Source organism: Leucoraja erinacea, chromosome 5 (assembly GCF_028641065.1).
Source record: "Leucoraja erinacea ecotype New England chromosome 5, Leri_hhj_1, whole genome shotgun sequence".
Lineage (NCBI taxonomy): Eukaryota > Metazoa > Chordata > Chondrichthyes > Rajiformes > Rajidae > Leucoraja > Leucoraja erinaceus.
The window spans coordinates 73,424,931-73,497,019 of NC_073381.1; the positions used below are offsets into that span (position 1 = coordinate 73,424,931).

Sequence of the window (72,089 nt, forward strand, 5' to 3'; positions counted from 1 at the left end):
CCCTGGGATGCAGACCATCAGGCCATGGGGATTTATCAGCCTTCAGTCTATCCAACATCATTGTCGAATGTGGATTTCCTTCAGTTCCTCTATCACCCAAGATCCTCTGGTCACTACTATATCAGGAAGATTGTTTGTGTCCACCTTAGTGAAGACAGATCCAAAGTACCTGTTCAACTCATCTGCCATTTCCTTGTTCCCCATAATAAATTCACCTTTTTCGGTCTTCAAGGGTCCAACTTTGGTCTTAACTTTGGTCTTGTTGTATTATTTTAAACATTATGAGCATAAAATACTCATGTGACAGATATGACCTTGTGATGCAGATGATCAAGTTCGGGAGTGTCATGTCACGGAGATGGCTAAAACTATCTTTAGGGCTAGGGCTAGGACTAGGGCTAGGGCTGGGACTGGGGCTAGGGCTGGGGCTAGGGTTGGGGCTAGGGCTGGGGCTGGGGCTGGGACTAGGGCTGGGGCTAGGCTGGGGCTAGGGCTAGGGTTGGGGCTGGGGCTGGGGCTGGGGCTGGGGCTGGGGCTAGGGCTGGGGCTAGGGCTGGGGCTAGGGCTGGGGCTAGGGCTAGGGCTGGGGCTAGGGCTAGGGCTAGGGACTAGGGCTAGGGCTGGGGCTAGGGTTTGGGGCTGGGGCTGGGGCTAGGGCTGGGCTAGGGTCGGGGGCTAGGGCTGGGGGCTGGGGCTAGGGCTAGGGCTGGGGCTAGGGCTGGGGCTAGGGTTGGGGCTGTGGAAGGTATTAAACCGTCATGTCATCTCCGTCACTTACCCCTGATCTCCCGGACTCCAGTTCCGACTCCATTTCCAGCTCCTACTCCAGCTTCAGCTCCAGCCGGACACAAAGGCCAGTTGCATCCGTTGCCTCTTCCCGTGATCCGATGTCCCTCTCCACACCTCGCCCTCTTCAGCTCCTGTCCCCACCACCCCCTCCCCCTCCCCACCGTGGAACAAGAGGGCCGGGCATGGAGAGGGCATCGGGTCATGGGAAGAGGCGACGGCTGCAACAGCCTTGGTGTCCGGGTGGAGATGGAGCTGGAGCTAGATGGAGATCGGGGGTTAAGTTACGGAGGTGGCCGAGGTGGGTATGGTGGCCCAAGCCTTTAGCCCAGGATGGCCTCGCCGGAATGCCATACCTGGCCATATCGATTCCAGAATGGCACATGGCACGATTTGTTCTCCAGAAAAAATCAAAAGGGAACAAATTTATTTTTATTTTCTGAGGGTTGAGCACCGTTCGGAGTTGGCGACGATAAAAGGTACTCACCCGTTATGCAGTGGGACGGGAAGTTTTCACATGCTACCCGTCCCACGGATCAGGAGAAATTCACAAGGTAGGTAGCTTTCGAATTCCGCGGTCTTTTGAGGGCAGAAGTTCACGTCTATTATATTTATACCCATGTGGGATTGCTCAACAAAGGTGAGTGACGGTAAATGACTCCAATCGTCGGACAATACATTTTTGAAAAAAATGGTAAGATTTATAATTTTATCAAGAAAAGAGAATTCTTTTTAAGTGTGATAAGTATTTTAATTATTAATACCTACCGTTTAAAAGTATTTTCATTTCAGATAGATCCCCTATTAAATAAGTATGCCGACTTGAAATTTCACAAGTAACTATCAGGACATGCGGTTTTCCTGGGGGTGGGGGGGCATCGAACATCAGGAAAAATAATAATAAATAACACTTTATTCATTTCGGGTTTAATCTTTATTTATGAAGATTATGTTTATTAAGAATATAGAAACAGAAGAAATGGGATAGAATTACAGATTTTCCTTATATACAGCGTCAAAGTTGCGGGACACCAAAGTAGACACCTACTGAAGAATCACCCATTTATGAGGCTTTTGGATGGACACATGGAAGTGCAGGGAATAGTAGGATATGGATCAAGTATGGACAGATTAGTCAGTTCAACTTGGCATCTTGTTCGGCATAAATATTGTGAGCTGAAGGGCCCGTTCCTGTGCTGTACTGTTCTATGTTCCATGTTCTATATCCTTTTATAAAAGCTTAAAAAAAGGCTTCAGGGGTAAAACAATGGAAGTTGGCCTGCAGCTGAACTCAGGCAAGCTGTTAATCACAGTTGTGAAACTCTTTTTCATACATAATGCAATCAAATAGGAATAATATTTACATTTTTTTAAATAAGCAGAATATGGCAAAACAAATTAAAATAAGAAGCAAGGCAAAGGTACTTGATGTTGTGAAAATAGCTGTATTAAAATATCTAATGCTCATCTTAATGAGCTGGGCAATTAGCCTCTAGCCAGAGGGCAGGAAATTTCCTTAAGCAAAAACATTCTAAGAAAAAATAAATCTAAAGTCAAGCCAAAACCTCTAGGATTTTGTACAAACAAACCACAAAATGACAAATGCCATTACAAACACTGGACCACCCGCTGCGGACACACAGGGACCCTCCTGATCCGAGGGTGACTGGCACTAGCAGTTTACATTGCAGACACTGCAGTTTATTAGCAAAGAGGCTATGTGAATGTTTGTGGTTGTTCAGAGGCATGCAGATTAAAGAGCACATTGGGTGGGCAGTGGTCAAACAGTAAGGACAGACCAAGATAAAAATCATGCACTAGTTGCCTACCCAAACCCTGACTGACAACAAGGGCAGAGTAATATATATTTGGAGTGAGCATTTGTTTTAAGTGCACCCAAAAAATGTGATCATGTAGCATCAAAGCACAGCCCATTTTGTCTACATCGAGTAGCCTAACCAAGGTAGTCAAACTGGCTGGCACCTGGCCCATATCTCAATTGTACAATGGTACTTTATTGTCATGTGTGCACTGCACAGTGACATTCTTTTTACATAGATCACACATGCACACGTTCATGTTCATAATTGCATAAGTGATAGGAGCAGAATTAGGCCATTCGGCCCATCAAGTGTACTCCGCCATTCAATCATGGCTGATCTTTCTTCCCCTCTCAACCCCATTCTCCTGCCTTTACCTTTACTGTATTATCTTCAGTAATTTCCACCATCAAATACATCTTAGATCCTGTCGTAAAGTGTCATGACACTTTTTCCTTGTCTCCAAAGGTGCTGCCTGACCTGTTGAGTTACTCCAGCATTTTGTGCCTATCTTCAGTGTAGACCAGCATCTGCAGTTCCTTCTACTGGTTGGTTTGCTCTGGGCATGGCCAAGGTGGCCTTCCATGGGTCCAGGCAGCAGAAAGTTGAGGTTTACACACGAGTGAACTGCCTGCCCCTTACAAACATTTGTGGCTCGGTGTCCCTGGCGAGGGAGTAGAAGGTGCCCACAGTCATCGTATAGCCCTTGCAGGAATGATGGGCACCACACAGCCTTGAGTGCATCTTAAATAAGAATAATCGAATCATCTCTTCAATCCTTTACCTGTGGTATTGTATTCCTTTCAATATTTAACTTTGCCACCATAACCTTCTGTGGCAAAAAAAAAGATAGATTCACCATCCTCTCACTAAATAAATTCTCCTCATCTTCTTAAAGGAATGTCATTTAATTCTGACGCTCTGACCTCTAGTCCTAGACTCCCCCACTAGTGGAAACATCCACTCCACATCCACTCTTGCCAAGCTTTTCACTATTCTGTACTTCTCAATGAGGTACCCCCTCATCTTTCTAAACTTCAGCGAGTACAGGCTCAGTGCCGACAAACCCTCAATAAATGTTAACCCACCCGGTCCTGGGATCATTCTTGTAAACCTCCTCTGGTCCCTCTCCAGAGCCAGCAAATCCTTCATCAGACATGGTGCCCAAAATTGCTCACAATATTCCAAATGCGGCCTGACTAGCGCCTTATGGAGCCTGGAATGGAATGGAACCATCTTCCATTGCACAAGGTATGACACCAACCCTGATATCCATTGACTCCAGTTTTACCAGATACCACGAGAGCACCTCAAAGCTGCGTGCTCAGCCCCCTGCTGTACTCACTCTATACTCATGACTGCGTAGCTGGTCATAGTGCAAACTCCATCATCAAGTTCGCTGACGACACCACTGTGGTGGGACGTTTCACTGATGGGGACGAGTCAGAGTGTAGAAGAGAGATCGACCGACTGACCAAATGGTGCCAGCACAGTAACCTGGCCCTCAACACCAGCAAAACCAAGGAACTGATTGTGGACTTTGGAAGAGGTAGGAGGGGGACCCACAGTCCCGTTTATATCAACGGGTCGATGGTGGAAGTGGTCAAGAGCTTCTAATTCCTGGGCGTGCAGATCTCTGAAGATCTCTCCTGGTCCGAGAACACTGATGCAATCATAAAGAAAGCACATCAGCGCCTCTACTTCCTGAGAAGATTACGGAGAGTCGGTTTGTCAAGGAGGACTCTCTCTAACTTCTACAGGTAAACAGTAGAGAGCATGCTGACCGGTTGCATCGTGGCTTGGTTTGGCAGCTCGAGCGCCCAGGAGCGGAAGAGACTACAAAAAGTAGTAAACACTGCCCAGTCCATCATCGGCTCTGACCTCCCTACCATCGAGGGGATCTATCGCAGTCGCTGCCTCAAAAAGGCTGGCAGCATCATCAAGGACCCAATTCATCCTGGCCACACACTCATCTCCCCGCTACCTTCAGGTAGAAGGTACAGGTGACTGAAGACTGCAACGTCCAGGTTCGGAAACAGATACTTCCCCACAGCCATCAGGCTATTGAACTCAACTCAAACTAAACTCTGAACATTAATAGCCCATTATCTGTTTATTTGCACTATCTGTTTTTATTTGTTCATGTGTGTATATATTTATACAATGGTATATGGACACACTGATCTGTTCCATAGTCATGCCTTCTATAATTCTGTTGTGCTGAAGCAAAGCAAGAATTTCATTGTCCTATCTGGGACACATGACAATAAACTCTCTTGAATCTTGAATCTTGAAAATTGGTGATGTGGTAGATAGTGAAGAAGCTTTTCTAAGATCACAACAGGATCCAGGTCAACTGCGAAAGTAGGCAAAAATGGAAGTAAACTCAGACAAGCAAAGCATTTCGGGAAGCAAAATCAGGGCATGACATACACAGTGAAAGACAAGGCATCAGGGAGTGGTTGTAAAACCAAGAGACTTGGGGTACAAGTACATAGTACTCTGAAAGTGATGACACACAAATATACAAGGTACTCAGTACAAGTTTGGACATCATTTTACAGCTGAACAGGACAAAAGTGTTGGAGAAACTCAGCGGGTGCAGCAGCATCTATGGAGTGAAGGAAATAGGCAACGATTCAGGCCGACACCCTTCTTCGGACTGATGGAGGGGGGGGGGGGGGGGGGGAGAAGAAAGGAAAAAGGAAGAGGAGGAGCCCTGAGGGAGGGCTGAAGGGGACCACCGGAAATTGGAGGAACAGCACCTCATATTCTGCTTGGGCAGTCTGCACCCTAGTGGCATAAACATTGAATTCTCCAATTTCCGTTAGCCCTTGCTGTCTCCTCCCCCTTTCAGCTCTCCCTCAGCCCTCGGGCTCCTCCTCTTCCTTTTTCCTTTCTTCTTCTCCCCCCCTTCACCCCCCACCCTCCATCAGTCTGAAGAAGGGTTTTGGCCCAAGACGTTGCCTATTTCCTTCGCTCCATAGATGCTGCTGCACCCACTGAGTTTCTACAGCACTTTTGTCTACCTTCGATTTTCCAGCATCTGCAGTTCCTTCTTAAAAGACATTGGTTATACTGCACCTGGAATATATTGTGTGCAGTTCCAGCCACCATACTGCAGGAAGGGTGTGATTGAGCTGGAGAGGGTGCAGAGACGTTCTACAGGGATGTTGCAGCAACTGGAGGGCAAGATAAGGAGAGGTTGGATGAGCTGGCACTATTTTTCGTGGAACAAAGGAGGCTGAGGGTGTGACCTTATAAAATAATGAGGCCCAGAGATAAGGTGAATGTTGACAGTCTTTTTCCCAAGGTCTAGAACAAGAAGGCAAAGATTTAAGATGTGAGGATTTCAATGATTCAATAATTCAATGAGACTTTATTGTCACGTGTACCTCGGCACAGTGAAATGCTTTGTTTTGCCTACAGCCCGGTAAAATCATATTTAAAGGGGATCTAAAGGATTCTTTTTCACGCAGAGGGTGGTAGGTATATCGAATGAGATAATAAGATCATTAGTGATAGGAGCAGAATTAGGCCCATCTACGCCATTCAATCATAGCTGATCCATCTCTCCCTCCTAACCCCATTCTCCTGCCTTCTCCCCATAATCAAGAATCTATCTATATCTGCCTTAAACCCCCACTAGTGGAAACATCCTCTCCACTCCACTCTATCCAAGCCTTTCAGTATTCTGTATGTTTCAATGGGGTCCCCCCTCGTTCTTCTAAACTCCAGCGAGTTACAGGCCCTGTACCGTCAAATGCTCATCATATGTTATCCTATTAATTCCTGGGATCATTCTTGTAAACCTCCTCTGGAACCTCTCCAGAACCAGCACATTCTTCCTCAGATATGATGCCCATAATTGCTCACAATATTCCAAATACAGCCGATCAGCGCCTTATAGAGCCTCTGCATTACATCCCTGTTTTTGTAAACAAGCCCTCTCGTAATAAATGCTAGCATTGTGTTTGGTTTCTTTATTACCAATTCGACTTGCAGATTAACCTTTCAAGTATCCTGCACCAGCACTCCTAAATCTCTTTGCACCTCCGATTTCTGGATTCTCTCCCCATTTAAAAAATAATTTACATCTTTATTCCTACTACCAGAATGCATGACTCCACACTTTGCTACACTCTATTCCATTTGCCACTTCTCTGCCCACTCTCCCAACCTAGCCAAGTCCTTCTGCAGAGTCCTTGCTTTCTCTACACGACCTGCCCCTTCACCTATTTTCGTATCATCCACAAAGCCTTCAGTCCCCTCGTCCAAATCATTAATACACACCGTGAAGAGTAGCACCAAGCCCGGCGGAACTCCAGCCGTGTGGAACTCCATGAGCTGTCAGAGGAATGGGTGGTGGTGGATAAAGTTACAACTTTTAAAAAACATTTGGACAGGTTCATGGATAGGAAACATTTTGAAGCAAATGGGCCAATTGCAGACATATGTGACAAGGCAATTTGGTCGACATAGATGAGTTGGGGTGAAGGGCCTATTTCCATGCTGTGTAACACTATGACTGTTGAGACTCTAAAACATTCCTCAGCTCTACCGTACTGTGGAAATTATCGGGAAATTGGTGCAGTATCTGCATCGTTCTGTCAATCACCATAATGAGCTGCAATGCGCATTCAGTTCCTGATGTAAACTGATAAATGCATTTATTTTTTAAATTCAGTAAATGGATTTTTTTGTATAAAGGCCCAGATATAGAAATGAAAATTTAATTAATTTGCTGTGCAAGCAAAGTAGTCGATCTAACTTTATGACGCTTAAATGTTATTGGGGTGATCGTACTTTAATTTACTAACCATTTTTATGACCAATAAAAATTGATGAATTCTGTTTTCTCTTATTTCATGTCAAAACAAAGCTTTTGTGTTTCTTCAGCTGATTCATTGTATTGGGTTTGTAAATTGGTTTGCCACATCATTTATCTCCACATCATACAGTATCAGAATTTCCTGTGTGTGGACCCTGTGTCATTTCATTTTATAATGATTTTGGATTAGTTTGGTATTCTCATCTCATTTTGTCCAATTGATATTTTTTTTATCGCATACTTTGTGAATTGAATTGCTTTCAATTATTTTTGCTCCTGACATTCATTGCCATTCTTTGTTTGACATATCTACTCATCTCCATTTAGACGGCATTGACTCATTTTTTGATCGCTCGTCACAGAAATTTAAAATGCAGGCCATATTGTCATACAATGTGGGAACAGGCCCTTCGGCTCAACTTGCCCACATCGACCAACATGTCCCGTATACGCTGGTCCCTCTTTCCTGTGTTTGGCCCATATCCCTCTAAACCTGTCCTATCCCTGTACCTGTCCAAACGTTTCTCAATTGTTGCGATAGCACCAACCTCAACCACCTCCTCCGGCAACTCGTTCCATACACCCATTGCCCTTTGTGTGATAAAGTTATCCCTCAGGTTCCTACTTTATTTCATGAAACAACTTGTTGGAAAGGATTCAATTGGGGAACTGCAGAGGAGAGGTTGAATGGCTAGTGCAGAGGTAACCACTGGGAACAGTGTCGGAAGTTCAGTTTAGTTCAGTTTAGTTTATTGTCACGTGTACAGTGAAAAGCATTTGTTACGTGCTAACCAGTCAGCAGAAAGACAATACATGATTACAATCAATCAATTTACAGTGTGTAGATACATGATAAGGGAATAATATTTAGTGCAAGGTAAAGCCAGCAAAGTCCAGTCAAGGATAGTCTGAGGGGCATCAAAGAGGTAGATAATAGTCCAGCGCTGCTCTCTGGTTGTGGTAGAATGATTCAGTTGCCTGATAAAAGCTGGGAAGAAACTGTCCCTGAATCTGGAGGTGTACGTTTTCACATTTCTGTACCTTTGCCTGATGGGAGAGGGGAAAAGAAGGAGTGGCCAAGGTGAGACTCATCCTTGATTGTGCTGCTGGCCTTGCCGAGGCAGCGTGAGATATAAATGGAATCAATGGAAGGGAGGTTGGTGTGTGTGATGGCCTGGGCTGCGTCCACAATTCTCTGCAATTTCTTGCGGTCTTGGATGGAGCTATTCCCAAACCAAGCTGTGATGCACCTTGATAAAATGCTTTCTCTGGGAGGGAAAGGGTGTGTGGTGGAGAAACTGTGTGCTGAAACAGTATTTCAAAGTCTGAGGAGATGCACTGGTGAGAATGGAGGAGACCGTGGGAGACTGGGCAAGGGACTCTGTGTGTCTACCCCATCTATTCCTCTCACAATCAAATATTTATCCACCTCCATTTTAAATAATCTAATAACCAGCTTCCACCCCCATCAGGGCAGAGGAATCCAGACATTCACCACTATCTGTGAGAAACAAATCTCTACCTACCTCAATTTTATGGTTAAATGTAACATAATAAACTTTTAAACAACTGGCCACTTATATTGTAGTCCCTTGTTTGAGTCTCTCTGATTTGTGAAACATCCCAACAGCTTTCCTGTCAAATGACCTTGGGATCTGAGGTCATAGCCACCCCTCATGTTTTTAAACTCTAAAGAACACAGGACCCAACTATTTAATCTCTCTTGGTCGGCCAACAAGCTAATCCCAGGAATTAACCTGGTGATTACCTGTGTACTTTCTATAATATTATTATATATTTGTTATAGATAAGGGGGCCAAAGTGTACACGGTAGTCAAGGTGCGGCCTCACCAACACCCTGTACAATTGCAATGAATACCCCCTATTTCTAAAACAAAACCACTTTGCAATATAGGTCCAAGTTACATGGAGCTTATTTATGACTTGTTGGATCTGCCTGTCAGCTTCTTGTGATACATCCACTCGGACACTTAGATGACATTGTGCTTCACTCATTTGCAATCTCTTTCCATTTAGATAGCAATCTGCTATTTGATTTCACATAAGGAAGTGCAGTTCCTCACACATCTCTGCATTAAACTCCACTTGCCGTCTTTTGCTCACTCACTCAATCTATTTGTATCTCATTGCAGAATCAGTGTCCAAATCGCAACATGCTCCAGTTTCAACCCACATCCTGAAGACATTTGGATTTATAGAGTAGGTTCATCAATCAGTACAAATTCCCTCTAGTGTGTGATGAGTGGTCTTGTCTGTGAATGAGATTGTGGGGAGAATAAGCATGGGGTTAATATAGTATTAATGTAATTGGGTTGATGGTGGGTGCAGACTCATTGCATCGAAGGAGCCGTTCCAAGCTGTATCTCACTATGCTCTCTCTAGCTCAGGCCCACAAGTCCTGGCAACATCTTTGTAAATCTTTTCTTCACCCTTTCCAGCTTAACAACCTTTCCTATAACAAGGTGACCAAAATTGAACGCAATATTCCAGTTGTGGCCTCATCAATATCTTGCACAGCTGTATCATGAGATCAAAACATTGCCTATCCATTTGATCCAGAGTGCCTGAGCCGCTGAGTTACTCCAGCACTATGTTTACCTAGCATTTTTACATTTAATATTAAGCCTCTCAGCCTGAAATTCCCTGTGATGACTCCCTTAGTATCTAAATATCATTAATATTTTCATGACTGAACATTAAAAACCCTCTTTGGTAGAAAATTTCAATGTTTCAAAGCCAGAACCCAAGGACAGAAATGTTGGTATGAGAATGGGAAGAGAAATTTAAATAATTATCAAACAGGAGCTCCAGCAGGCCTTGGCAGACAGAGCATAAGTATTCCGCCAAACGGTCGCCAAGTTTACTTCGTCTCGCTAATGTAAAGGAGGCCATAACGGGAGCATCGAATACAGTTGACTAAGGATAGACTAGGCAGACGTTTTGCCGAACACATGCATTTAGAGTCATAGAATTATACATTGTTGAAACAGGCCCTTTGACCCAAATTGCCCCCGCCAATAAACATGCCCCATTTGCACGTCCCACCTGCTTGCATTTCACCCATATCCCTCCAACCTATATTATCTATGTACCTCTCAACTTGTTTCTTAAATGTCATGAATTACCTGCCTCAAACTACCTCCTCTGGCAGCTTGTTCCATATACCTACCACCCTTTGTGTAAAAATGACGCCCCTCACCTTAAACCAATGTCCTCTCGTTCTCGATTCCTCTACTCTGGGTAAAAGACTCTGTGCATTTACTCTTTCTCTTCCTCTCGTGATCTTGTGCACCTCTTTAAGATCTTTAAGATGGCTCCAACGAATAATGTCCTACTCTGCTTAACCTCTCCCTGTAGTTAAGGCCCTTGGGTCCTGGCATCTTCGTAAATCTTTTCTACTCCGGGTGTGGCCTCATCAATGTCTTGTACAACTGTAACATGACCTCCCAACTTCTATATTCAATGCTCTGGCTCAGGGGTGGGGAACCTTTTCATGTTGGAATGCCACTTTAGGTTAGCTGTAATCAATGCAGCGGCGGTGGAAAGCATCTTGTCAAACATTACCATCTGGTTTAGGTATGCTTCAAAATGACAAGAAGGCTTTGCAGAGAAATCTGAACGCACCACTTGTCACCCCCCTGCAGGAAATATACAACAGGAGGTGCAACTCCTAAAGTTAACTAAAATCATGAGAGACTTTGTTGGGACTGCAATGGACTGTTGGGAAAGTCATTTGAACGCCTCCGTTGCCATGCGGTGAACGGTTGAGAAGGAGTTTCTTCCCAGAGGCCATTCGGACTGTAAACGCCTATCTCACCAGGGACTAATTCTACTGAACGTTTTTCCTTCCATTATTTATTATGTAAAAGAATATGTGTGTTATGATTGTGTTTATAATTTGTTTGGTTGTTTTGTTGTTTGTCTTTTGCACAAAAGTCCGCGAGCATTGCCACTTTCATTTCACTGCACATCTCGTATGTGCATGTGACAAATAAACTTGACTTGACTTGACTTGACTTGACTTGACTAATAAGGCTGCATCCAAAAAACCTCAATTAGATATACTTCAAAATGTACATTATTTTGTAAAAATCTAACTACAGGTGCACAACCTTTTACCCGACAGCCTTGGGACCAAACACTTTTCGTAATTTGGAATTTGTCGGTCTTCGGAATGGAAATTTTTTAGCGTAGATTTTAATGGCTGGCTCGGTGGTAGAGTGCCCGGCTCATATCCGCAAGGTCGCGAGTTTGCGCCTTGATCCCGGCAGTTCCTCGGTCGCGAGTTTGAGTCTTCAATGTAGTTTTTTCTTGCAGAATAAATGTCTGTATGAAATGCAGTGTGTTGAATGAATTCCTGAATTTGTAAATGTGACCGCAGCATTCAATCACCTCCCGCACTCATGTCACCCTAGCGGGGCTACATGCCCTAAGGCGGCCTAAGGCGACATTTTCACACTCTTATATCCGTGTGCAGCAGAGGCGCCAAACATGAGCTTTGGTGTGCAGACGACATCCTGGAAAAAATGTCCGGTTTCTTCCAGGTAGGCGATATACCCTCCCGCGCAATATACCCTCCACTTCTCTTTTATGAAGGTGATTTAGTTCCCCTTTCTTCCAGGACCGACCCGAGGTTCCGCTGTCACCTCTGCGGGCCACCCTCGGTGAACGCTCACATTCAACTTTGTCTTGGGATTCCTACTCTTGCAATGTACCCTCACCTTCTCTTTTATGAATGGGGATTTAGTCCCCTTTCGTCGAGGACCGACCGGAGGTTCCGCTGTCACCTCTGTGGGCCGCCCTCGGTGAACGTCCTGTCTCCCTGTCCCTGGGATAGCAGGGGGTGATCAAACAGCACAATACCCCCCTCCCCCTCCCCCCCACCCCCAACTCCAGAGGAATCCGCTCCCCGATGTGCCGCTACGGCGTTACGTTGAAAGTGGCAGTTCGCCCACAGCCCAAGCTGCGCCACCCCAAGAACAAGACGCACCTTGCGCACCATCAGTTTCTGCCCCTCTGGAGTTGGAGCGGGGCTGGGCTGGAGTTGCTGATCTGGGATCTCCGTGCTTGCAGTGGGCTTGGGGGTCGGTGTCCCGATGAGGGGGCACAGCTCGGGCTGTGGGCGAACTGCCACGTGTCGCCATAGCGGCCCATAGGGGAGCGGCTTCTGGTGGTCCCGATGTCTCCCGCTAGTTTGCAGTATTTATCTGGAGTTGGAACGGGGCTGGGCTGCTGCTGGCTGTGGGTCTCTGGGATCTCCGTGCTTGCAGTGGGCCTGGGGGTCGGTGTCTCGTTGGTCCTGACGTCTCCGGTGACTGCACTGGCCTGCTGCCATCGCCGACGTGAAGACAGTGCAAAGCCCCCACGCCGGTGCAATGGGCGGGGAGCTGGAGAGGGGAGGGAAGGGGTCACACACATGGCCAGGAAGCAGAGGGGTGTAGGTGGGGTGAAACTGAAGGGAGCGACAATCTGCTGCTCCCTGCCCGCTGAGTTAAAAAGTTCCCACGCAAGACTCACGATACACTGTGTATCGTGAGTCTACCGTGGGAACTTTTTAACTCAGCGGGCAGACAGCAGCAGATTGTCAATTATTAACCCTCCCGTGCAATATACCCTCACCTTCTCTTTTATGAATGGGGATTTAGTTCCCCTTTCTTCGAGGACCGACCGGAGGTTCCGCTGTCACCTCTGCGGGCCGCCCTCCGCGAACGTTTTCAAGGACCTTTTTTCAAGGACTGAAAAAATGTCCGCTATTCGGAGGTTTTCGTTATTTGGATCTTCGGATAAAAGGTTGTGCACTTGTACCATGTACTAACTTCAAGAAAATGAAAAACAATTGTTGATTCTAAAGTTAACTAACCATTTAATGACTTTGTTGTGACTGCGTTTGTGGGAAAGCATTTGAATATTTGGTTGCAACATGGAGGTACGCAGTTCAGCTGATCTTCTAGATGGGTATCCATCATATGTGACCTTAAGGGCGTCTTGTTTTCGGTTAGGTAGGAGAATATAGATTTGCAGTAATAAGTGGTTGAAAGGCAAGAAAGCATTTTTTATGCATGTTGCCGAAGACGTAGGTATTCTATTGCACTTTTCCATATTTCAATCGGATCTTTCTTCGCGTCAAATAAGAACTAAAATGTTATCTTCTGAGAGCTCAATCAATTCCATCTATAGTTCTTTAGGAGTCTTGGAGACATCAACTAGGTGAGGTTGAAATGTTAATTTGAGTGTGATGTCATGATTCTCAAAGTCAGTGAACCTTTCATTGTATTATTTAATTAATAAGTCTATAACAGCTGCGTATTATTCAAATGGTTTGCAAGAATCCTCCTGCTCATCAATAACCTTCGCTAACTGGGGAAAATGTTCATCCGAAATTTCAATTTGAAGAAGTAGAGTTTTGAAAAAAGATAGCTTTTTTTCAAAGTGCTTGGATTTTTTGCCATATCATATATAGACTTAGTTTTACCTTGCAAAGAAACATTCAAGCCATTTTGCTTTGACATGATATCACACAGAATTGCAGTATTTCTATAGAAATCTTCTTTCAATAATTCACATTGCTGTACATACATTGCTGCACCATCTGAATTGCTGCACACTCACTAAATTAACCAAATCCAGTCCTACTTCACGACAATTATCATGAAAGTTGTTGAAGAAATCTATTCCTTGTGTTTTACCCGTAAGAGTGCCCAAAGCAAGTACCTCTTCGTAGCAAGGAAAATCTTCTGTTATGGCCTGAATGAAGTATAAAACCTGTGCTGAGTCAGTAGTATCAGTTCATTCATCCAAAGCAATTGAATAATATATATTTTCCTTTTGGAGTATTGCGTGAAGTTGTTCTGTTACGTTGAGGGCTAATTCATGCTGCCAATCAGTTATAGTTCTCCTTGAAAGAGGCAGTTGTTAGTACTTTGAAACCTCATCGGGGTCTAAGCATCCTACAACTTCGACAATGCATTCTTTTACGATTTCTACATCGCCAAATGGCTTCCCTTTTTCCCCCCCGAGTATATAAGCTACTTTTTTATGTCGCTTCAGTAGCATTATTTCCGGGTCTTGCCGCTGCTTGAAATAACTGCCTTTGCCTTTGCTTCTCATCTTTTAATTTCTGCAATGCAACCTTTCTCGCCTCACTCTCTAATTTGAAATATTTGTGGTCCTTATGAGTGGCATAATGCTGATGAGCATTGAATTCCTTCAATGATATTGCAGTATCACCAAGCAAGCAAATCATCTTATCTTTAACAGAAATAAGATAATATTGCAGTTCCCAATCCTCATTAAAAACTCTATTTTCTTCCCTCAGTGTTCTCTTGGTTTTCTTTGACGTGATGGGCTGTTAAGCAGACACAATTAAAAAAATACAGTCAAACAAATACGCTATTTAACTATTCTCAAATTCAACTTCAAACGGAAAGCCCCATGCACCGCTATCAAAAGTTGATAATACTGAAGACTGGACGGCCAGCGGACTCTAGCCAACATTTTCCCTCTCGTCACCCAGCCTCAGACGGTGGTGGCACCAGTCAGGCAGGGAGGTTAACGTACATACTAGAGTCGCATTAGCACGAAATCATGAGCATAACAGGTGTTAAAATAGCCCTCATGACTTACTAATGTTTTAATTGTAGCCGTCAGTCGGGGAGGATTATTTTGTTGAATCTTCTTTTACTCTTTGGTATTTTAAATAAGTTCATTTTAAGATTAGAATTAAAATAATAAAAGACGAACAAAAAAATATTAATAAAAATAAAAGGATTTATTCTACAAAATTTGGATTCATTCAAAAGGCCGCACTTAATGGCCTAGAAGGCCACTGGCCTGGTTCCCCGCCCCTGCTCTGGCTGATGAAGGTTGTCAAACATTGCAGTTGGATCTTGATCATTCGGGCAAGTGGGCTGAGAGACAATAATGGAATTCATACCTGCATGCTAACTTTTAGAATATAAAGACTTACACCTTTCCATTTTCACCATGTGCAAAACACCACATATTTACGCTTTTTCTATTAAAGTGAATGAATTCACATTTTTTCCCATTTTTATACAAGCTTTAAGTTCACAAGTTATATGAGAAAAATTAGACTATTCGGTCCATCACGTCTATGCCGCCATTCAATCAGAGCTGATCTACCTTTCCCTCTCAACCCCGTTCCCTGCCTTCTCCCCATGTTTGCTTGAGAATGTTCCCCTAACCTCGGTGTTAATGCCACTTGGAAAACCAAATGTCCAACTGCAACAGCTTTGCTGGAGTCCTGGACTATTGTACAAGGTTCAAGACCAAACATTTAATGACATGAGCTGAACCAAACACTATTGACTTGCAGGTAATAATAATAATAATAAATTATTTTATTGATCACATACACCCAGGTGCAGTGAAATGCTTCTTGCCATGCAGCACACAAAGAAAGAATACATACATAACAACAATAAAGAAATTTAAACATAAAAACATCCCCCCACAATGGTTCCCATTATGAGGAAAGGCACAGTGTCCAGCCCCCGTCCCATGTCCACCCATAGTTGGGTCTATTAAGGCCTCCACAGTTGCCTTTTAAGGAGGCCCGATGTTCCAGGCCGTTCTCGCCGGATGATGGTGCTCCGGCGTCGGGAGAATCCTCTCGGCGGCATGGGAACCCTGCAACGGCTGCTTCCCTCACCGGAGACCGCGGCTTCCGAAGCCAACAAGGCAGCGCCGGTTGGAGCTCCACCACTGGTGATCTCATCGAGAGATCCCAGGCTCCCAGTGTAAAGTTCGGCGCTGCAGCTCCGCGATGTTTATCCTGGCAGTCTTCAGCTCACCGGAGCTCCAGCACGGCGACCCGGGCAAGGCATCGCCCGCTCTACGATAGTGCTCCAGCGCTGTGCCGCCATCGAAGCCGAGGTTCTGGGCCGTCCCCTCAGGAAACACCGCTCCAGGCCCGCTGATAGGCCGCGAGGACGGGTCGAAACTGCAGCCTGGAGAAAAGCTGCCTCTCCGACCAGGTAAGAACCCTGAAAGATAGTTTCTCCCTTCCCCCCCCTCCCCCCAGATAAAAAAGTCTAGACCTCCAGAGCAAAAACACTTTAACTAACTAAAAATAAAAGAAGAGATTGAAAAAGACGGACAGCTGCTGGCTGGGCAGCCATACACAGGACAGCGCCCCCGATCTCTGTGAGCTACCTACAAATCCACTGCCCAGCTGGAAGTAATAACACCAGCAGTAGCTCTTAAACTACAGCAATACTTATGACCAGATGGACTTCTTAATTTAAAGAATGTGTGAGACTCTTAATATTTTCAAAGTAAATTCTGTCAGAAAGTCAAAGTGAGCCAAGGACTAAAAATAACTTGTTAAAAAGATAATTTTCAATTAAAGAAAGAAAACCATTATAAGGATTGTTTGAACACAAAATTTTTGTTATTTAAATCGATAGATTGGATCATCCACTCTTAATGTGATGATGGGAATCAGGATCACGCATGCCACAAGAACGTAAAGAAACACAAGAGCCAATTTGTTTATACAAATTTATTCAAAATTAAATAGTTGCTTGTAATCTTCAATAAACCAAAAAAAAGAAGAAAAAGAAAAGTTCCAAGCTTCATTAAGTAATAAATGAAGGCAGCCCCTTCTGCAAGGCTCAGCTCCACTGCCAAATCCAGTGCCTTGAAAAACATTTAGTAAATACTACAGACACACACAAAATACCGGAGAAACTCAGGCAGCATCTCTGGATAGAAGGAATGGGTTACATTTTGGGTTGACACCCTTCTTTGCACTGAGAATAAGATATAGAAATATGGAATGATAAGGTGTGAAAACAAGAAATCACAGGGGACGATGATCAAGGACATGGTACAATGGATCATTGTTAGCTGAGGGGAAGGTGACAACGAGGCATACAATCAGTAAAACTTAATCATGAGGACAGTAAAACTAGTCGGAGAACTAGGATGGGGTGAGACGGAGAGAGAGGGTTATTTGAAGTAGAGAAATCAATGTTCATACCGTTGGGTTGTGAGCTGCCCAAGCGAAATATGAGGTGCTGTTCCTCCAATTCGCATTGACTCTCACTCTGACAGTGGAGGAGGCCCAGGACAGAAAGGTCAGTATACTGTGTGTCCATCCACTCTGGTCTTAGTGTAAGTTCAGAGGTTGACATACACAGTGTATTCACCTTATCGAAATAGCTATGACATGCAGGAAGTAAAGCACGCTGGTGATAGCAGAGTCTGTCCACTCCCCTCTATAACATTGTCTCGATCTTGTGGTAAATATTGTATAAGCAAGGAATTTTGAGATCAAATGCACAAGGAAAAAAACGGATATCACTCATTGAAAAGAACGGGGAAATTAGCTTGTCTGGTTACCTTTTCCATTGCTCGTTTCGTAAGAAGGCAATTTGCAAAGGTTCAGGTTTTTCATGGACTTTTGCCCTTTGCGACGGTAATTTAATTATTTCTACATCAAAGTACAATGCATCATTCAGAGAATGACCTATATTTATTGTTTAAACTATTTCTGCCAAGATATTCTCCAATTTCTCAATGTAGGAGAGAGACAGAAGAAAAGAAAAATAACAAGATTGTGTGTCGTGTTTGTGGCCTGAATAAATATTTTCCACAAAGCTTTCATTCAATTTACTTCTGGTCTCTTGTTGCAGAAGCAACCGCCTCACGAGCAGCAAATGTTGTAGAATAACGTGAGACAGGCCAGAGCAGAGGGAAAAGAGGAAGTAAGCAGGCAGGCACTAGCATGAAAAGCTGCCATGGGTAAGGATGGCTTATTGAAGGTGAATGAAGAGTAGGCTAAGGGGTCATGAAAGGGATCATCCATTTGTAATGCTTACATGGGAGGGAGAAACGTGGCAGAAATGGCTGAGGCTCAAATGTTGGGTGTGTTGGCTGGCGGAGTAACAAGACATGGAGAAACTATTATTTTTCGAGGAAGGGGACAGAACTGGTGCAGCGAATAGCACCTTGCCAACTTTGGCTGAGGACAAAGCATGGTGGTACCAGGACACTGAGGTACAAGGGGATAGTTTAGGTTAGCTTAGTTTAGAGATACAGCGCGGGACAGGCCCTTCAGCCCTCCGAGTCCTTGCCGACCAGCGATCCCCGCATATTACCACCCTCCAACACACACTAGAGAAAATGTTCACCTTTACCAAGCCCATTAACCAACAAACCTGCTCGTCTTTGGAGTGTGAGAGGAAATTGAAGATCTCGGAGAAAACCCACACAGGTCACAGGGAGAACGGACAAACTCCGTACAGACGGCACCCGTAGTCGGGATCGAACCCGATATTGTCAGAACAGGCACAAGTTGAGAAACCAGAATATAATGATGCCCTTACATGAACAATCATTAAATAGATGTGAGAGCCAATGAGCTTAGAATGGACCATAGATGTGGAAGATGGGAGGAGGAACATGGATCATGGTTGGCCCTCTACATAATTCCACCTTGCCTCGTAATCTCTTTATCTCTTAATCCTCCTCCAGGTATTAAGAAGCCAGCACCTCCATCTTATATGACAACACCATAACACATAGGAGCAGAATTAGGCCATTTGGCGCATCATGTCTACTGATATTTGATCACCCCTGACCTATGTATCTCACTCAACTCCATTCTTTTGCATTCTCCCCATAACCCTTGATGCCTTTACTCATAAAGAACTTTTCAATTTCTGCTTTAAAAATACCCAATGACGTGACCTCCTCAGACGTCAGTGGCAATTAATTCCACGGATTCACCACCCTCTGGCTAAAGAAAATCTACCTCATCTGCATTCTAAAGGTATGTCCTTTAATTCTGAGGCTGTAGCCTCTGGTTATAGACTCTCCCACTACTGGAAATACTCAATACCCTCAGCATTCACAGGAAAAGAGTATTCCAACATTCACACCATTGAATAAAGACATTTCTCATTTCATTCCCTATGGTCAACCCTTCATTCTGTAAATGTGACATTTCCTTCTCAACAAATTCATTTTTAATTTAGTTTAATCACTGCTGACTAAAGATAAATGCGCTGAAACATAAACATTTTTGACCATGAAAAACTGTTACAGAATGAATTTGTAAAAAATTCATCAGTCATAAATAAATCAACTCATCCCCACAGTATGTTCAAGCAAAACTAAAAGTAAGTGCTTCAAATATCTGATTACAATGTGTTGTCACTCTTGCATTGCTCAAGAGAATAATACATCTGTCTTTAATCAGTTGAATTTGTTTTCTGAGGCTTTCTGAAATATTAAAAGTTGTGTTCACTCCCAGGACTATTTACAATAAATTAGATTTTATTCCTTTTGCAATATAATATAATCAGCAGATACACTGAGGATACTAAATAATACTAAACGGCTTCCCAACTAGCAAACTGAACGGTTTAGATATTAAATTAAATTGTTCTTTAGTAAAGAATACAATCACAATAACCATCAAATAAATTAATATATTATGATGTATTACAGTAAGTTAACAGTTCATTCAGATTAAATATTCAGCTACTATTAGTTATAGAAATAAATAATTTGTATCTTTTGGCACTTTTTAACATTTTACAGCATTTCATTGTAGCGTATGTTAAATTAATTACTTTGAAAAGCAATTACTACAGAGGTAATTAGAGCACACAGCCAGGTCCTTCAAATGCTATTTTTTACATTTGTTTTTCATGGTAAGTTCGCTTAAAAATATTTGATGCCTAGTTTTCCTGCTCACCACTTCCCTCAGCTATAGATAAATAACACCGTCTGGCTGTCAGATCCCTGCCGTGGGAAAGTAACATCTTTGAATTGAACATCAGAAAGACCAAAGCCATCAGATGTCCTTGAATCAGCAAACAGCCCTAGTGGTTGCAAGGGAGGTCTCTTTTGGAGCTTGAGTGTAGTCAGCGACTGGCTACACTCATAAAGATGGCAGGGCAAGCATCTGTCCACGTATCACCATCCTATTATTGTGAGTTGAAGGCAGTAAGATAAAGTTTCCTCTCCTAGAATATGGAGTTTTCCCCACTGTGGGCAGAAACCTGGAATGACTTCACTAAGGCTAGGAAGGTGGGAGTGAACATCACATTGACCTGCAGTAGCAAATCAGTTAAGACACACACGTGGTGTTGTATTTGAGAACAAATAACACAATTTCTGGGCTGGTTCCTCACATAGAAAGGCTTTGAGGGAGACAGAAAGAGTAAAACCTTGCTGTTCTAAAGTCAGACATTCTCCATTCCAGTGTGGTTAAATTCTCAATGCAGGTCATTTTTACTTGATGCACTGCTGTTGACATAACTTCAGAGAGATTTACGCCAAAAAAATGGTGCCAGGAAGAATGAAAATTCTAATGAGGGCAAAAAAATCTGAATAACTTGCTTCACGCAAGGTTTAATCAATTTTCAGCAGCATAGCATGGCATCTTTTCCGTTCAACTTGGTTTATTTTCATGTGTACAGTGAAAAGCGTTTGTTGCGTGCTAATCAGTCAGCAGAAAGACAATACATGATTACAATCAAGCCATTTGCAGTGTATAGATACATGATAAGGGGATAACATTTAGTGCAAGGTAAAACCAGTAATTTCTGATCAAAGATAGTCCGAGGTCACCCATGAGGTAGATTGTAGTTCAGCATTGCTCTCTGGTTGTGGTAGGATGAATCAGTTGCCCGTCAAGGAACTGTCCATGAATTTGGGGGGGTGTGCTTTCACACTTCCATACCTTTTGCCCGATGGAAGAGGGGAGAAGAGGGAGTGGCCAGGGTGCGGCTCATCCTTGATTATGCTGCTGGCCTTGCTGAGGCAACGCGAGGTATAAATGGAGTCAATGGAAGAGAGGTTGGCGTGTATGATGATCTGGGCTATGTCTACAATTCACTGCAATTTCTTACGGTCTTGAATGGAGCTGTTCCCAAACCATCTTTTTGAGTTGTCTGACTGGATTTCTGTTCTCAGATGTACTTTCTAATCTCCAAGTCAAGCCATTGGAAAACGACTAACATATCAGGCAGGTTAAGCCATGATCAGTCACCTTTTTCAAAGAACAATGCATCATTTCTCAATCGGTGCTGTTAAAAATATCAGCTAAATGAACGTGTTTAGATGATGTTAAATGACTTGATTGTGCATAATTCTTGCTATTCTTTTATGATTCAAGTGAAGTCATTGATAATGCTGCTTTGGTCATCATGGAGCTTTAGATGCTGCAACAATTTTACTCCAATCCAATTTATGCTTGGTCAGCTTTACCCAGTCTTTGATATCAGTTCCAAAGTACTTCTTGTTCATAAGTTCATGTTATATGAGCAGAATAAGGCCATTTGGCCCATCAAGTCTACTCTGCCATTTAATCATGGTTGATCTACCTTTCCCTCTCAACCCCATTCTCCTGCCTTCTCTCCATAACCCCTGAAACCTGAACTAATCAAGAATCTGTAAATCTCTGCCTGAAAAAATATCCATTGACTTGGTCTTTCACAGCCTTCTGTGTTTTTTTCTATCCTCCCCCAGCATCTTGCCTTAAACTGTCGGCTAGCACGTCCAGCACTTTCATGACATGTCAAGACCTTTGCAGCTTCCCATGTCATCCAATTTCTTACAATGATTTGTGGTCTCTGTATTCTTGAATGATTTGTTGCATTTCTCTCATTGGTTAGTATTCCATTTATTTGACATACAGCCATTTCCAAAGGAGCACATTTCAGGTGCATTGATTTTTATTCTGTAAAGCATTCAGGCCTTACATTTATAAAGCATCTGATAAATGACCACAGGATGAAAATTACACAACTTTATCTTCTGAGGAATATTGCTGCTTGCCGTTTTCCTTCCGTTTTTTCATTGCTGGAAGTGGCTGTTCATAACCTCATAAGCAATAGGAACAGAATTAGGCCATTTAGTCCATCAGGTCTACTCTGCCATTCAATCTTGGCTGATCTATCTATCCCTCTCATTACACAAACAAAGACCAACTGACTGTCAAAATAACTTTAACTCAATGTCTGCAGTATGCTATTTGCACTTTTCTATATTGCACCTTTTATTATTGCACCTTAATAACATACCTCAAAATTTTACTACACTCTGGCACACTGTGAATATTTTATATAATGTATATGTCCATTGTCTATCTTTATTGGTATATAGTCTGTCTGTGTTATAAATATTACTTGCACATTTGGAGTATGGGAAAACGCAATTTCAATCCTTTGTGTAACTACTTGTTGCATTATTTGAATTGACAATAAAGTTTACTTTAACTTTGACTTTGACTCTCAACCCCATTCTCCTGCCTTCTCCCCATGACCCCTGACACTTATATTAATCAAGAATCTATCACTGCCTTAAAAATGTCAATTAAAACATAGAAAATAGGTGCAGGAGTAGGCCATTCAGCCCTTCAAGCCAGCACCGTCATTCAATATGATCATGACTGATCATCTAAAATCAGAACCCTGTTCCTGCTATATCCCCATATCCCTTGATTCTGTTAACCCTAAGAGCTAAATCTAACTTGAAAACATCCAGTGAATTGGCCTCCACTGACTTCTGTGGCAGAGAATTCCACAGATTCACAACTCTCTGGGTGAAAAAGTATTTCCTCATCTGAGTCCTAAATGGCCTACCCGTTATTCTTAAACTGTGACCCCTGGTTCTGGACTCCCCCAACATGGGGATCGTTTTTGCTGCATCTAGCCAGTCCAATCCCTTAAGAATTTTATATGTTTCTATCCAAATAATTTGTCACTTTTTCACATGAATGTTGCAATCGATAATCTTGGCACTTCAGCATTTCCATTGAACAGCCTTCAGCATTTTGTCCAACATTCCCAAAGCTCTTTGGCTGTTCCCTTTGTTAGACCAATGTCATCAACTTGTCCTTTGCTAAAATGGAACAGTCAGTCTAAATCTACATTATGTTGATTTTTAATGCCAAAAGCTTGGTCTAGGAAGCAAAGTACAGAGCATTCCTTGTACCTTTACCTAACTGTCGAATCTGCTGTGGTGGATGTTTATGGTAACTTTTATGTAGCTGAGTGTCTTGTTGTTTTTTTAAGTATGGCTGTATGGTAATACGAATATCACTGTACCTTAATTGGTGCACGTGACAATAAAAGACCTTTGAAACCTTTGAATCCTTTGAAACTTTCCTTTGGTAATATCACACAGAAACAGCTTGCAACAGATTATCATTTTATGTGTTAAATTGAGCACACTAAGCAATGCAAATATCACCACAATTTGGGTAAATATTCTAATGCTCTGCTGCAATAAAGCAAAATCCAGAGAAAACAAAATTGCATGCATTCAATATTTTTACACAATGGTTTAATTTGTAGTTATACAGTTGCTTTCCATAATAGTATTGTGCATCTGTTGGTTCAGTTACAATTAATCACCCAGCAATACGAAGATGTGAGTAGCAAAGTTCAAAATCAAACCCAGCTCCCAAAATCTATGCAGTAGCTGCACTGACCTACTACACCAGTGTGCCATTCAGTCAAGTGTAGCAGAACGAAGGGGAACTTTGATTATGTATTATAATCTCCAATGCAATAGGAAGCTCCATATGCATTACAATATGAATGCACAACTATGGATAATAATCCAAATGGGAAAACCTGGCACAATGATAGAATATATAAATTGTAAACCAACGATTAGCCCCAGTATTGGCTAAATCATTACTCAGATACATTGGTACAAGTAGGGGATTGAGAATAAACAGGCAGGATGTAGAATAATAGATGCTGGCAGTTACGAGAAATTTGCCAATTCTCACAGATCAAACTGCAAGGAAAAAGCTCAAGTAGTTTAAAATGTTATCATAGTTCTAATTGCTGACATATACATGATGGTCATTTTATTTTATAAAATGGTAATTTTATTTATGAAAAGATTTTTGTGTTTGAATTTACATTTTGCATTGTTTTCAGCAAAGGTAAAAATATGTCAAAATAATAGCGTAAAAAGATGAAAGGAAATGGAGACACATAAAAAACTGCAGATAATAGACAATTGACAATAGGTGCAGGAGTAGGCCATTCGGGCCTTTGAGCCAGCACCGCCATTCAATGGGATCATGGCTGATCATCCCCAATCAGTATCCCATTCCTGCCTTCTCCCCATATCCCCTGATTCCACTATCTTTAAGAGCCCTATCTAGCTCTCTCTTGAAAGTATCCAGAGAACCAGCCTCCAACCACTCTGAGGCAGAGAATTCCACAGACTCACAACTCTCTGTGAGAAAAAGTGTTGGAATGTTGAGCAAAAAAACGAAATGCTGCAGGAACTCAGTGGGTCAGACAGCCTCCGCCCACCTGGTAAACCTGTCCACGATAGTCAGTAGGTGAGTAGCCCCGCACGAACACGGTAACGGACCCACCAGGTCAACATGGATGTGCAGGAACCTCCCGCCCGGGACGGCGAAATCCTGGACCAGCGGGCGCACATGTCTCTGTACCTTGGAAGTCTGGCATGGGACGCAGGAATGGGCCCATGCTGCGACCTGCTTCCTCAACCCGTGCCAGGCGAACTTCGCCGCGACCAAGGCAGAGGTGGCGCAAATGGATGGGTGCGCTAGGCTGTGGATGGTGTCGAAAATCCGCCGCCGCCAAGCAACCGGGACAATGGGACGGGCTTTGCCCGTGGAGTTATCGCAAAGGACTCACATGCCGGCGGCGCCGCAGGGCACCTTAGCCAGCGTGAGACCTGATTCAGCAATGCGGTAAACCTCCATACCGGCATCTGCCTGTTGGGCCGATCTATGGATGAGGCATTTCCCTGGTACGAGCAGGGGCTCCGACATCTTCGGGCTTCGGGCCCACATCATTGATGGTAGCAACACCATCGGCGTTGACTGTAGACCACTGGCTGCGGCGGTGCTTCTTCGGCGCTGGACTGGGTTTCTTCCTCTTCCCGATGTTGGTTCGGCTGCACCCGCTGTGTGACCAGGGGGCGGGCGAAAGCAAACACGTCCCGCTGCCTGTGTGCCCACAATTTGTCAGCTCTCTCCGCGAGTTGTTGGGGGTCGCTGAAATCGGCTCCGGCGAGCATTAGTTGGACTTCGTCAGGCATCTGCTCCAGGAACGCCTGTTCGAAAAGCAGACATGGGTGGTGCCCGTCCATCAGAGCTAACATCTTCGCCATGATGGTGGATGGCCGCCGGTCGCCAACACAGTCCATGTGCAGCAGCTTCGCTGCCCTGTCTCTGCCGCTGAGACCATAAGCGTGGAGCAGCAGGGCCTTCAGCCCTTCGTATTTGGCGATGGACGGCGGGTCCCTGATGTAGGGCAACAGCCTCGAGGCACAGTCCTGCGGCAATGCCCCCACCACATGGAAATACATTGTGTCGTATTCTACGATGCGATGGAGGTGGAACTGTGCCTCAACGTGGGTGAACCACACCTGAGGTTGGACAGGCCAAAACGATGGCAATTTGAAGGCCGGTGAGCCCTGCCGCGTGCTGGCTGATTCTGCAGGAACGCTCTCTTCCTGCATAATTCTCTGGTTTAACAACGGCTAGACAGGTCGGGGTCACCAATTTGGCGGTCACAAGAATGACAACTGAAGTTTTAGATGGATCTTTAATCGAAAGTTCGGTTTTCAGTATACAGTATACAGGTTCTCTAGACACGTCTGGCCACATCTGTGGTCAGCGCTGAACTAACGCACGAAAGCAATACCTCGCGAAAACAAGCGGCCCCTCCCGAGTCACGTGACCGCGGTTTCCGAACACCGGGTTCGATACCTGCGTGTGCCAGTAGGCGCTGCTACAATGTGTTAAATTAAAAACCAAATACCACATTTATTCCTACAGACCTACAATTAAGTAAGAATTTGAAAAGAACAAAACCTGCAGTAAGGATGCAAAGCAACAAAAGTATAAAAGTTATAACTAATAATGGAAGTAAAAAACGTTGATGATATTAGCTGCCTCCTTGAGGCAGAGATTCCTGTAGATCTCTTTGATGGCGCAGAGGTCAATACTCGCGATGGAGTGCGCAATGACTATTCAAGTTACTGAACCAGGACATGATGCAACCAGTCAGTATGTTCACGACTGTACACCTGTATAGGTTTGATAGGGTTTTCAGCAACATGCATAATTTCCTCAAACTTCTGAAGGAGTAAAGACATTAACCACAGCCTGACTCCAGACAGGTGTTTTCCTGAAGAGATTAACTTCAAACTGCTTGATGTAGTCCATCCATGATAAATGATTTGTTACCCCAATGTCAGTCCAGTTTTAAAAGTATTTTATAGTGTGGCACGGTGGCGCAGCAGTAGAGTTGCTGCTTTGCAGTGCCAGAGACCCGGGTTCGATCCCAACTACGGGTGCTGTCTGGACGGAGTTTTGGAGATGCTCCCCGTGACCGTATGGGTTTTACCTAGGTTCTCCGGTTTCCTCCCACATTCCAAAGACGTGGGAGGACACCACGTAGGTTATTCGCAGGTTAATTGGCTTCGGTCAAAATTGTATCTTGTCCCTAGTGCATAGGATAGTGCTAGTGTACAAGGATCGCTGGTGGAAGAGGACTCTGTGGGCCGAAGGGCTTGTTTCCACACTGTATCTCTAAACTAAACTAAAGTAAACTAAACTAAACTAAAGTAAACTAAACTCAGCTAAACTATTCAAAATTACCCCTGCATTTCCCAGATCGTTTTTTAAATTCATCATATGCTAGGTGTTTACAGTGTGCAAGCATTGGACACCTTCCCTGCTTTATTTAGCTATCACCTGCTCTGTAAGCAGCCCTCCATGAACGTGCACAGGAGTATCCAAGCAAGGATCATACTCTCCCACCGCCGATTACGATCCCATCCAGAACATGCAAAAGTTAGGCTGCCTCCTGGACTCCCAGTGCAGTCGGCAGTGTGAGTGTCAACACAGCATTGATGTGTTGTTTTCTTCACTTTGCAACAATCAAATTTGTTGTTCCCTGATCTTTTTATGGATGTCATAAGCTCCATAGCTCTATTTTTTCTGTGGCTTTATTTTCCAACTGCACGAGAGATTCAGCAAGACAGAGGTTAGCCTCCACTCCTTGTTGTAAAAGTTAAAGAGCGCTATTTTGTAGCTTCCTCTCCGCACTCAGTGCATAGCCCGAGGACTTTCCTGCTAAAGGGAAGTAATTTAGCTTATCCTTTTCCATAGGACAGACAGCTGCTTTTATTTTATTTTTTTGTGGGGTCCTTTCTTCATTTAGTGCGACAAAGATTGTCCTCGTAGCCTGACCTTCCAAATGACTGCAGGGCAATGCCTTGATGCGAGTAAATAGATAAAGCACTCTATCAGAGATTTACAAATCATTGGAAGGTGCTGGAGTTGATGGTGGCATCAATCGGGGTTTGACACAGGCCTAGGTCACCCATCCATCTCACTGAAGTGCCTGTGGTTAGCACAGGAAGACGCCTTCTTCTCCAGCAAAGAGTCAAAATACATCACCCTCAGAATTCCTTTCCATTGTGCAACATATTTTTTGTCCGCTATTTAATCAAAAATCCAATCGCTGAATAAAATCAGCCACTGAATGTACAAGTTGTTTCAGGGACCTCCTTGCATATGTACAAGTTTGTTCACAGCATTCCACCGCACTGTGTGTGTACTTCACTGACACCGTGATAATGTCACAATGTGTAAGATGTGCGGGCATTCCTTGCACAAGAGGCTTATACAAAGCAGCAAGGGCCTGCTTCTCTATGGATTGAAAGGAGCTGGCTATCGCTGTCTGTCTCTAAAGATTTAGAGGCCTTGATCCACCCACAGTTACGGGCCTTACAAGATGTTAAATTGTCCTTCACATGCTAATGGCTCCTCCATCCCTTTTCTTGGGAACCAATTCCAATCAGACCCCAGCCCAATTGCCTCGCTGGTACCACAACCCCACCCCTCACGTGCTGTTCACAATCCCAATCCTCCCAGACAACAGTAACATATTGTTTAAGAAAGAACTGCAGATGCTGGTAAATCGAAGGTAGACACAAAATGCTGGAGTAACTCAGCGGGTGAGGCAACATCCATGGAGAGAAGGAATTGGCGACGTTTCGGGTCGAGACCCTTCTTCAGACTGGTCAGGGGAGTGGGCGGGACAAGGAGAGAATATAGGCGGAGACAGTAAGACTAGTGGGAGAACTGGGAAGGGGAGGGGAGAATAATGAAGGGCTACCTGAAGTTAGAGAAGTCAACGTTCATACCGTTGGAGTGCAAATTATCCAAGCGAAATATGAGGTGCTGTTCCTCCAATTTGCGCTGGGCCTCACTCTGACATGGAGGAGGCCCAGGCCAGAAAGGTCAGTGTGGGAATGGGAGGGGGAGTTAAAGTGCTGGGCCACTGGGAGATCATCTTGGTTAAGACACACCCCAACCAAATAATCCAATCACCCAACCCTCAAGCTCCATCTCTGCTATGGGCTGCAACCCACCTGATTTTCTCCATCAGTATGGCAAGAAGAAATGAACAGAGGAAAAGCCTTTACCTGTGTTTGATTGCGAAAGGCCACAGGGCTTTATGCATTAAAAAATATGTCACTGTGCTGCCATGTAGTAAACCTGCACTGGTTCCGAGCACATTGTGAGTTAAATAAACCTTTCCTGCAGTTGAACGAATTCTAGTTTGTGGAAACAAGCATCTGAAGATGCTGTTTTACAAAAAAGGACACAAAATGCTGGAGTAACTCCGGATCAGGCAGCATCTCTGGAGAACATGGACATTTCAGGTCAGGAGGTAGACAAAAATGCTGGAGAAACTCAGCTAGTGAGGCAGCATCTAAGGAGCGAAGGAATAGGTGACGTTTCAGGTCGAGACCCTTCTTCAGGTCAGGACCTTTCTCACAGCCTCATACTTATTTATTGACAAGGCTGTTTCTCAAAGACGGGTAATATCAGAATGTCACCATCTAACATAACATTACAGGTAGACACAAAGTGCTAGAGTAATGCAGCTGGTCAGTCCGCATCTCTGGAGAACATGAATATGCGACAATTTGGGTTGGGACCCTTCTTCAGATTCAGAATGTGTTTTACACAGTTCTTCAGGCTAAAAAATGACGTCATGTTTCCTACCGAGATCCATATGCTTGAGAGCTTGAAGTCACTGGCGATCCGATTGCAAGGAACAAATTTAATGCTGAAAGAACTCTCCTAAGGACAGCAGTGGCAAAGGTGGTCTTAAAAATGAGGGAGAAGACAGATGGTGTTTGGGCTGATCTGTGAATATCCTTAGTTCACTATGGGATATGGGTGATCAAGGGAATGGTGATCACAACATGCAGCTTATAAACTGGCTACAATCTGTGTAGGAAGCTAAACCATTTAATTGTCCTTCATGCTGGCCACGGGACTTTGAGGTGTGGAGCTACCATGGACCACGCATCAATAAGCCGATTTAATTCCCCTGCCATCTGAATCACATGTAACGTGTTCAAACTTATTTCTCTGAATGAACAAAAGTGATGGGATTCTCCCCACAACTTCAATTTTGGTCAGCAATGGATGAAATGGATATTGTGTGACCTGAAGAAATCGCTCCCTAACTTCCACCAGCATGTCTCCTGCAGCACCAGAGGTTCAAACACCCTTGACCACTGCTACATGGCCATCAAAGACACCTATCACTCTACCCCTCGCCCGGACTTCGGAATATCCGACCATTCAGCGGTGCTGCTTCTTCCTGCATACAGGCAGCAACTGAAAAACGCACCCCCAGAGGTGAGGACTGTACAGAGCCTGTTTGAGGGGGCAGAGGAACAACTGCTTGGAGTCTGTGGACTGGGCAATGTTCAGGGAGTCGGCAACGGACCTGAATGAATATGCCACAGTCGTCACAGACTTCATAAGGAAATGCGTGGAGGACTGCGTTCCAACAAAAACCTTCCGAGCGTTTCCGAACCAGAAGCCTTGGATGAACCATGAGATCCGCATTCTTCTGAAGACCAGATCCAGGGCATTCAGGTCTGACGATGCAGAGGTCCATAAAAAGTCCAGAAACAACCTTGGTAAGGATATCAAAAAGGCCAAAAGGGACTTCTGCTGGAGGATCAGACGAATGTTCGGCAACTGTGGCAGGGCTTGAATGCCATCACCTCCTACAAGGCAAAATCAGGAGTTAGCTCAAACGACAGCGAAGCATCACTTCCTGACGAGCTCCATGCGTTCTATGCATGGTTCGATAGGGAGAACACTGATGTGCCTTCCCAAGCCCCTATTCGCCCTGATGGTGTTACAGTCACAGAGACTGACATTAGAAGAACCTTCAGGGGGGTGAACCCTCGGAAAGCGCCTGGACCTGATGGTATACCCGGTCATGTTCTCAAAACCTGTGAAGACCAACTGGCGGGGGTTTTTACAGACATTTTCAATATCTTACTTCTGAGGTCTGAGATTCCCACCTGCTTTAAGAGGGCATCAATAATACCGGTGCCCAAGAAGAGTAAGGTGACGTGCCTCAATGACTATCGACCAGTGGCACTAACATGTGGTGATGAAGTGCTTTGAGAGGTTGGTTATGGTGCACATTAACTCCTACCTCGACAAGAACCTCGACCATCTACAGTTCGCGTACCGCCACAACAGGTCAATGGAGGATGCAATTTCACTGGCTCTCCACTCCGCATTGGACCACGTAGACAATAAAAAACACCTACGTCAGGCTGTTGTTTATAGACTACAGCTCGGCGTTTAATACCATCATCCCTTTCAAGCTTGTTACCAAGCTCACAGAACTGGGCATCTGCGCATCCCTCTGCAATTGAATCCTCGACTTCCTCATCCACAGACCACAGTCTGTTCGAATTGGAGGAACCACTTCATCCTCAGTAACAATTAGTACGGGAGCACCTCAAGGCTGCGTGCTCAGCCCCCTGCTGTACTCACTCTATACCCATGACAGCGTAGGTGGACATAGTGTGAACTCCATCATCAAGTTTGCTGACGACACCACTGTGGTTGGACGAATCACAGATGGGGTCGAGTCAGAGTATAGAAGTGAGATCGACTGACTGACCAAATAGTGCCAGTCCAACATCCTGGCTCTCAACATCAGTAAGACCAAGGAACTGATTGTGGACTTTGGTTGGGGAAGGATGAGGACCCACCATCCTATTTACATCAATGGGACGATGGTGGAAAGGGTCAATAACTTCAAATTCCTGGGCGTGCATATATCAGAAGATCTTTCCTGGACCCAGCACACCAATGCATTTGTAAAGAAGGCACCATCAGTGACTCTACTTCCTGAGAAAATTACGGAGATTCGGCATGTCGAAGAGGATTCTCCTAAATTCTACAGGTGCATGGTAGAGAGCATTCGGACTGGTTGCATCGTGGCCTGGTTCGGCAACTTGAACGTCCAGGAGCAAAAAAGACTACAAAATGTTGTAACCATTGCCCAGTCCATCACCGGCTTTGACCTCCCCACCGTCGAAGGGATCTATCGTAGTAGCTGCCTCAAAAAGGCAGCCAAAATTATCAAGGACCCACACCATCCTGGCCACATACACATCTAACCATTGCCATCAGGAAGAAGGTACAGGAGTGAAAACTGTAAGGAACAGCTGCTTCCCCACAGCCATCACGCTGTTAAACACAACCGAATAAGCTCTGAGCTCTGAACTGCAAAAGACTACATTATTATTTGTTATTTACACTATATTTGTTATTTATTGAACTTTTTCTTTTATTTTCTCTTTTATATACAATGTTTACGTAATCACATATTCAGTTTTTTTTAATCAAAAAATGTATTCAATTATTTAAAAATAATATTTACACTACGATAAAACAAGCCAGAACCCACCACCATAATGCAATACAAACATATATCCATAATAAACTACTATACAACTATGATACAATCCTTATTGAGGATACATTCAACACCCTGCGGAGCCCAGCGGTCCCGGAACTCCCTCAGGGTGCCCACAGACAGGGCGTATTCCCTTTCTAATCCCACCCGGGCACGGACGTATCCCCGGAAAAGGGGCAGGCAGCCGGCTCGGGTAGAGCCCTCTACCGCCTGGCGCCTTGACTCGCGGATGGCCAGCTTGGCCAGGCCCAGGAGCAACCCAACCAGGATATCTTCAGCCCTACCCTCTCCCCTACGCACAGGATGTCCAAAGATGAGGATGCTGGGTGAAAAATGCAGCCAGAAGGCAAGGAGCAGCCCCTTTAGATATTCAAACAGTGGCTGCAGCCTCACGCACTCTATGTACACGTGGTACACAGACTCTTCCAGCCCGCAAAAGTGGCAGCCGGCTGGCGAGTCTGTGAACCGCGAGAGAAACAGGTTGCAGGGAACACCTCGGTGCCATACCCTCCACCCCAGATCCCCAATGTAGAGGGGGAGAATCCTTGCATAGAGGGACCTCCACCGGAGGCCCATCACATATTGTGTTGTGCTGCAGCAAGTAAGAATTTCATTGCCCCGCCTGGGACATATGACAATAAAACACTCTTGACTCTTGACTTGACTCTTGCCTTTTTTAGGATTGTAACTGATGCCAGGGAAACTTCAGCCACATTAAAGTGAATTACAAACAAGAAGGTTCGGGTGAATTTCCAAATGGCATTATTTAACCAGGAAATTATTGCTGGCCGGGTCTAGCCCAGAGAAATGCACTTCTGTTGTGATTTGTGCATACACAAACAGCCTTATCTGGTCTGTCATATAGTATATGATATAACTGGTTATGTTATTTACAAACATCAGCTGTTCATTCAGCAGAAATTAAATGATATGCATGCTTTGAAGCTCATACTTGCATGAAAACAAGTAACAAATTCATTGGATTCTGAACTTGATTGCATTGTTCAGTCACCCAGCATTATCTTGATGCAAATTTACTATGCTAAATCATGTTGGCTGAAGTTAATCAATCATAGGATATCAGATAAATCTGTTGTATTGAAAATTGTAGGTGTTGGATTGCTGGGGGAACATTATAGGACTACAGCAGTTGACACCTTTATTGTTAAACTGAAGTGCACAATAAAACAATATGGTATATTTGCATCCTATCATGCCAAATGTATCTGTAATGTTGTCTGGGTGACGTTTCGGGCCAAGACCCTTCTTCAGACTAGTTAGGGATAAGAGAAACAAGAGATATAGACGATGACGTGGGATCTGGACGTGTGCGTTTTCACACTTTCTATACCTTTTGCCTGATGGGAGAGGGGAGAAGAGGGAATGGCCGGGGTGCAACTTGTCCTTGATTAAACTGCTGGCCTTGCCGAGGTGGCATGAGGTGTAAATGGAGTCAATGAATGGGAGGTTGATTTGTGTGATGGTCTAGACTGATACATTTGATACATTCAGCTATTTATGTTCAAATAAATGCATTGGAATGTAAGGGTCTCTTTCCATCAGATCCAATATAATGCACTGGTTTCAATAGGTAACGGTCTGCAATAGGCACACTGGAATCAGAATTTGTACACTCATAGTAAGCCAATGTTTACCTTAAGATATATCGGACACTGACCTCCACCCTGTCCCACAATAGAAACATAGAAACATAGAAAAAAAAGTACAGTAGTAGGTCATTCGGTCCTTCGAGCCAACACCGCCATTCAATATTATGGCTGATCATCTAAAATCAGTACCCCATTCCTGCTTTTTCCCCATATCCCTTAATTCCTTTAGCCCTAAGAGCTGAATCTAACTCTCTCTTGAAAATATCCAGTGCATTGGCCTCCACGGCCTTTTGGGGCAGAGATTTCCACAGATTCACAACTCTCTGGGTAAAAAAGTTGTATCCTCAATTGCACTGCTTGACAAATCTAATAAAGCTTTTGGCAAAATTTATCAATTAGATAGATGAAGGGAATTTTGTCAATGCAAATAGGATTTCAGTAGTCAATAACTGAGTTTATTCAGAAACGATTGGTTAAAACAATTGGGAAACAAAGAACTGCAGATGCTGGAAGCTTGAGTAGAACACAAAGTGTTGGGGTAACTCAACAGGTCAGGCTGCATCTCTGAAGAACATGGATAGGTGACGATTTGGGTCAAGGCCTTTCTTGAGGATATAGAGAAAGCTGGTGAACAAACAGTGCAAATACTTTTAGATGAATGGATGCTACACATGGATTTTAGGAAATTGTATAGGAAGCCCCTTAAGTTAATTCACTTACTAATTTTCTTCAATAAGGATTTTTCAATAAGCAAAAACTGTGGAAGAATTGCAGTTGGAAAGTCTAATCCTGTTTTCTCCCACATCCCAAAGGGTTTGTAGTTGAGTTGAGTTGAGTTTTGTTTAGTTCATTGTCACGTGTACTAAGGTACAGTGAAAAGCTTTTTTTACGTGCTAACCAGTCAGTGGAAAGGATTTGATTACAATCGAGCCATCCACAATGTGCAGATACTGTACATGGTAATATGAATGATGTTTATTGGAAGATAAAGTACAGTAACGTCCGTTTAAAGATAATCCAAGGGTCTTCAATGAGATAGATGTAGCTCGGGACCATTCTCTAGTTGTTGAAAACACTCTCTAAATCTGGAAGTAGGTATTTTCACACTTGATTTCTCTGTTAACTGGATATTAATTCATTCATATTTCTGACATCTTGTCTGCATATTGGCAAATATAAGTTTCCCTACATTACAATGCTGATTATTCTTCAACAATACAATATATGTTTTAGGACCATCCTAAGGATATGAAAAGGGCAACAGGCCACAGAGTAGAAATAAACAGTTATTTTATTGGCAGACCTTGGACACAGTTCACCCGACAACATACAACACCTGCAGTGGACAATGTATCTGCCCTAGAAAGTTGGAGGATGCAGATTTATAATCACACCCAGATCAGTCTGAAGGAAGGTCATATCACCTATCCATGTGCTCCAGGGATGCTGCATGACCCGCTGAGTTACTCCACCATTTTGTGTCTTTCCTTGGTAAACTAGCATCTGCAGTTCCTTTCTTCTCCATACCTCATGTTTCATTCATAAAAAGCACATTTCTAGCTGCATTCAAAGAACTTAATGGATGGGCTTTGTCATCTTGGAATAAAACCATGACATATCTTAGTATTCAATGCCACAGAAAGCTTCTCAATATTCTTTATTCATGAAAGTAAGTTATAAAAAGTAGGGAAGCAGAATAATTCTAATCTCCTATTAGGTTGACTTGAATTTAGGTTAACTTGATGTTCTCATTAAATCGCCCCGCAGATGATATTGACTATGAAAACTTTGCTATAGAATTTTTTTGTCGAGTTTTCAGAAATTATCTTTTGAATCCCAATGTATTTAAACCACAATAAAGTACTTATAAGGATTGGTGTCACAATAAAATCACTGGTGTTTATAAGTAAGCCCTAGTTTTCATCTTTGTATCAAATCAACAGCACTTTTAAGCAGCACAAAGGGATACTTGACTGAACCATTGTCATTCAAGGTCAATATAAAATCATCTGCAATGTCTTATAACATTTAAAAATATATATCTTTATTGAACTGGAATGTAATATAAATCAGATATGATCAATTGCTTTGACATACTATTGTAAACTGCATTGGTCAAAATATTCAATTTTAAAGGGCAGCACTTCAGATTGTGCATTACATTGATATTCGCTTGTCATTTTTCTTAAAAATAAAGCAATCCCAACATATCTTGAAAAAAGAAATCGTTACTGTGGGAATCAGTATTTAGGGTCCAGATGATGTGACTTCTGACCAAACCTTGTTTGCACCTGTAACAGTTTGTGACAGAGTGAGGGTTTGCTAATAGGCTCTGTGACATTATGGTACGTAGATGCTCTGTCCCCAATGTTCCAAAGTCTCTATTATCTTCACTGTAACCAGCTCTGGCTGTCGAAACACCTCACACTTTATCACTGCCTTCATTGCCATGGAGACATTGCAGGAGCCATTATAGATGAGAACTTCATCTTTTTCCACTTTAGGGCTGAAATGAGAGGGGAGGTTAAATGGGGAGCCATCAATCTTAATGAAATGCAATTATTGTTGCACTTATTAATCATCACAAGCCATTTGCTCGTGGCTACTCCAAGATGCAATTTGTCAAACTTTGTAAATTTCTCTAATTTCATGCCCCCCCCCCCCCCCCCCCCCCCCCCCCCCTCCATTTCAGATTTGTTTTTTTTGTTGGAGCTTACCTGAAGAGAGGCTGCCAGTGATTTCCCATGATGAACCTACGGCTATGTTAATGTTCACCATCGAAGCACAGATGGCATCATCATAGGCAGACATGAAAGCCCCCGGTAACTTAGCTGCCTGATTGCCCACTCAAAATGCAATATCACCAAGTGTATCATGGAATGCTGGTAGCATTACAGCTGTTGTCCTCCCATAACATCAGAAGGAGCAGGGTCACCAAGGATGCTGTTGGAAGGGCAATGAACAGTTAACACTTTAAAAAAGTAGTTAATAGTTTTGAGCACCATGTGAACCAGTTTGACACAACAGTTCACTCCACACAGAAATCACCCTGAAGATTAATTGCTCCTCTGGAAGTTTTGCATTTCCTCCCCGATAACTAATTCCATTAATTTTCCAAATTGTGGAAATAAACAGAATGAAAATCAGATGCCTAGCTAATGATTAAAAACATCAAGCTGCAACGCTTCTCCATGTGAATCTAAGAACTGAAACTAGAAAGTCTATCTTCCATTTGAAAACGCAGTGATTTATAATGTTCAAACAAGATTTATTATTCTGCAATTTGTGCTTTTTAAATAGGACAAAAATTATGCTTAACTAAAAGGGAAAGCCTCAAAGAAAAATCATCAGTGCATCTTGATTGCTTGTAGTTTCCAGGTGTTGCTGCCTTATAATAAAAGGGTTATTACTTTGTTTTTTTCCATAAGACTTTGGGACAAAAAATGTGCTAAGGACTGACACAAAATGCTGGAGTAACTCAGCGGGGCAGGCAGCATCTCTGGAGAGAGGGAATGGGTGATGTTTTGGGTTGGCTCCCTTCTTTAGATCCGAAGGTCACTCCAGCATTTTGTGTCTATCTTTGGTATAAACCAGCATCTGCAATTCCTTCCTACACATGTGCTAAAGACTGTTCTTACTTGGAATGTGCAAGTAATAATGTGTGTTAAAAAAGTAAATATTTTAATTAAACATGCTGGGTTATCAATGAAAAAAGTAAGTATCCATCCATAGATGATGCTTGACCTATTGAATTGGTCCAGCGGTTTGTTTATTTGCTCATTGATGGCAGACAATGAATTAAATTAATGTAATGAAATCAATGAATTGCATTTGCTTAGCTTGTATTCGCATTGAAAGTTAAAATTGCCACCAGAGAATCTGAAATAAATCGGTCCCGACTTAATTAAACTCCACATAGGTAATTGTAATTTAGGGGGGGGAAAAATTGATAGAATAATTCTCGAATTTTATCAAAGTTTTCGATGAATATTTGCAATGCTCTCAACTTTTATCTCTCATGATGTTTTTATTACTGTATCCATTCTAAGACAGTTTCTGGATTTTACAGAAGGGATTTGCTGCTACCTGAAGTGCAATGCAGCATTATTTCTTAGCGACCAATACCTGATAAAAATGTGAACATTGCCCTAATTAATAACCCTTTGCTGTTGCAGTTAAAATCCAAAAATAATAGGTAACGGAATAGAGAATTAATTAGTGCAACACATAGGCCCAGAGTTGAAAGAATTCAGTTCAAAACCTGTTTCTATTGAGAGCTCACTACACTTTCTACCGACCCACATGGTCAGCATGCACTTAACATTTGTGGTTCCATCCTCATGAACATACATCCAAATACCAGCTCAATTTTCAAAGATAACGTGCAATATTATGTTTGCCGAGGTGGTAGGAAAAGAAGCTCTTCAAATGGAACAACTGAACAATAGTTTTTGTGGTTGATTAACCCATCCCTGCTGTCTTAGCCAGCTGTCAAACCTAGAAAATCTCTAAATATTTCTGAATATCGGAATTATCCAGAATTGTTAAAAAACAAATTTAACAATTGTTTGTTAGAATCATTAAACATTGCAAAATTTATCGAACTATTAAAACTATTAAAATCCAAAACATGAAACACTTCTAAAATTTAACAAATTGAAAACTTGAAAAAGAAAATTATTTAAGTAAGCTCATTGAATTAATAAAATGAATATCAGCTACTTTACTTCTGATGTTTCCACAGCTATGTCTTTGAAGACTGTTCATTTCTATGTAAATTAAAGCACTCTGCAGGTAAGTGGAGAATGACCATGTTCCTACCAAACCTGTTAGCACTATTGCAGAAAATGGTGATAATTATGCATGGAATTCCCAGCATTCTCCAGCAACCTCTAGCTGATAATGATTGCTTCACCAAATGCATCATTGTCCAACCCAACACCCACTCACCTATGTGTATGAGCGGTGTGCTTTATGCATTATCTTACCATACATATAGTAGTTACATTTCTAGAACAAGTTTGAAATTTTCATGTTTTTCTGTATGGAAACTAATGAGCAGAGCACCCTTTGTCGGTGATTCAGCTTGCTTTCATCACAACCTTGATTTGCAGACTTTTATATTCAATAAACTCATCAAAATGCATTTCAGTTTAGTTTACTTTACTGTTAGTAATGCAAACAGGATCATTGTGTTTGAATCAACTGCATTTAATAATACAACCATTACAGTAAAAGAGCAAGCAATCTGATTGGGTCATCCATCACTCAACACCACAATGTCAACTTGTTCTGATGGTGTGATTTTATCAACTTTTTAACTGCAATTCTATTTATTTTAAAAATCTATAATAGAAAAATGGCATCAAAGACTTTCTCATTAAAGGGCCGTTGCGTCATTTCTCCAAACAGCTGGTAGGCATTTTCCCAGTGAATAAGCCTGGAATAGTACCACATAAATATAATATCACACATTAGCAATACAAACTGTGGCAGCCAGCTGACAGCTCTAAACAAACTCAGAGGTAGAAAGATGGATGAATCACTGTGAGATTTACCAAGCAGAAATTTTGGAGGAGTTTGTAAAACATTATGAAACTGGCCACAGCTAATTGTGGTTGATACATTGAGAAGGAATTAACAAGGAATTCCTTCAGAAGAACTATTCCGAAAACAATGCCCATTGATATTCTGCACTTTTCCAAATTATGACATCTAGCTTGAATGAACATGTGGTTGAAAGAACTTCCACGTGATCTGCAAGTGCACTCACTGATCAATCTACAAACTTTAAGGAAGAAGACTTAACTCTGGCGGCCTTTCCCACCACTGTCTCTGAGTTTCAAAACATGCACTTAGGAAGCTCTTTCAATGCAACACCCCACTCCCCCCATCACCACTCACCTTGTGACAGAAATACAACAGGAATTTGGCAGGGGCTTTGAATTTGGCCTACCCACTAGCTTTGGCCGATCCTTGTTTGTGACCAAATCCCAGCTTGCCACAAACAATTTAAGTTGCGTCAAGGAGAGCTTAGCGAAACAGCTAGCGAGCTACCAGTCCAGCGATTCCTGGTGTCAAACCTGATTTGTCAGTAATGCATACACTATGAAAGGTAGGAAAGCAACCTCTACCGCAGCACCTGGAGACCATCTGTAGGTTCCAGCTGGATTTGTCGTCCAGAGAATTTGTTTTTTTCCTCCAGCTGATTTTGTCTAAAGCGGTGGTTTGGGGAGGAATAGGAGAAAAACAATTGCATAAAGTTTTTAGGAATCACACACGAGCTATGAAGTCAGGTAGAAGCAGCCGCTATTAAGAATTATTATTCCCCTCAGTCAAGGCAGGCATTTCTGTGGTAATTGTGCAACAAGTCTATAAAACACTGTTCCATTATACAGGCTATAGGGATATTTCTCTCAAATATATTCTCTAACAGGCTATAGGGATTTGTATTGTATCCATTATACAGACAAAAGAGGTATGTATCTCTAACATATTGTACCTTTAACAATAACATTTTGTTCACGGAATAATTCAAGTTTTTCAAACATCGTGATAGACACTAATGGCCGGATTTGGCTGCAATAATAAGTGTGTGAACATTACTCACGTTATTAATGTGCAAATTGGCTATTACCAAGGCAGAGATACCCCGTGATTTGCAAATTGCCACAAGTTTCTGCACAATTTGCGCCACTCATCAATAACTTCAAAAAATGGCATCTTGACCTCAACCTCTGAGTGTTTCATGAGTTGCTGCATTTGCACATTAATTGCTCATTAAACCCGCTACAGAAAGTTAAGTGTCGTAATTAATAGCGTAATTATCTATTTAATGATGTGGTAATTGTTATTGACACCCAGAAAGTGAACGGTTAAACGTGTGTAGTTTCATTCCTCCAGGTAATGAATTGTGAAATATAAGATTGTAATTGTTTTTCTTTTCCCATTTATTTTTTCTCTCTGAATCTGACTACTCTTACCTTTTCTTTATTTCTCTTTCCATGCCAAAGTTGACGTTGAATGCACCAATTCTAGTTTACCCTCTTTGCCCTTTCCATGCTTATTTCCCAATTATTAAATCTCATTGGTAAGGATTGTTGGTCCCATTTTTCAATAAGGTCCCTGGTGCCCAATTGCCATGGTTACACTACTCTCCACATGCACTTCCACCAGACAAAAGGACAAAACGTTCTTTGGATGAAGTCTAACAAACAGTGCATGTATACTCCAGAACATTCTGGCACATTGGATTTTCAAAGTTATTTTTTAATGGTTAAAGGCGCCTGAATACCACAAAATAATCTAAATTTGGCCAAACCCAACATTTAGATCAATTAGATCCAAATTGCCAGTGCTGGTTAGGATTTTAATCCATATAAATCCAATCTAATCCCATTTAATAGAATCACATTTGTTATAGTAATCATATCCATTAATAACTCTTTTGGGTAAACCTATTTAGTAAGACGCAGTGACAAAATGAGGAAACATCACTTCCCTGCATCAATACATCATCTCTGCAGTTTTCTTTCCTCCTCATCATGTCTGAAAGCAAATAATTGGTAGTATGAAATTTGGTTTTCTCGTCATAACTGGAGATCAAAGCACAAGATCTTTGCAAAAGATTGATTTTCAGTGACCACGAGACTCAAATATTAAACCCAATATATCAACAGTTTCCACTGACTTCAGTAGAAATTAACTTCCACTGACATTAATGACTCCATGTATGCAAAGACATATTGAGCTGTAATTGATTCAGGTCTTCATGAGTTCAGAAATTCAGTTGCTGGCTCTTGCTTAAATTGGTCAGATCAATTTGTGACAGGACTGGAAGGGAAGAAACCATGCGGGTCTCCATAAAGAAAACACCAAAAAAATATCTCTACCAACAAAAAGGAATCCGGTAAAGGTTACATTGCAATGAAGATTATAAAGACCAGGCAGAAATAATTAAGCAGCCAAGTCTTTGGTTTATCAAACTTTAAGCACTTGTCTCATTAAATGAAAGTTTCAGATCAGAAATACATCAACATTCTAGCAAATAAACATAGAGAATTACACATTGCAGAGCACAAAATCAAACCTTTCCGACCAATTCAGCATTTATGCTCCTTCCATTCTTCTATCCGATCTCATAGACTTTAGACTTTAGTGACACAGCATGGAAACAGGCTCTAGTGTCCACTGAGTCCGCACCGACCAGTGAATCACCCCGTACACTAGCGCTATCCTACACACAAGGGAAAACTTATGATTTTTACCAAAGTCAATTAACCTACAAACCTGTACGTCTTTGGAGTGTGTGAGGAAGCGGGAGCACCCAGTGAAAACCTACATGATGACAGGGAGAGCATACAAACTCTATAAGACAGCACACACACACAGACAGACAGGTTTAAAGCAATGTCTCTGGCGTTGTAAGGCAGCAACTCTCCCGCAACTCTACCATTACGCCTCCCATTCTTTAACCCCATCCTCTTCTTTCTCAGATCCCTTTTCTTGCTTCCTCCTAAGTAAACCCACATTATTCACTTGTATGCTGTCATGCACAATTCCATATTCTCACCGCTTGACATAAATAAGTTTCTTCTCAATTGCCAGTTTGGTTTCTCGGGGACTATTTTATACCGATGGCCTCAAATTCTGCTCGTCCCACATAGTGGAAGCACACCACATAGCGGTTTGTTTTCAAAAGAACAATAACCTTGCTTTTCGTCTTTTCTGTGGATATGTCATGGTATACTCTTAAATCTCCATCGCCTTCTTTTCATGTGACCAGAATTATACACTTTCCCATAAGTGTGGTTTGTCCAATGACTACACATGCTTAGAATAACCTTTCCACATGACAGCTCTTTCTTTGGTAATAAACCCTCAGTGTGAAAAAAAGCATCTCCAGGTTCAGAGTCAGATTCTTCCCAGCTGTTATCAGGCAACTGAACCATCCTACCAACAACTAGAGAGCAGTCTTGAACTATCTACCTCATTGGAGACCTTCGGACCACCTTTGGTCAGACTTAACTGGCTTTATCTTGCACTAAACATTCTTCACGTTATTCCCTTTATCGTGTGTCTGTACACTGTGGATGGCTCGATTGTAATCAAGTATTGTCTTTCCGCTGACTGGTTGGCATGCAACAAAAGCTTTTCACTGTACCTCAGTCCACGTGAGAATAAACTAAACTCAATAACTTTTATCATGGCCTTATTAAACTGTGTTGCTATTTTAAATAAATTGTTCTTTGTAATTTGAGAGCTCTTACGCTTCTCTACATTAAATAAATTCTTATGTTTTATGTGACATCTTATTTTTCTTTCCCAAACACAAAAATTGGCTCCATTTAAATTAGTTTGTCAAATGTCTACACATCCTGGGACTTTATCAATCTATTCTGGCAATTTATTGCAATCCACCTCCGTTTTGATTATCCCGCAGGATGGTGTAATTTTTTAATTTAGCAATTAGATATGTGATTCTAAAGGCTAAAACAGCATATAAAATAGGAAAAAAATAGTGGTCCCAGCTGGTAGCTGTGCAGATCCATTTTCCACATGTTACCACTCTGAAAATCAGACATTTAAACGTATTCCATGCTCCCTGACACCACATGGTTATTCAGTTATATATATTGTGGCATTTATTCAAACACATTTGAAAACCTAGATAAATTACATCTACCACATTACCCATGTCTACTCTCTCAGTTACAACTTCATTTTTTTATAAGGTATTTGTTACAGATTTCTGGATGATATGATAGGGTTCATTGTTTACTTTCTGAATTTACAGATAATATTTCTTCTCTTGAGGACAAAAAGTCAGCATGAGCTTCCATCTCTACTTAAATCAAGTGTATTGTATGTGTCTACACTGCCATCTAGTGAAAGAAAACTGCACAGTTCAAATTCAGATTAAGCTGAACAAAACAATCCAGGAACAACCTCTCAGTGGAGTTCAAAATTGCTGCAGGAGATATTTGCCATCAATGTTTTCAAAAATGTTAAATGAGGAAAGATATCTATCATTCTGAACTCTTCCGAAACTTTGCAAGAGAAGGAGGGAAGAAAGGGGGAGAGAGGGAGAAGGATAGAGTGAATGGTGGAAAGTAGGTATCTGCTGTATGATTGAATTTATGGCAAATGAGAAGTAAATGCCTGAAAATCATAACACTGGAGAGATTAAAATTCTGGAATTAAAAAAAAACAATAATGGTGGAGGTATTCCCCACGCCGACCAAAATGTCACATCTACACTAGTCCCACCTGCCTGCATTTGGCCAATTTCCCTCTAAGGCTATCCTATCCATGTACCTGTCTAATTGTTTCTTAAACTTTGCAATAGTCCCTGCCTCAACTACCTATTCTGGCAGCTTGTTCCATACACCCATCACCCTTTGTGTGGAAAGGTTAACCCTCAGATTCCTATAAAATCTTTCCCCCTTTATCTGAAACCTATGTCCTGTGGCTCTCGATTCCCCTAGTTTGGGCAAGAGACTCTGTGCATCTGCCCCATCTATTCCTCTCATGATTTTATGCTCCTCTACAAGATCACCCCTCATCCTCCTGCACTCCAAGGAATGAAGTCCCAACCTGCTCAACCTCTCCCTGTAGCTCAGACCTTCAAGTCCTGGTAACATCCCTGTATCTATTCCAACTTGACAACATATTTCCTGCAACATGGTGCGCAGAACTGAATGCAATACTCTAAATGTGGCTTCACCACTGTCCATTGTGGACGGACGGTTAAAATAAATGAACGGGAATCGTAGTAGTGGGCTAGTCTGATGCTGAGCTGTGAGAACCTGCATCCTTTGGGAGTGCCCAACAGTATCACTCCTGGGACAATGTGATCTAATTTCCCTCGCAAAGCTCCAAAAGATTTTCAGCATTTCTTTAGTCAGAGGGTGGTGAATCTGTGGAATACTTTGCCGCAGAAGGCTGTGGAGGCAAAGTCAGTGGATATTTTTAAGGCAGAGATAGATTCTTGATAAGTACGGGTGTCAGAGATTATGGGGAGAGGGCAGGAAAATGCAGTTTATGGGGAGAGGGCAGGAAAATGAGATTATGGGGAGAGGGCAGGAAAATGAGGGAGAAATAGTTCAGCCATGATTGAATGACGGAGTAGACATGATGGGCCAAATGGCCTAATTCTACTCCTATCACTTATGATCTTATGACCTTATGATTACAGAACATAATGTGTAGCTATCATGGAGACCGCATCAGACACAGAATTGGGACCTGCCAAATTTCCATCGTGGCATAAAAGGCTCTAGAAATGATCGACCACATTTTGCCGCGAGGTAAGCATATTTTCATGTTTTCAGAACTGACACTAAAGTTTGCACAGTCAGATGAGACTGATCGTTTTTTGTCCTGGATTCATTTCCCAAGGCCATTGCAGAGCATGGAGCAAAAACAATATTTTTTTCTCTCCTTGAAAATACTATTCGTATCACGAAATGGAATTCATTGAGAACTTTGCTTAGAGGCAGCTTTTCATGAAAATTTTGCCCAAGGAATTTGGAACTTAAGCTATTACTTTTGAAAGTTTCTTGTGAATGGTTCTGTTTAAGAAGCCAACAAGCTGCCCTTCAGTATTCAGAACTCAGTAAGATGCTGCAGATGTTCTACCAATCAGTGGTAGCCAGTGCCATCTCCTTCGCTGTCGTGTGCTGGGGCAACAGGATGAGGGCTGCGGATGCCAATAGAATTAACAAACTCATCAAGAAAGCTGGCTCCATCCTGGGGGCGGAGTCAAATTATGGGAGGTGGTCTTGGAGAGGAGGATGCTCCTCAAACTGCGGAGCATCCTGGACAATAATACTGCATGACGCACTGGTCAACCTGAGAAGCACATTCAGCAACAGACTGGGTCCACCAAGATGCAGGACAGAACGCCACAGGAGATCCTTCTTCCCTGTGGCTATCAAACCGCACAACTCCTACCCCCCTTCTGTCGTGGGGTAGACTGACTTCCCCCCCCCCCCCCCCCCCCCCCCCCTCCAATCTCTTTGCCCATTCCCACTCCTTTCCACTCGTCACTTTAATTTCATGCTTCACTTATTTTGTGTTTTATGACTGTTAGAAGATCAATTTCCCTCGTGTCATAAATAAAATTCTATCGTATTATATAGTCCCATTTCGTATCGTATCATACTGTAGCAAATCGTATCGTATTGTTTCGTTTTGTCTCGTCGCGTTTTGTCTCGTATCGTATCGTACATGACCTGCTTCGTCCTATTTCCCCAGCATCATAATATGCAGCCAACATGTTTACATCACTGAGGTACTTTACAAATAATAACTAGATCTTGTTTAGAACAGCGTCTTCCCAACGACCATCAGGTTATTAAACATTATGAACTCCAACTAAACTTTGAACTTCGAACTGCCTGGGTTGCACTACTTCAGGGAGGACTTGCCATGAGTTGCATTGGTACCTCTTGTATCTTATTATTATTAAATTTTTTCTGGAATACCTAAATATAATAGAGGTGATAATGAGTTTCACTAATTCAAAAAATAAATATTTGCTGGATAATTATTTTTGTTTTAAATGCAGATTTACAGCGCAGCAAAAATGCCAAATAAAATGCACTAAATTTGGTCAAAACTGGAATTTCTGAGGATTCTTGGTCGAGTTGCTGCTTGCCTTGAAAGTAGCTTTATCAATTCCGCGATTACAAACAGTTTCAGAAATTTCTAAATCCAACAAAGCTATTAATTAGCTCTATTTATTTTAGTTTATATATTTTGCATTGGATGTATCTGCCAATGCCACTGTGGCTGCGCCTATTGGCAGCGGCTTGACTACAGTCCGTCTGCCTATTTTTCCATTTTTGTCTCGTTAAATGTATGTCTTGACTCTAGTTTTTATTATTTTTCCTTAGCTGTGTATATGTGGGGGGTGGGTGGGGGAAACCGTTAATCTCTTCCTGTACGGGGACCCGACTTTTTCCCTGTCGAGTCTCCGGTGTCGTTGGGCCTAACATCGTGGAGCCGGCGGTGGCCTCCGGCCGGGACCAACCTGGGGGCTTCAGTCGCAGAACCAACGGACCTGACATCGCGGAGCTGGCCGTCTTAATGTAAGACTGTCGAAAATGCAATTTCGTTCAAACCAAGCTGTTTGAATTACAATAAAAGGCATTCTATTCTATTCTATTCTATCATATTTAAATTTATCTTTGACATTTCATATACTCTTGATTCTCTTTAAAATATTGAGTTCAAAATTCCAAAGAGATCTTTTTTGTGTCCCCTTGCTCATTGAAGCTAGAGTTACTTGATGAATTAGAATAACATATTGATTGGTGAATCAATATTTCGAAACAGCAATCCATCGAGTTTGTAATACTCTGTATAATAACTTTGATTTGAGAGGCTTGTGTTCTTCGATTATTCCTTAACATAATGCTCCTAAGCAAGGTAAGGAGGCAAAATCAACCACCAAAAATTACATTTCAATCTTAATATTCAGTAGAAATGTGGATAATTACCAGACTTGGGTTATGGGAGGCATAATACTTAAATTGCGACGTGCTTCAGATAGCTGGCTAAAAACTGCAATGATTCTGATATCAGAGATAATTGCACTACTGTGAGCACTCTGCATCACAAGTATGTTTATCTCCTAAAGGCACTTCATCAGAGCCACAAGGAGAATGTAAGGACAAACCATAGTGTGATGAGTAATGTTCACCACAGAATTACCATGATGGTGTGACCACTAATAGCTGGACAAATGTTGAATTTATCGTCATTATGTTACTACTGAAAATATTTGAATTTTTTTTCTATACATGAGTATCCAATAACAGCTAAATTCCAAATATTCTGCCAGTTGGATACTTTGTTCTGAATATTTTAAATGATCCTTTATATTTGCAAATCAGATTTAAAATAAGTAAAGGCTCGTTTGCTTAATCTTTCCTCATTAGACAAGCCCTCATTCTTGGAATTGTTTTCAGACTGACTTAATTGGTATTCTAGATCGATCCAAATTTGTCTCTTATTGGTAACTAAACTGTATTTGGCCACAAAAACCGAGAACCTAACAAATTCCAAGTCCAGGTTTTCACCCTGTTTTTTTTAACAGAACAGTTGATATGTTTAGACTGTACAATTTATATAATATGCACTCACCTGCTTAAACCATGAGGCAAGTCACTATGCAACGGAAAATCGTGAAAGTTGAAAATCAATGAAAATCCGTGCAAAAGAGATTATGAGTGGAAGCTCAAAGATGCATTCCAAATTCTACAATATTCTCCTGCAGTAAATACACTCATCCAACAATAGCCGTGAAATAGCCATATTATCCTCCTGACAGTAACCCTATCCCACAAGGGGATGGTCCATAAAAAACATATCCCAAAAGAGTGGTAACGACAATTTATTTTTTTGAAGAGTTAATTCGGTTTGCTTCAAATTGGCAAATTATGTGAATGATTAATTTAATCAATAGTAAAGTTTGATGCACTTTCTAAAAATATATTGAGTAAGCATGACCAGCTTTTTAAGCATTTTATAGTCATAAAGTCGTAGAGTGATACAATGTGGAAACAGGCCTTTCGGCCCAATTCGCCCACACCAACCAACAATGTCCCAGCTACACTAGTCCCACTTACCTGCACTTGGTCCATATCCCTCCAAACCCGTCCTATCCATGTACCTGTCTAACTGTCTCTTAAACGATGGGATAGTCCCAGCCTCAACTACCTCCTCTGGCAGCCTGGTCCATACACTCACCACCCTTTGTGTGAAAAAGTTACCCCTCGGATTCCTATTAAATCTTTTCCCCTTCACCTTGAACCTATGTCCTTTGGTCCCCGATTCCCCTACCCTGGGCAAGAGACTCTGTGCATCTACCCGATCTATTCCTCTCATGATTTTGTCCATGATCCTATGCTCCATGGAAGAGAGACCCAGCCGACTCAATCTCTCCCTATAGCTCACACCCTCTAGTTCTCGCAACATCCTGGTAAATCTTTTCTGAACCCTTTCAAGCTTGACAATATTGTTCCTATAACATGGTGCCCAGGACTGAACACAATATTCTAAATGCGGTCTCACCAACATCTTATGCAACTGCAAGACCTCCCAACTTCTATACTCAATAACAAATATGAAAATATAACATTTGGGCAGTAATTAATTTCTACTCTGATAGTCTTGTTAGATTGTGCAATGTCAGTATTGGATGACACTCAGTCAGAAGAGTTTGCTAGTAAGGATTTTAACATAGTTTATCCTTGCCTTAGATTGAAAGTATATTCTCCTCACAAAAAAAAAATATTTGTCAAAGACTTGCTTTGCTTCTTTGTCTAAACAGGGTGCATTAATGTTTATTAAGACACAATGGTGAGAGGTGTACATAATCTTGTGGGGTGGCCACATTTATATTGTTACTAAAAAGAATCAGAGACTATATATACAAATTTCTATGGCTCACCTACTGATTCTCCAAAGCATGTTCTTCCTCTCTAAACCATGTCGAACAAATTATGAATAGTCTCCAGTTCCTCAGATGAGTGAGGTTCCATCATCCTTCAACATTGAGTTCCATCTGGATTAAACGCCCAGATTAATTGGCACTCTATCCACCACCACAAATGTTCACCACCCCCTCAGTACTTCCCTCTGGGAGGCGACTCCGGACTATCAAAGCCGCCACAGTCAGACATAAAAACAGCTTCTTTCCACAAGCAGTAGCTGTAAACAGCCAAAAGTCTGTAGCCTATTTTTAGTCTGGCACTTTATATTCACGTTTAAATTATAATGTTTTATTTTTAATTCTCTGCTGTATATCGTGTTATTATCCTTTTGCGAGCAAAGCACCAAGGGAATTTCCTTGTATGTGTACATACTTGGCTAATAAAAAATAATATTCTCTATTCTGTTCCCAGTGCACTTTGTGGTTGCAATGTCAGCAGTGTTCAAAATTAAGTCCAACAATATACAAAGGCTTCTTAGCAGCACCTTTAAAGCCCATGGCCTCCACCGTCTAGAAGGATAAAGCTAACACATGGAACACGATCACCAGCAAATTCCCCGGTGAATCACACACCATACTGACTTGGAAATATATCATTGTTCCATTGCCCGTGCTGAGTACTCTTTACTCAACATGTGGGAAACCTTCACCACAAGGAGTGCAGCAGTTGAAGAAAAAAGCTTTATACAACTTCTTCAAGAACAAGTAGGGATGTGTAATGAATGGAAAGCATACATCTTATGAATTAAGGTTACATAAATATAGGAAAACAGCTTTTAGGCCCAATGAAGAGAGCATAATGAAGGTCGACACAAAATACTGGAATAACTCACAGAAGAGAAAATAACCTTCAGTTGAGACATTAACTCAAGTTCTATTAGGGAAGGACATTTCTCAGGCAGGAACCCTAGAGCAGATCCCAGAGGTGCTAGGAAAGCCAAGCTGTATGGGTGGCAGTGAGCAGCTCAGGCTACCATCAAGGGACAAGAATCATAGCATGGCATCCATATGAGCAAGATCACTACTGGTTGTCCAGACTCCTCCATGTGTAATGGCTTCAGACCCACGGAGAATGCAAAAGGAAAATTGCTGGCAATGAAATCCCTGATTTTCGGTCATGGTTTTTGTATTCTTTAAATATGAATTGTTTAGTCAAGAGTCAAGAGTGTTTTATTGTCATATGTCCCAGATAGAAGACATGAAGCTTTGCATTTCCAGGCAAAGTGGGCCAAAGTTTGATGATTTGTGTTCCACTGAAACTACACATACAACACATTCAATAAGGCTGCATACTCTCCCCTCCTCTACTCTCTCTACACCAATGACTGCACCTCCACTGACTCCTCTGTCAAGATTCTCAAGTTTGCGGACGACACAACCCTGATTGGACTGATCCAGGATGGGGAGGAATCTGCCTACAGACAGGAAGGGACGCAGCTGGCATCCTGGTGCCATTGCAACAATCTGGATCTCAATGCTTGTAAGAGTGGAAATGACTGTAGACTTTAGGAGAGCTCACTCTCCCTTCACCATCATCCCTTCACTCACCATCAACAACACCACGTATTTAAGAAAGAACTGCAGATGCTGGAAAAATCAAAGGTAGACAAAAATGCTGGAGAAACTCAACGAGTGAGTTAGCATCTATGGAGCGAAGGAATAGGTGACGTTTTGGGTCAAAACCTATTCCTTCGCTCCATAGATGCAGCCTCACCCGCTGAGTTTCTCCAGCATTTTTGTCTACCATCAACAACACCACAGTCACATCCGTGAAGTATTTTAAGTTCCTGGGAACTTCATCATCTCCAAGGCCCTGAAATGGGGGGCCACCATCGACTCCACAGTCAAAAAGGCACAACAGAGGATGTACTTCCTGCAGCTGCTGAGGAAGTACAATCTGCCACAGGCAACAATGGTCCAATTCTATACAGCCTTCGTAGAGTCTGCCCTCACCTTCTCCATCATGGTCTGGTTTGGCTCAGCCACCAAGCATGACATCCGGAGGCTGCAGCGAATCGTCCGATCAGCTGAGAAGGTTATTGGCTGCAACCTTCCCTCCAATGGCAAATTGTAAACTGCAAGGGGCAGGAAGCAAGCGGGTAAGATCATCTCTGACCCCTCTCACCCTGGCCACAAACTCTTTGAATCACTTCCCTCTGGAAGGCAACTCCGGAATGTCAAAGCTGCCACAGCCAGATATAAAAACAGCTTTTTCCATGATAGTAGCTCTAGTCAATAACCAACAATCTGTAGCCTACTTTTGCTCTGGTATTTTATTTAATTCACATGTTTAATCGATAATGTTTTATTATAAATGGTTAATGTTTTATGTGTCATTCCTAATTGTCACTGTATGTCATGTTGGTACTTGCGGGTGGAGCACCAAGGCAAATTCCTTGTATGTGAACACTTGGCCAATAAACTTAATTCATTCATTCATTCATTCATTCAACTGGTTAATGAAGTTCTGCACAAATGGTTTTGGCCCTATGAAAATCTCCCCCTTCTCTAATCTGCAAGGAAACATAATTGTAAGAACAATGTTGAATGTGCAATGGAAAAGATTTAAAGACTGAATGGATTAATTACAACAATTGTTCATTCCTATCTGGTGTAAAAAATAAAACAGGGAAGGCAAATCAACCGTGGATAACGTGGGAAATTAGGGATAGGGTTAAATCCAAGGAAAAGGCATATAAAACAGCAAACTGGGAGAAAGCAGTAAACTGGGAGAAATTTAAATTCAACAAAGGATGACAAAGGGGGTAATTAAGAGGGGGATAAATGAGCATGAAAGAAAGCTTGCGGGGAATATTAAAACAGACTGTAATAGTGTCTTTAGATATGTGAAAGGAAAAGATTAATGAAGCCAAATGTGGCTTCCTTTTACAATCAGAAACAGGTGAATTTATAATGGGGAACAAGGAAATGGCTGACCAGTTAAACAAGAACTTTGGTTCTACCTTCACTAAGGAAGATACAAACAATCTCCCAGAAATTCTAGGGGGCCGAGGATCTAGCATGACGGAGGAACAGAAGGAAATTCACATTAGTCATGAAATGGTGTTGGGTGGACTGTTGGGACTGAAGGCAAATAAATCCCCTGAGCCTGATGGTCTGCATCACAAAATACTCAAGCAGGTGGCCCTAGAAATTGTGGATGCATTGGTGATCATTTTCCAATGTTCTATAGACTCTGGATCAGTTCCTGTGGACTGGAGGGTACCTAATGTAACCTCATTTTTTAAGAAAGGAGGGAGAGAGAAAACAGGGAATTATAAACCAGTTAACCTGACATCAGTAGTGGGGAAGATACTTGAGTCGATTATTAAAGATAGACAATAGGTGCAGGAGTAGGCCATTTGGCCATTTGGCCCTTTAAGCCAGCACCGCCATTCAATATAACCAGTTGAATGAATAAGTACCAATGTGATCATGGCTGATCATCCCTAATCAGTATCCCGTTCCTGCTTCTCCCCATATCCCCATATCCCCTGACTCCGCTATCTTTAAAAGCCCTATCTAGCTCTCTCTTGTCTAGAGAACCGCCCTCTGAGGCAGAGAATTCCACAGACTAGATGTAATAGCAATGCATTTGGAAAGCAGTGATGGGATCAGTCAAAGTCAGCATGGATTTATGAAGAGGAAATCATGCTTGACTAATCTTCTGGAATTTTTTGAGGGTGTAACAAGTAGAATGGATAACGGAGAGCCAGTGAATGTGGTGTATCTGGAATTTCAAAAAGAACTTTGACAAGGTCCCACACAAGAGATTAGTGGGCAAAATTAGAGCGCATGGTATTGGGGGTAGGGTATTGACATGGATAGAGAATTGTGTAGGAAAGAACTGCAGAAGCTGGTTTAAATCGAAGGTAGACACAAAATGTTGGAGGAACTCAGTGGGACAGGCAGCATCCCTGGAGAGAAGGAATGGGTGATGTTTCAAGTCGAGATCCTTCTTCAGTCTCTACTTTTTGGGTTGAGACCCTTCTTCAGACTCCTTGCCTGGTCACTTGCCAGTCAGTTCCACCCCCACCTCCCTTCCAACGATAGTTGAGTTGTTCAACGAGATAATTCCATGGTATGGAAAAATAATAACCGAAGGAACTGCTATCAGTTTCTGAGCTACTGAGGAAAGTAGTTGTTACCTAGGATAGGAAAGCAGTGTGGTAAATGTGGGGATAGAATTGTTTAAAACATAGTAAAGAATGTGCAGTGTGCTCCAAGTTTAATTTTGGCAATGGATTTTTCCAATGAGTTTGAAGCAGGGAGATCAATGGAAAAATACAAACAATTTGATTATCAGCAGTTCTGAACAAGTTGCAATAAATGTCAGGCACTATTATGTTTGAAATGGACTCTTTGGATTATATTTTTTGAAATCCCACCCAGGAAACCTAGCATAGTCACTGTTAGTGTGTGTAAAAAAACTAGAATGTCAAATCTATGACAAGAGAAATCATGTTTGATTTGAAACAAAAATTAAAATGAGCAAAATTGAGGGATACATAGAATTAGTTTCTTACTCCTTTATCACAGGTTTGATTCCCAAAATCATAAGCAAAGCCATTTTCTGAGATATCCTTTTGAAGAATTCAAGTGGATGAGAAGATAAATAAAGCATAATATGAACTAAAACCCCAACGGTGGATTGCGTTATTTTAAACCACTAAAAGAGATGGGGCAAGAGATGTGAGAAAGACTGTCAATTACAGAAGGATAATTCTTGTAATTAGGAACAACTGATTAAGTTCTTGCCCATTTTTAAAAGACATAAGAAAAACAGCTCAGATTTTTAATTTAATTTTAGGTTTAGGCTCATTATTGGCATGTGTACCGATGTACAGTGAAAAGCTTTGTTTGACATGCCATCCAAACACATCAGATATACCATACATAAATACAACCAAGTCCATCTAATTTCAATTTCAGATAGTCTGATTAGGTATTGGTGTTGGTATTGGGTTTTATTATTGGATTATTATTATTATATCACATGTACTGAAATACAATGAAAAGATTTGCTGAATTCCAACTAATCAAATCATAATTAAAATCAAACCATACACAAAGTAGTGCAAAGAGAAAAATAACAGAGTTCAGAATATAATGTTACAGCAATTATAGCATTATGGTTACAGAGATAAAGTCCTATATCTGCAGTGAGCTTGGTTGGAAGATACTGCACACTAACTTATGGGAGGACCATTTAGTTGTCCGATAACAGTGGGGAATGAGCTGTTCCTGAATCTACAGCTTCTGCCCAATGGGAGAGAGGAGAAGAGGGAATGACTGGTGGGAGATAGTTCTGTCTCTAAATACTTCAACAGTGGTAACTTGGTGCAAACAGGGGAAAATCTATAAACTTTACCAGACCAGGACAGGTAATGAAATCTGAAGAAATAGAATGTGTTGGCTATAATATGTTTGAGAGTGAAACAATAATGGATGATATTCAACACCTTGAATAGCCTTAAACCACTAATTACCTAACTAGTATAGAACAATAGGTGTTCAAGAAGGAACTGCAGATGCTGGAAGATCGAAGGTACACAAAAATGCTGGAGAAACTCAGCGGGTGCAGCAGCATCTATGGAGCGAAGGAAATAGGCGACGTTTCGGGCCGAAACCCTTCTTCAGACTGATTATATAGAACTGATTATACTGATCTTAGTATAGAACAATACCTTAAACAAATGAAATGTTGAATTTATAGTTGCAGCTGTATTACCAATTCAAATTTGATCTAATCATTTCTAGACTAATGTCTGAACATGTGTCTAATTATAAACAGCAATGGTGCATTTATTCAGTAATGTTACATTCCTGAAAATACAAGGCTCTTATAAGTTTACAATCAACACTGTTCTTTCATTCACAGACTTGATGAAAGGTAGTATATGTTAAAATATAGTAATTAAGTGGCATGTTAAATTGTTATGTACAAATACATTTGTACCATTATTAAGCAGGGGTTTTAGAGTCATGGATAGAGCCATAGTCATACCATACAGAAACAAACCCTTCGGCCCAACTTGTCCATGACATCCAAGATGCCCATTTGAGAAGTGTACGAAAGAATTGCAGATGCTGGTTTAAATCAAAGGTAGACACAAAATGCTGGAGTAACTCAGTGGGACAGGCAGATCTCTGGAGAGAAAGAAGCAAATGGGTGACGTTTCGGGTTGAGACCCTTCTTCAGACTGAAGAATGGCTCGACCCAATATGCACCCATTCCTTCTCTCCAGAGATGCTGCCTGTCCCGCTGAGTTACTCCAGCAGTGTGTGCCCATCTGAGATAGTGCCATTGACACATGTTTGACCCATTTCCTATTCATGTCCCTGTCCAAATGTCTTTTAAATATTAAAGGCCACTTTTTAAATATCAAACACTGCTCCTCCTTTCAGCTGCTCACCTGCATGTGAAACTAAAAAGGGTTCTTACAAGTAGTTGTCCAGGATAGAATGACAATCTGGTTATAAAATTGTGTTAATGAACTTTTTTTTAAATAGTCCATCAATCTCCCATTGTTTGGCATGTTTCTGGATAATATTTTTTTCTATAACTTGAATTTGCCACACTGATTAAATCCAGTTGTCAGAAACAATCTTAAAAAGGCTTGAAATTTCCAGTCTAATGTGCCAGAATTTTCAAAATTATCTTCCAGTATTGAAGTAAAGAGCACAAAGGTTGTGCAATTTTGAATGCAAATTGTGTTCAGTGTAGCGGTGAGAAGAGACTAGATAGTTATCATAGTCATAGAATCATTGAGCCAAACAGCATGGCAACAGACTCTCTGGCCCAACTAGCCATTCTGACCAAGATGCCCATCTACACTAGTCCCACCTGCCTGTAATAACATTATAGAAATGGTTCAATCTGGAGCATTAGATTTTTCATTTAGTATGTTCATTCTTTGTGCAGCCCTCAACTGAAAGCTAATTGATCATCAAATGTGCTTTGTAAAATTACATTTTCATCTTTGCATTTTTAAAGTTAGGTTTTCTCATTGAGGATGAGTAATCAAGAACCTGAAGTAACAGTAATCATTACAAAATATAAAACTTTGACTGCAGAAGATAAATGTGCAGTCCTAGAAATGTATCATGACTCAGTAGTAATAAATGCACCACGGACTAACAATAATGGTGTGAACTTCACAAGGCAAGACACAGACTGTAGATCAGTGCATGTTCCTTTAACCATAGTGACCTCCCGTATTACTAACCACTCCCCATTGTCTCCAGTATAATTGTAGTGTCCCCACCTCTAGCTCGCTCTCTAGCTCCAGTGATGACCACGGACAGCTACAGCATAGTGATTAACAGTTACCTAATAAATAGTTATAGTAAAAGACTTGTGTGTGTGCAGTAAGTCCTTTTACATGGTGTCATAGCGGTAGACTTGCGTCTCCTGTTCATCGGTTTTTGTTTTATCATTTCTTTCTCCCAGTCCTTCCCTCCTTTCTTTTATCATGTCCCACCACTGTCGTCGACCAGACCAGTTGGTGTTCGACACGGACATTGTCCATCGCTGGACCGTGTTCCAGCGCGATTACGAGCATTACATTGCTATCGCCCATCCTGATGCCACTCCTGCTGTCCAGGCTCACCTTCAAATTCTTCCAGAGGCAGCAGCTGCCAGGCGAGCCTGTCGGCACTTTCATTGCCGCCTTGCATCACCTGGCTCAGCGCTGCCGCCTTGACACAATCACCCCTGACGAATTAATTAGGGACGTCCTGGTCAATGGTCTCCGCAACGATAGACTGCGTGAGCAACTCTTAGTTAAACCCGATCTGACACTGCGGGATGCTATGTATGCGGCACGCATGTCTGAAGCCGTTGGTTCCGTGTCCAGACAGGCTCCCCAGGACATTAACTTCACCGGTCAAGCCGGTCGCCTGACTACGCGACGCAACCCCGCGGCTCTCCCCATGAAAGTCGCCACCTCCACTGTCCCGCGACGCTGCCCTAACTGTTTTTTTACGGCTCATCCCTCAAACATTTGCCCGGCACAGGGCAAGACCTGTCTTTCCTGTGGCAAACTCGGCCACTTTTCTGCCGCCTGCCGTTCCCGTGGGAAGCCAGTCCCTGCTCCAAGAAGGAGTCTAAACAACCTTGCCGAACTAAACAACATTGCACTCCCTGATAGCGCTCTGCTTCCTCAGTACGACCTGGAGGAGCTCCAAGATTCTGATGCACTCCCCTCTCGTGAAGATCCAACTATTTTTTCACTTTTGGGTACACCTGCTCTGATTACGGATCCCTCTGTGCATGTTACTGTGAACGGCCATTCCTTTTCAGCCAAGGTCGATACTGGCGCTTTCGCCAATGTTATGTCAATAAGCCTTTTCAAGCAGATCAGATCTGGTGAGAAAGTACTCCCTGGCGACACCTGCCTCCATGCCTACGGGGGGGCGTCCTGGTTCCCGTGGGTAAGGCAACTCTTATCTGCACAGTTCTAGAGACCTCTCGGCCCCTCACTTTCCACCTGCTGGACTCTGACAACGTCACCCTGCTGGGCGCCCGTGCGTGTCAGGACTTGGGGCTAGTCTCATTCCACCACAGCATTCACCTAGTGCAGGCCCCCATGGACCCACTTATTGAATACCCCGACCGTTTTGATGACGTTCTGGGCAAGCTGCCCTGCGACTACAAGATTGTTGTCGACCCGAGCGTCGACCCGGTGCTTCGACCGGCACACCGCGTCTCCTTTGCCATGAAGGGCCGCGTGGAGTCTACTCTGCGCGATATGGTGACCATGGGCATCCTCAAGGAGGTGAGCGCTCCCACCAGGTGGGTCTCCACCATGGTCGTCGCAGCCAAAAAGGACAAAAGCGAGATTCGGATCTGCATTAACCCCAAGGACCTCAACCTTGCCATCAAGCGCCCCCACTACCCCATGCGGACGGTAGAGGACGTTGCTGCACAGGTCGGCCCTGCTACTGTCTTTTCAGTCTTAGACGCCAAGAGCTCCTTCTGGCAGATCCCTCTGGACGAACGCTCCTCATTCCTCACCACTTTCAGCACTCCCTTCGGCCGGTTCCGTTTCCTCCGCATGCCGTTTGGAATCAACTCTGCCAGCGAGGTTTTCCAGCGCACCATGGAGCAACTGTTTGCCGGCTTACCGTGCGCCATCATCGTGGATGACATTCTGGTGTACGGGAGGGACGTTGCTGAGCACGACCTGAACCTCCGCAAAGTCCTGGACAGGGCGCGGGTGATAAACCTCAAGCTGAACCCGAAGAAATGCCGATTCCGGGTTCCAGAAGTCACTTACGTTGGCCATGTCTTCACGGCTGGGGGTCTCAAACCCGACCCCCAGAAAACGTCAGCAGTCACTGACATGCCCGCTCCTACCGACGTCCCTGGCCTGCAGCGCTTCCTGGGCATGGTCAATTACCTGGGTAAATTCATACCCGACCTCAGTGAACTGAGTGCCCCCCTTCGGGAACTAATCAAAAAGGACTCCGCGTGGGTCTGGCTCCCGCACCACCAGTCAGCTTTCGTGACTCTGAAGCTCAAGCTTGCCGCTACCCCGACTTTGAAATTTTTCGACCTGCACCGACCCATTATCCTCACTTGCGATGCCTCGAAGTTTGGTCTCGGTGCCGCTTGCCTGCAGCTTTATGACAACCTTCAGCTGCCCGTCTCCTACGCTTCACGCACCATGACCCCTGCCGAGCAGCGATATGCCCAGATTGAAAAAGAGCTGCTTGCCGTGGTCTTCGCTTGCTCCAAGTTTAAAGACTACATCCTCGGCAACTCTTTCACCATCGAGACTGACCACCAGCCATTGGTGACAATCCTTAATAAACCTATCCATGTTGCTTCTTCCCGGTTGCAGCGCATGATGCTGCAGCTCCAGCGTTTCACGTTCCAGATCGTCTACTGTAAGGGCAAAGACATGTTTGTAGCTGACACTCTTTCTCGTGCTCCGCTGCCTTCCGTTGTCCGCCACCCGTACGAATCCTCCGACCTTCTGGTACTAAACGTCAACATTGTTCCTTCACAGCAAATGCAGTCCCTGGTCCAACATACTGCTGATGATCCTGCCCTGCAACAACTTGCGGACGTTATCCGCCGTGGTTGGCCTGACCGTCGCTCCGAACTGCCTGCTGGCGCGGCACCATATTTCCTCGTTCGCGACGAACTGGTGCTTCACGCCGGCGTGGTGGTAAAGGGTCACAAAGTCGTGGTGCCTGCCGCACTCCGGGATCACTATTTCCAGACTGCTCACAGCGGCCACCCTGGGGTGGAAGCTACCCTCTCCCATGCCCAAAGCCAATTCTACTGGCCTGGCATGGCTCAGGACATCCGTGACAGGGTCTCCGCCTGCGCTGCCTGCAACACCCTGCACCCCCATCAGCAGCGCCAGCCTCTCCTGCAGCCGCCGGCTCCAGAGCTCCCATGGATGGCCGTTGCCACCGACCTCTTTGAGTGGCGCGGAAAGCACTTCCTGGTCCTGGTGGACTCGTATTCCAGCTGGTTCGAGGTCGACCAGCTGACCTCCATCACCTCTGCCGCCGTCATCGGGAAACTTCGCCGTCACTTTTCTACCTTCGGCTCCCCGGTGACCCTCCGGTCCGACAACGGCAGCCAGTTCTCCAGCGACGAGTTCAAGACCTTTGCTGCCCATTGGAACTTTCACCACATCACCAGCAGCCCCGAGTTTCCTCAGAGCAACGGACTTGCTGAGCGGGCCGTTCGTAGTGCCAAGGAGCTGCTGGAACACTGCCGCCTGTTCCGTGCCGATTTCCACCTTGCCCTGCTCAACCTCCGCAACATTTCCCGCGACCCTGCGCTCGGTTCCCCTGCCCAACGCCTCATGTCTCGCACCACCAGACCTCCCCTGCCGGTTTCCCAGCAGTCCCTCAAGCCCTCTGTACAAAATCCTGCCACTGTCACTGAGCGCATTGCCAAAAAACAGGACACCCAGAAGCGCTCTTTTGACAAATCTGCCCGCCTACTTCCACGTCTGCTCCCGGGGCAGGTTGTCCGGATGCAATCCCCCACTGGCCACTACCGCCTGGCAGTCGTAGTCGGAGACGCCGGTTCTCCGCGCTCCTATTTCGTCGACTACGAGGGGGCTATCTACCGTCGCTCCCGCCAGCACTTACTCCTTGTGAATGAGCCCGCTCCGCCTCCCGCGGATCCTTCTCACCCCCCCATCTCTTCCAGACCTCCCGTGGCCCCTCAGGCCCCGTCTACGCCTCGTATGCCACGCACCCTACCTTCACAACTGTCCGCCCGTTCCCCTGCCTCGCCTGTCAAGCCAGCATCGCCCGCAAAACCTCCCTCCCCTGCCAAGCCTGTCTCTCCACCCGCAGCCCCGCATTCTCCTCCGCCCGCCTCTCCTGCCCATCCCCCGGCTGCCGTCCCTTCTGTTCCCGACGATGAGGAGGAGGGCGGTTTACGCACCCGCTCTGGCCGGCTGGTCAGGCCGCCTGTCCGCTACGGGGAATTCGCATAGTGTTGTACTGTTGCCGGTGCGGTTGGTGTTCGTAGCGTATGAGCCGTGGTCACTCTGTATAGTACCTGCCATGCTTTTGTTTCCCAGAGGAAGGATGTAGATCAGTGCATGTTCCTTTAACCATAGTGACCTCCCGTATTACTAACCACTCCCCATTGTCTCCAGTATAATTGTACTGTCCCCACCTCTAGCTCGCTCTCTAGCTCCAGTGATGACCACGGACAGCTACAGCATAGTGATTAACAGTTACCTAATAAATAGTTATAGTAAAAGACTTGTGTGTGTGCAGTAAGTCCTTTTACACAGACCCTGATGATATCGTATTTTTTTTCCACATACCAATATATACAAACTATTTAATATCATGAAAAATAAGCCATGGGCCTGTTATATACTGCGTGGCTGGATCATGTCCATAAAAATGTCAGGATCATAGAGGTCCTAACTTAACACAATGGCACGGTAGTGCAGCAGTAGAGTTGCTGCCTTACAGAGACCCGGGTTCGATCCTGACTACGGGTACTTGTCTGTATGAAGTTTGTACATTCTCCCCATGACTTGTGTGGGTTTTCTCCAGGATCTCTGGTTTCCTCCCACACTACAAAAAATGCACATCAGATTCAGGGACAGTTTTTTCCTAGCTGTTATCAGGCAACTGAAACATCCTACCACAACTAGAGAGCAGTGCTCAACAAAAGCTTTTTACTTTACCTTGGTACACATGACAATAAACTGAACTGAACTGAACTCCAAAGACGTACAGGTGTGTAGGCTAATTGGCTTGGTATAATTGTAAACTGTCCCTAGTGTGTGTAGGATAGTATTATTGTGTGGGGATCATTGGTCGGCGTGGACTCGGGTGGACTCACTTCCACGCTGTAGATCTAAACTAAACCGAACTAAACACCAGGAATTTAATAGATGAGTTTAATGCTGTTTATCATTCATTAGCCAGCGAAACCTTCTGATGAAGGTCAAGGGTCACTGAGAATAGTACATAAAATTGGAGAAGAAAAAAGTTCTAGAAGGACCGGTGTGTGTGTGTGTGTGTGTGTGTGTGTGTGTGTGTGTGTGTGTGTGTGTGTGTGTGTGTGTGTGTGTGTGTGTGTGTGTGTGTGTGTGTGTGTGTGTGTGTGTGTGTGTGTGTGTGTGTGTGTGTGTGTGTGTGTGTGTGTGTGTGTGGTGTGCAGTGGCAGCTGCTCCTCCCCTGAATTCCAGAGAGCTGCCGACAGCTTTCGTGCATGAGAAGCGCAAGCTTCATTTCCAGAACATTTTGAACGCGTGACGCACGGTTGCATTTCGCTCTCCCTCTCTCTCTCTCCCCTCTCTCTCTCTCTCCCTCTCTCTCTCCTCTCCCCCTCTCTCTCTCTCTCCCTCCCCCCCCTCTCTCTCTCCCCCCCCCTCTCTCTCTCTCCCCCACTCTCTCTCTCCCCCCCCTCCCCTCTCTCTCTCTCCCCTTCCTCTCCCCCACCCTCCCTCCCCTAAACTCCCTCCCCCCTATACCCTTCCCTCCATCCCATCCCCTCCCCACCCTCCCTCGCCCCTCCCCCTCCCTTCCCCCCCACCTCTCCCTCTCCTTTCCACCCCCTCTTCCCCTTCCCTTCCCCCCTCTCAGCCCCCCCTCTCTCTCCTCCCATCTCTCTCAAACCTCATCCCCCACCCCCCTCTACTTCTCTCCTATGTTGGGGGAACAGACCCAGCGGGTCTGCACTTGGTCTAGTAACTATTAAAAGTATGATCTTGGATGTGTGTGTGTGTGTGTGTGTGTGTGTGTGTGTGTGTGTGTGTGTGTGTGTGTGTGTGTGTGTGTGTGTGTGTGTGTGTGTGTGTGTGTGTGTGTGGATGTGTGTGTGTGTGTGTGTGTGTGTGTTTGTGTGTGTTTGTGTTTGTGTGTGTGTGTGTAATCATACTGCTGGAAAAACTGATGCCCTGACGGTAAATTGTTTACATATTCCTGTAGCGTTTTATCCCGTGAAGTAAAAAATTGGCTTACCTGAAAATTTCAAGCTTTATTTCTTGAGTTATATATGAAAATGTTTACAAATCTTAAATATAATTGAAAGTAAACGAGCTGATGATGTCACAATGGGTCTGCTCGCGCCACCCGCTGCGTACTGTTGTCCACGTGCTGTGAGTTATGTCACCCCCCCCCCCCCCGACTCGTAGTCATTTGGTCACCGCGCGCTCGCACTCGACTCACACTTGGCCGGCGTTTGCCCCGCCCCGCCCGCAGCCCAGCCACCCTCCGCACTGGGCTCTGGATCGAAGCCGCTGAACATGCAGCAATGCACACCGCTGCCTGCTCCCTGCTCCCTTCCTCCATTTGCCACTCGCTTTTCGCGGTCTGCTCACTTTGCAGACTGAGACATGCACTGTGAGTGAAGAACGAGCACCTCAGGCCCTGTACTTGAGCTCTCTCTCTCTCTCTCCCCCCCCCCCCCCCCTTCGCGTGTGTGCGGGGGGGGGGGGGGGGTGTGTGGGGGTGCGCGCGCCCCCCCCCCCCCCCCCCCCCCCCCCCCCCCCCCCCCGGGCTCTCTTACCCCCCCTCCCACGGGCTCTCTCTCTCCTCCCCCCCCCCGGGCTCTCTCTTCCCCCCCTGGGCCTCTCCCCCCCTGCCCTCACCCCCCCCCCCCCCCACCCGGCACTCTCCCCCCGTTGAGGGGATGGGACCCAACGGGTCTCCCTTGGTCTATACATACATATATATATATATATGCACACACATGCACGTACACAAAACTATATAGCAATATAATTTTAGCACCAATAGGCATTTTATCCACAATACATTTATGTATATGTATGTGTGTGTAAGTGTAAGTGCATGTGTATGGGTATGGATATCACTTTGTGTATCTGTATGTGGGTATATATACATATACATATATGTGGGTATATATATATATATATATATATATATATATATATATATATATATATATATATATATATATGTGTATATTGGATAAAATCACTGAAGTGATCAGAGCAAGTGTCAACCTGAGGCTAACATACCAGCATATTGCCTCTCAGCAGAGGTTGCTTGATGACCAGAATTAAAGGGTTGCAGGCAGATAATAACAACTCACGTTTCTATATTGTTTTCCCCAATCCCCTGATGTAATTTAGACTGGAGTCTTGTGGAAACCCCCAAGAAACAACGTGAAAGGCCATTTTTTAGTCATTGACACTTGTTCTCAGGGGAGGTCCCGCCAGTTTGCCGCTGGAGGCCGCCCTGAACAATCTCCGCTGTTTCCGCACCACCACACTGGGGATTCAAGTAACCAAGCTTACCTGCAAAACTCCCCAGCAGGATAACATGGCAACTTTAATATCCCATCTGAATGTAGCTCTGTGTCACATTTGTTTGTGACAGCCAGCACGCCCCTCCATACCGAACTAGCTGTGTTATTAATATTTATTATCATCAATTACTGGATGATTTTAACTCTGCATGGCTTCAGGGTACAATATTAATATTAAACAGAATTCAGCTTAAGCTTATTTATGGTGTAATAATGGAAATATTTACATATTATTGGACTGTGGGGGATGGATGGCAGCATTGTCTGGAGACTAGTCAGTTTTCCTGTCACAGTAAAACCTTCAGTCTTGCATACTTAGCTTTGTCCTCTCCCTCTGGCTACTGATTTTCGTTAGCTTGCAGGGTGGTTATTGTTAGCGTTCCAGGCACAAGTAATGCTGCTCTTAACAATTTGAAACAATCTGTTGCTGTGTCTCGGGGTCACTGTGAATCAACCTGTTATGTCGCCTTTATATCCAAAGTAGATCTTTGAAATAACCAGTAAATCAGCAATTCAAACACCAACCCGCTGCTGGAACAGCGGCAAAGGTATAAACCGGGGTGTTACGAGAGAATGCAAATGGTTTTTAAACTGCACCACCAACGGGGTTTTCAAAAACAAGGTACGCGGCCATGTTTACATGTTAGTGGCTTCCTCTCAAATATTTCAGTCTGAGTTGGGGGAGATGTAAATTACCTTAAAGAAGAGTGGGTGAAATGTGGGAAATGTACGTGACAGCCCAGATACTTGACAGGAATTTCATCCCTGGCAGTGGCTGCATCAGCATTGATTTCAATGGTACGACTTATCAAAGCAAAGCAAGGGACATTGTCGGAATTATATTGAGTGTTTAGGGTTCATTCGGCTGTGAAGGCAGAGCTATGGAGGCACAGACTGATAGTTATTTACACCATAAAAGAGTCCAGGAGTATAAAGAGAGGCAAGAAAGTGGTGTTGAGGCCAAATTGGATCAGCCACGATTTACCTGGATAAGGCAGCAGGTCAAGGGGCCAATCATATGAAGAGTGGAGCCTCAGAGCGCCAGACAGCCTGGTTCCATCCTGATCTCGGGTGCTGTCTGTGTGGAGTTTGCACGTTCACCTTCTGACCATGTGGGTTTCCTCCAGATACTCCGATTTCCTCCCACATCTCAAAGATGTGCGGGTTTGTAGATTAATTAGCCCTCTGTAAATTTCCCCCAGTGTGAAGGGAGTGAATGAGAAAGTGGGATTAAATGGAATGTGTTTGAACGGTGAGATCTATGGCCAGCGTGGATTTATTTGGCCGAAGGGCCTGTTTCCATGTTGTATCTCTAGGATAAGGGGGGGGGGGGGGTTTAGAAGGATACTTTAAGCGTAGGTCTGGTCCAGTCAGCTAGAGGGTGATTATGGATCAAAGCTGATTAAATGTGAGTCCATTTGAGGGAAATTATACACAGTACTCTGAGGAATGTTTACACATTCAAATCTGTTTCATGAAAAATGTAAGGTGAAGTTCTTGCGGATCACAGATAAAAATTTCCCTTTCCTTTGGCAGGAGTTTAGCATAATCAGTGATACATTGTTATGAATGATAAGAAGAAGAAAACATAAAACTCCACAAATGTATGCATTATGATTAATCAGTAACTCTCCATTAGGATAAAATTGAGGCTAATAAATCCCACTGCTTTAAATCTATTTCAATGCTGGAATTTTTCTGATTATTAGCATTGTAAATGATTGAATCCCTCCTGATTTGCTGCAACCTCTACCGTTTCTTGTTAAACCTACGGTGAATTGTAGTCAAGTCAACTTCTGTTAATTTCCAGTGGAATTTATTCCTACACCTCCAACTTAACACCTGTCAGATGCTGGAGGAGTCTCATAAATAGGAAGAAATTTGACACTCAAATTTAATTAGAGACCCCCCCCCCCCTAAGAAATGTAACAGTGCCAATGACATTGCTTACTAGGGATTCCTTGTGGTATCATAGAAAATGCACAAATATTATCTCATTAGAGGCAAATAACATCCCAAAATACTACTCTATCAGGCACCACAGTGGCACAGTGGCTTAATGCTCTTCAAGAGACCCAATACCATCTCCTTCTTGATTTTAAAATACCTGAGGTTATTAATATACCCCACACTGATTTTACTATTCTCCGTGCCCTTCTCTTTGGTGAATATGGATACAAATTACATGTTCAGTATGAAGATAGACACAAAGTGCTGGAGTGACTCATTAGGTTAGGCCACATCTCTACAGAAAAAGGATGGGAGATGTTTCAAATAGGAACCCTTCTTCAGTCTGAGTTTGGTTAGTACCACACCTACATCCTCTGATTCCAAGCATAAATTCTCTCCTTTATCCTTGAGTGGTCACTAGTTACTCTCTTATTTTGAATGTACGGATTAAATGCCGTGGGATTCTCTTTAATCCTACTTGGCAAGGACATTTCACCACCCCTTATGGCCTTCCTTGTTCCCAGCCTCAGTTCTATCCACCTTTCATTATCTTCCTCAAAGGCCCTGGCTGATTTTATCTTTCCTAAACTTCACATATGATTCCCTTTTACTTTTTGACCAAATGTACAACCTCTCTCATCATCCAAGGTTCACTTTCCTTGCCATCTTTGTCCCTCCTCCTTCCTGGAAAATGCCACATCGTAAACTTTTATCAAATGACTCCCACATGTCAGATGTGGACCTATTCAATAATAACTCTTCCTAATTTATTTTGCCAAGTTCTTGCCTAATAATGTTGTCATTTGCCCCATCCCCCAGCCCACTGTTTGGCACTTTACCCCAGTGGCCAAACTTATCCTTATTCATAATTATCTTAAAATTTGAAAAGTTGTGATCATTGTGCCCAAATAATGTTCCCTCTGAAATGCCAGTCACCTCCTGGCCAGGCTTGTAACCCAATAATGTCCCAGTATGGTCCCTGCTCTACATGGACTACACATTTACTGTTTCAAGAAATACCCTCGGATGCAGCTAAAACATTCTGGCCTATCTAGGTTTCTTACACTTCAAAAGTCTCAGTAAATATTGAGGAAGTTAAAGTCGCCTACTACAACAAACCTCTTGTTTATACATCCACGAATAACGTGTATACATCTGTGCCTAATCTTCAGTGGCACTGTGGCACAGCGGTAGAGTTGCTGCCCCACAGTGCCAGAGACCCAGGTTCGATCCTGATTGCGGGTGCTCTCTGTACAGTTTGTACCATCTCCACGTGACCACGTGGGTTTTCTCCGGGAGTTCCAGTTTCCTTCCACATTCCAAGGATGTAGGGGTTTGTAGGTAATTAGCTTTGGTAAGATTTGTAAATTATCCCTGGTGTGTCGCATACTGCTAGTGTACGGGGATCGCTGGCCGGCACGGTCTTGGTGGGCCGAAGGATCTACTTTCACACTATCTCTAGACGAATGTAAACTAAACTACATATCTGGCCCTCTATTTCCTGCTGGCTATTGGGAGGCCAGTAATAAAATCTCATCAGAGCAATTGCATCTTTCTTATTTTTGGGTGCTTCCAATACTGCTCATTGGATGAACCCTCCACCATGTCCTTTCTCAGTGCATCTGTGACATTTTCCCTGATTGGTAATGCAAATCCTCCATTTCTTTTACCTTCTTCTATGTCACATCTGAAACATCAAATCTCTGAAAAATTAAGCTGCCAGTCATGTTCCTCTCGCAACCAAGTCTCCGAAATGGCCACAACATCAGAGTTATGCCCCTGTCCTACTTAGGAAACCTGAACGGAAACCTCTGGAGACTTTGCGCCCCACCCACGGTTTCCATGCGGTTCCCGGAGGTTGCAGGTGGTTGCTGGAGGTTGCAGGTAGTGGAAGCAGATAGGGAGACTGACAAAAACCTCCAGGAACCACACGGAAACCTTGGGTGGGGCGCAAAGTCTCCAGAGGTTTCCGTTCAGGTTTCCTAAGTGGGACAGGGGCATTAAAGCCCCTGTCCCACCATGCTAGTTTACCCAAGAGCTCTCCCAAGTTTAAAAAAAATCAAACTCGTGGTACCTCATTATGAGTATTTTTTTACTCTTGGAAATTTTTCACACTGTTGAAAAGACTTCACGAGTTTCCGTGTTTCCCGAGTACCTGCCGTTAGCATTACGAGCCGCTACGAGACATCCACGAGCTCCAACGTACCCGCTACATACATTCTATGTACTTACCACAAGTAAGATTTTTTTTTTAACTCAGGAGAGCTCTTGGGTAAGCTCGCATCATGGGACAGGCCCTTCACTTGCACTGATCCAGGGTCTAAGTTCAGCTGTTTTACACATAATGTTCCTTGCAATAAAATAAACACACTTCAGCCCACCAGCCTCACTATGTTCAGTAACTTGTCCCTGCCTGTCCTTCCTCAATCCCATCACATGATGATCTGCTGCTCTGTATTCCCACCTTCCCCCCCCCTTGCACCACTGCACAAGTTTAAACTCTCCCAAGTAGCATAGGTGAACCTTCCTACGAGGATATTGGTTCCCCTCCTGTTCGTATACAACCCATCCCTCTTGTGAGGAGTGCCTGAATGGTGAGTTGTCAGTAAGCACTGACTGATGATGCAAAGATCCCTGGAAGAGTGGAAGAGAGATTTATGAGATTGTTTCCAAGGATGGGGGGGTTTCAAAGGCAAAGCTAGTGAAGCTAGGGTTAAGCACAGAACCTTAAGGAGGATTTGATATATGTGCGTAAAGTCTTGATTGGTTTAATAGCATAAATAAAGTGAATCTGTTTATATAAGGACGGCAGCTCATGGTAGAGTTGATGTCTTACAGCATCAGAGACCCGGGTTTGATCCTGACTACGGGTGCTGTCTGTATGGAGTTTGTACGTTCTCCCTGTGTCCTGCGTGTGCATGGGTGTTCCCCGGGAGCTCTGGTTTCCTCCCACACTGCAAAGATGTATGGGCTAGTAGGCTAATTGGCTCGGTAAATTTGTACATTGTCCCTAATGTGTGTAGGATAGCGTTAGTGTGTGGGGATCGTTGGTCGGCGTGGACTTGGCGTGCCATAGAGCCTGTATCTCTAAACTAAACTAAACTAAAACAAATCAGCTGATCATTCAACAATCAGGGGATACATATTTATAGTGGGCCAAAGATCCATAAGGAAACATTTATTTTACATAGGAAGTGGTAATGACATGGAATTCATTGTCTACAAAGCAGAAACAGTTAGGGCTTTCAAAAAGAATAAAGTATATAACTTGAGAGTTACAGGAATAAGGGGAATGGGATGATTTTATTGGAGAGCAACATGGACTTGATTAGTGGAGGTTGTGTTGAAGTTGGAGTTGGTCATACAGCAGAGTAACATAGAAACATAGAAGAAACATAGAAAATTAGGTGCAGGAGTAGGCCATTCGGCCCTTCGAGCCTGCACCGCCATTCAATATGATCATGGCTGATCATCCAACTCAGTATCCCGTACCTGCCTTCTCTCCATACCCCCTGATCCCCTTAGCCACAAGGGCCACATCTAACTCCCTCTTAAATATAGCCAATGAACTGGCCTCAACTACCCTCTGTGGCAGAGAGTTCCAGAGATTCACCACTCTCTGTGTGAAAAAAGTTCTTCTCATCTCGGTTTTTAAAGGATTTCCCCCTTATCCTTAAGCTGTGACCCCTTGTCCTGGACTTCCCTAACATCGGGAACAATCTTCCTGCATCTAGCCTGTCCAACCCCTTAAGAATTTTGTAAGTTTCTATAAGATCCCCTCTCAATCTCCTAAATTCTAGAGAGTATAAACCAAGTCTATCCAGTCTTTCTTCATAAGACAGTCCTGACATCCCAGGAATCAGTCTGGTGAACCGTCTCTGCACTCCCTCTATGGCAATAATGTCCTTCCTCAGATTTGTTAACAGGCCCTTCGACCCGCTGAGTCCATGCTGACAAAAACTACCCGTCAAAACTAATCCTACATATTATTCTGCCCACATTCTCATCAACATCTTTCAGATTCCACACCTCACCTTTAGTTTAGAGATACAGGGTGGAATCAGGCCTTTAGGCCCACCGGGTCCACACCGACCAGCTATCCCCACACTACCCTACACACACTAGGGACAATTTTACATCTATACCAAGTCAATTAATCTACAAACCTTGACCTCGTTAGAGTGTGGGAGGAAACCGGAGCAGCCGGAGAAAACCCACGCGGTCACGGGGAGAATGTACAAAGACCGTACAGACAGCACCCGTAGTCAGGAACAAACCCGGGTCTGTGGTGCTGTAAGGCAGCAACTCTACTGCTGTGTCGCCTTCTCACTTACAGCAATTTACAGAGGCCAAGTAACCAACAAACTGGCACGTCTTTAGGATATGGAAGAAAACCAGAGCACGCATGGGAAACCCATGCGGCCACAGGAAGAACGTGCAAACTCCAAGCAGACAACGCCTACGGTCATAATCGAACCCGGTCTTTGTTGCTAAGAGGCAGCATCTCTACCAGCTGTGCCACTGTGCCGCTCTATGGGGAGAGGCTGTTTCCTCTCGTGGGAGAATCTAATACTGGGGCCAATGATTATAAAATAGCGGATTGCAAATCTGAGGCAGTGGCAAAATGAAATATTTTTCTCTGAGAAGGTCATGAGCTTTCGGAACTCCCTTCCTCCAAGGACAGTGGAAGCCGAGTCTTTGAACATTTTTATGGCAGAGGTAGATAAATTCTTGATAAAGTGGCGGGGAAAAATTACCAGGGAAAGGTGGAAATGTCACGTTGAGGTCACAGTAAAATCAGCCATTGTCTTACTCAACTACTGGAAAGGTTTGAGGGTTTAGTTGCTCATATGCTAGTCTCGTCCTGTGCTATGAAACAATAGCAGAACAACCATTGACAATCACAAAGAGAAACAATAAATTTCCCAACAACACCACAAACTCCCAGAACAATAACTTTAAAGTTGCTGTGCCTTTTGTTTTGTCAGTAAAATTAACCTCACTGCTTTGAGCCTGAGAAGCTGACGTGTATTGTGCAGCCGCTGACTATAATTACTGTTGGGAGCGGTCCAACAAATGTTTCCAGCAGCTTCACTGCGGCCAATCCACTGCTGCTTAGGTGGGTGCTGTGGAAATACATCAAATATAAATCCACTGTTGTTATTTCTCAGTGTGCCACAGAATGCCTGCAGTAATTTCTGTCTTATTTCCAACCTCAGTCTTTTTTGCAACAGGGCAGAAAGCAAAAGCTAGCAATGTCTCCAAGCAATTATTTAAGAAGGGCACATGGCAAAAAGAAAATCCAAAATGCACATTTCTCTCCATCTAGCTCTTGCATATTAAGATACAGAGTACTTGTGAACCGTAATAGGAGACTTACGTTTAGGGATAAATAATGATCCCCAATTCAGAACCTAAAACCGGATTTGACCAATGTTTGGTGCATTAAACACGTACTAAAATTTTATCTTATTGCCTAATTAGGAGTGCCTAAATCTATTGGGAAATTGTGTCATCCTCACTTAAGAAATTATCATAATGGTTTACTCCCATTTAAAATCATTGAAAGCTTGTATATCTACAGACAAGTAACTGCAGCCTGAGGTTGAGACTGGCATCTCATTCATGTACTGCCCACTGGAAACAGTCACCATGGCAAAAGAGGTCTCTTCAACTCAGTCCCACAAGCTGCTCCAGAGATGATGAGCAGAACACGAGTAGGGCGGCTTGGTGGAGTAGCGGTTGAGTGGCACTACCTTACTGTACCACAGATCCAGGTTCAATCCTGACAGCAGGTGCTTGTCTATATGGAGGTGGTACCTTCTCCCCGTGACCAGCGTGGAGTTTCTCCAAAATCTTCAGTTTCCTCCCACACTCAAGACATACAGGTTTGTTGATTAATTGACGGTATAAATGTAAAATGTCCCTAGTGTGTTAGTGTACGGGGATTGCTGGTCGGCATGGACTCGGTGGGCCGAAGGGCCTGTTTA

The 72,089-nt window shown here is 43.4% G+C and overlaps 1 long non-coding RNA gene across 1 annotated transcript; it reads right to left on the bottom strand.

Annotated features, from left to right (window-relative positions):
* Positions 1 to 35,217: 35,217 nt before the first annotated feature.
* On the bottom strand, positions 35,218 to 48,735 carry LOC129697399 (uncharacterized). The gene is made up of 3 exons (XR_008723519.1): positions 48,020 to 48,735; positions 36,586 to 36,811; positions 35,218 to 36,374 (listed from the first exon to the last, which is right to left on the bottom strand). It is a non-coding gene; the product is annotated as an uncharacterized LOC129697399 (long non-coding RNA).
* Between the last annotated feature and the right edge of the window lie 23,354 nt (positions 48,736 to 72,089).